Below are 72,089 nucleotides of genomic sequence, written 5' to 3' on the forward strand. Positions count from 1 at the left end.
TTAAAGATTATATGGTAACAGGTGAGGGGCAAAAACTTAGGTATCCCCCCCCACCCACTTCTCTCCTTTATTCCATTGTGTCTTTATTATACTGTTTTGTCATTCCAGAGCCCCCTACCCCCACTATTGGGGCAGAAAAAGGGTTGTAAAAGAAGCATCAGGAAAATCAGTTGTAGGTTTGCTGTCACTATCCATAATAGCTTCAGTTGCAACAAAGAATAACATAGAAAAGACGTCCTAAAAAACAAACAAACAAACAAACAAACAAATTGGTCAAAGAACAGCCCAATCAAACTAAGCATATGAAGAATTATGAAGGCCCTCTCCCCAAATTAAAAAGCTTCATGGAATTTTTTTTTTTTCTTTACTTCCTGGCTAGTGGCAGAGCTGACCTGGGGTTGCCATCCCAGCTGCTGCTGACCCAGAACTGAAAATTTGAAAAAAGGTGGAAAGATGTGTTTCTGATGCCTTATTCAGGTGTTTGCCTTTGGAATGGGTGGGACTGTCTTTAAAAATAAAGCCTCTGCATGGCACTAAGGGAAATGGACTCTGTATCACATTTCTCGATTAAATAGGGAGTGAAAATACCAATGTTTGTCTTCATGCAATGTTAACACTGTACCTCTGTAGATAAAAGTGAGGAAATGAAAGTGTTCTTGTTCTCAGAGCAGTAAGATAGTGACAGATAAATTATATTGTGTTCTTACTCATGTGGAGCGAGGCCCTGGTTTTCATTTTATACATTTCTTTTTAAATATAAAAAATGCTATTAAAACCAGAAAGTCAAAGCTTGGATGTTGTGGATGAGAATAAATGCTTTGGAATAGGAATGAAAATGTCTCAGTGATAGTTGTAATTACCATTTCTGTTTCTGCTACATTAATTTAGGCTCAGATTGCTCTAGGGGAGATGTCACCTATGTTGTTTTAAAGTGATGCTTTAGGTTTCAAAAAATGTCAGGAAAATCATGAAAAATATTTGGGTAGCAAATTTTCATTCCAGCACAATGAACCCTTAAAAGTTATGTGCTCTAAATTTCATATGTCTTGAAAGTATTTCTTTGGTAACTGCCCACTTGGCTAAAAATTCCCAAGCAGCTCAAAAAGAGATCCTCTGATCCAACATTATCGTTATGTTAGGTGAGTTACTCGCATATAGAAATCTTTTATTGATCTAGTCAGCCCTGACATAGTAGGCATGTTTGAGGGGTGCCTTATTTGACTGGGATCCGAGCCACTGTGTTTCATTGCACTCATTCATGTGACATATATATACCGGAACCTGCTCTGTGGAGGCATCGTGCTTGGAGCTGCCATTATCATGGAGGACAAGAACAAATTGGTTCCTGCCTTCATAGAGAACTTAGTCTGGTTCTTAGTCTGAAAGAAAGACCGGGCCTAGCTGAGGGGTTGGGGGAGCGTCTCTAAGGAAGAAACACTTGATCAGAGATCAGAAGGATGTACAGGAGTTACCCACGAAAAGAGGGGAGGAAAACACGTTCCCAAAAGAGAAGTCAGCGTGTATGAAAGATGTGTCAAGGGATGTCACAGGGCTACTAGGAGGAACTGGAAGAATATCATGGTGGCTCAAGTATTGAGAGAACTCAAGGGGAGCTAGTCACGATGAAGCAAAAAGGGTAAGTTGATATGTCTTCCAACAGGGAGATGGCGTTGGCCTGATAGGCTGGTGGTAATAGAGATGAAGAGCAAGGAACAAGCTAGAGGTGAATTTGGATTGACAAGATGAGGTTTGGGAGTGAGAAAGATGAGTCAAGAATAAAACAAAGATTAGGCAGCTGGACAGATGGATGATGGTGTCATTCCCTGAAGTTGAAAACCTTGGGAGTTGGTTGCCCATGGCATGGCCGGTGAACAATTAGACGTATGAGTCAGAAGCTCAGGATATTTGCTGTCAAGCCCAGAGATACAGACTGGACAGTTAGTAGCATTCAGATGATGTGGCAGATACATCCCCTTGCCCCTTCAGATGCACTCCTCTCCTGTTCTCGCTCCAGAAGGCTGACCTCTATGAATCAGATGATAGCTCTGCCCTCTGACTTCAGGTTAGGTTCTGCCCATTGGGATGTCTGTTAAGAACTATGAAGGGCTTCAGGTTTTACCTTACTTAGGAGCAAATGAGTCAGTTCGCCACAGAAGCAAAGAAGACACAGGACTCCTGGTCAGTTGAAAAATAACTATATCACTTATTATAAAAATACTGATTTGAAGGGGCACATGAACCTCAATATTTGTAGCAACATTTTATGGAAACATCCCAAATGTCTATGGATAGAGATAAATGGATAGAGAGGATGTGGTATAGGGGCACCTGGGTGGCTTTGTCAGTTAAGTGTCTGACTCTTGGTTTTGCCTCAGGTCATGATCTCATGATTTGTGAGGTTGATCCCCACATCAGGCTCTGTGCTTACAGTGCAGAGCTTGCTTGGGATTCTCTCCCTCTCTCTGCCCCTCCCCCTTCTCTCTCTCTTTCTCAAAATAAATTAATAAACTTTAAAAAGAAGATATGGTAGTGTGTGTGTGTGTGTGTGTGTGTGTGTGTGTGTGTGTGTGTGTAGTGTAATATTACTCGGTCATCAAAAAAAAAAATGAAAGCTTGCCATTTGCAAGTGATATAAGACAGTCAGAAAAAGACAAATACCATATGATTTCACTCATACGTAGAATTTAAAAACCAAAACCGATGAGCATAGGGAAAGGGAGTAAAAAAGAGACAGAAGTAAACCATATGAGACTCTGAACTATGGAGAAAAAACTGAGGGTTGCTGGATGGGAAGTGGGTGGGGGGATGGGCTAGATGGGTGATGGGCATTAAGGAGGGCACTTGCTGGGATGAGCACTGGGTGTTAGAGGTAAGTGATGAATCACTGAATCCTACTCCTGAAACCAATTTTACTATATATGGGAACTAAGTAGAATTTAAATAAAAACTTGAAATCAAAACAAAGAAAACAAAACACAGTATATCCTTTTATAGCAATAGTGGTAGCTAGTGTTATCAGAATTTTATTGTGTCTGTTCCCCAGCCCCTAATATATTCACAAGAAAATGTGAAGAAGGCCAGCAGCACCTACACAGGAGACCCGTGAACTTGGAGAGTCTGCATCTTTTATAATGGGCAGTGAGCAATGCCTGCCCTTGACTCTGGAGGGAGACACAATGTTTATCTTCAAGATTGTGTGCTATACCAACATCCTTGGAAAGGTAGTCTGTAACAAAGGCAGTCAGTGCCTCTGCTCTCAAGATGTGTAGAAATGTGAATGACCAAAAGGAATTTCTCCCAAAGATCCCCAGAAGGATGGTCAGTGGGAGAATATGGGAGAGTGAGGTCAATTTTATTTATTTGTTTCCCTCCTTCGCAGATTGCTTCAGTCTGTTTGTGTCCCTCATTAGAAGGTCACTTCTTCTCTCAAGGTGACCCTCTACAAAATTGCACCCATCATGCTCTTAGTCCCTTTAGGTTTGCGGTCAGTGGTGTTTCCTCCTTTGGCCTGCCCTAAGTTACTGCACTATCACATTATGGTCCCTCATATCTTCTCTGTTTCTTTGTAAATAGCTTCTTTTTAGATACACCCTACACAATTTGCCCCCCTTGGAGTGTGCCCTCTGTTTCCTATTGGGAACCTGGATGACACCAAGATCATTAGATTATGAGATTGAGTGAGATGTGTGAAGCATCAGAATTAAAAAGAGCAAGAGAAGACCCTGAGAAATACCACTCTTATGGCATGTTTGGGGAAATGGGAGTCCACAGGAGATGTTAGTAACCAAAGGAACCCGGCTTTTGGGTTTTGTAATACAGCCTTCCTCTTGGGAGGTTTGACATGGAAGCTATTTTCGGGCTCTGGCAAGATGGGAAGGTGTGCATGGCATGGGTGGAACCACAGGACAGCAGGATGGAAGACAGACCTCTGGACTGATTTTGTTACCCATGCTGCAGGCTCAGAAATCTGATTCTGCAAGCACACTGCAAGTACCTGTTTCCAGCAATGCTGGAAATGCCAATTTACTTATTTTCAGGGAGAGAGAGCTATTACTGTCATACAGGTGGTATATGTAAATCAGCACCATCTATTTGTAAGCATTTTTCTAGGTCACTAAAAGTTGCTTTTTTGGGCTGCTTGCTACCCGAGATATTTCCTAAACCAGGCTCCTGTGAGTGGATGATCCTCTCTACTTGTTTGGTTCTCATGTAAGCATGATTTCTCTGCACTATGTCTCCTTCTGGATGTCATAGAATTTCTTTGGATACATGATGATGATTGATCAGATTGTAGCTATATTCCTATTTTCCCTATATCTGGAAATAGAATGTTTTGCCTTAGGGCAGGTTTTTGCATGTTGCTGTCATGTCTGTTTTGTGTGGACTTGACTACCTATGGCTTTCATGGTCTTCTCCCCTTCAGCCAGGGCATTGGGGAGTCTGTTTCTTCTTGCCCTCCCTGGTAACATGGGGGAGACAGGCTGTGTGTCCTCTTACACACACTGTTTAGCATGGTTAAAGGATCCCTATGTGAAGGTCATTGGGAAAGAAGCATTTGCAGTGCTTTACAAAATACTTAAGTGGTCAATAAATTCTTGTAATGAAAGAAATTGTTAGAAGACTGGTATGATTTTGCTGCTGGGATAGTAACTAGAAATTAGCAAGTTTTCTGTGCCTCATTTTTAGTATGCTTTACTTCATTCATGGGTAGAGAATGTTGGGAGAAACAGGTGTTCCATTATTCAAGGTTGGGGGAGCGGGGTGGTGTCTGTTGTCTTTTGAAACTCACGGAATGAACACGATTTCTCAGGATAAATGAGTTGCCAATTTCTGGTGAACGGTACTGTATCTTACAGGAAGGATTACAGAAATGTTCAAAAGGATACCTGGACAGGGGCGCCTGGGTGGCTCAGTCGGTTAAGCAACTGATTCTTGGTTTTGGCTTAGGCCATGATCTCATAGTTTGTGGGATCGAGCCTGGAATCAGACTCTGCACTGACAGTGAGGAGCCTTCTTGGGATTCCCTCTCTCTCCCTCTCTCTGCCCCTCCCCTGCTCGTGCTCCCTCTCTCTCAAAATAAATGAATAAACAAACAAAAAGGATACCTGGGCATTACTTTCTTGAGAGATGTAGCATAATAAATCTAACTTAAAAATAGGAAATGTTTAGAACAAATTTGTGGCCCCCAAATGGAATCAGGCAGGAAATCTGTTTTTAACGTGCATCATTTGGACTCATTTGAGCCAAAAATTAGCCTCAGAAGTACTTGTATCATGCAGTATTAAGAACTAATGGAATCTCTAACTGGATTAAGATGATCTGTTACCTTAGTCATCAACCATTTAGATTTATCTTGCCATTTTAACATCAAAATTAAGTGCTAGAGTTATTCACATTAAACAACTGATGTTAAGCTGAACTGACGACATTCTTTCCATCTGGATGCAGATACGGATGGCCAGGACTGTTGGATACTAAACTTACTTTGCACAATCGGGAGGTGACATGTGACTGGAATGGATTTAAGAAGTGGCAGTCTTGGAAATTTACCAAATTCAGGTTATCTGACAGGCATAACACTGCCTGTAAGAAAAATCAAGCACAACAAATCCTAAGAAAGGGCCAGCATGTGTCCATAAAAACTGGAATTCTGCGATTGGAATTGAGTTCCAGAGTTGGTGGTGCACATTTGGGATGTACATATTTAAACTTAGCAGTGCAAGGATCCTATAAATAGTGGAATCATTCAGCCTTCCCTTTTATTAAGCATAAGCTCTAAAGCCAGTTTTAAAAGTGTAATTACAGAAGGCATATGATGAAGCCATTACATACTAAGAATTATGTTGGCACTTTTTAATACTAATAATGTACTTATTTAGTGTTGGTTATATGCTAGGCACTGTTTTAAGTGCTTTGCATATAATAAGAAACTTGATACTCCTAATGATTCCATGAGGAAGGCACAATTATGCCATTTTACAGATGAGACAATTGAGGTAGAGAAAGTTTACCATGCTTAAAGTTACAAAGCAAGTAAGTGGTAAGGGTTGAGTACAGACCCAGGTAGACTGGCTTTCGGCTTTCTGCTTGTCACCCCCAGGGCTATACTTGCTCTTATTCTTGCCATTGCGTCTTTGTTGTTGTTGTTGTTGTTACTAAGTTTGCCAGCTGATAAGAATAAGCAACCAGTGTATTGTCTCATTATCTGTGAATCCTCAATTTTTAAAACAGTTTCTTCTTGCCCATCTTAATTCTATGATTCATCCCCTCTTGCCAGCATTCCTAAATTCTCTTTCCCCTCTTGTGTTTCACATCTGGCAAACCCTTCTTCCTGATGAGCTCTGCTTTTGGCTTTCTTGGTGTTTATTCCATAGCAACTGAGAACTGCCGGAGAAAGTCCCAGAGTAGAGCAGATGGTTCTACTATTTTTAGATATCACTAACCTCAGGTGGGTCTTACACGCTGCCTGGCAGTGTATAACTCACTCCTACTCACTCTCCCACATAGAATGGCTTTTCCAAACTTGCTGTTGCCAAGTGGATTCTTCCAAAGATGGCCGTAACAATATCCTACTGGCTGGTATAATAATGGGACTTTGCTGTTCCTTCCATCAGAGAGGTGGGGTCCATGTGACCTCTTTTCAAATTTAGGCAGGCATGTTATTAAAGGAACAGCTTTAAAGTAGGTCATAAAAGTAGTACAGTTCCCACCTGGTTCTTCTGGGAGAATTTCTTCTCTTCTAGAACCAGACAGTATGTTGTGAGGAAGCCCAAACAGCCTTCTGGAAAGACTTCAGGACACATGAAGATGTTCCAGCCAGTAGCCCCAGCTGAGTTCCTGACCCCATAGCCAGTATCTGTCTTCAGACATGTGAGAGGGTGAAACTTCAGATGATTTCAGGCCCCGGTCATTGAGTTACATCCCCCTCTCAAGAGAACTGCTCAAGTCCTAGACATTTTGGAGTAGAAATAAGCTATTTCTGCTGTGCCCTCTCCCTATGCTCGACACACAGAATTCTCGAGCGTAACAAATGGTTGCTATTTTATGCCACTCAGTTTAGTTTATTCTACAGCAATAGTAACTGAAATGCTTTCCCTATTGTTTTTTAAAGTCCTCTTCTCTGCCCCCCACCCCTCACTCTGAGCAGGTAACCTTGCCAGTTTCAGATCCATTAGTGGTGGAGGTGAGAAAGCTGCCTTACTTCCAGCAAATCTACCTGTATATACACACATTCTCTTCTTCTCTCCTGTTACTGTAGAAGGGTTCCTTTTACTTCAGTCCAATAACTCCTACTTGTTCTTTATGACCCATGCCAGTTTGCCAATGAACCAACTAATAACTATTATATCTTCTATTGTATTTTGAACCTCTTCTCTTTGAACCAAGCCTTTCTCATTTAAAAACAATATTGAGGTATCATTGGAGTACACAATGTGAAAATGTACACATTGACTAGTTTTAAGTTATGTATTCATCTGAGAAACCACCACCACAATGAAGATAATTAACATTTAACCCTAAAAATTTCCTCCTGCTGATAGCAGTCCATCCCACCAAGCAACAGCCAACTTTCTTTCTGTCACTATAGATTAATGTGCATGCGATAGAATTTTATATAAATGGGATCATATAGTTTGTACTCTCTTGCTTGGGTCCTTTCAACTTAGTATAGCAATTTTTAAGATTTTTAAATGTTAATTTATTTTGGGAGAGAGAGAGCATGTGTGAGCAAATGAAGGAAGGGCAGAGAGAGAGGGAGAGAGAGAATATCAAGGAGGCTCCGAGCTGTCAGTGCAGAGCCCAACGTGGGGCTTGAACTCATGAACTTTGAGATCATGACCTGAGCCAAAACCAAGAGTCGGATGCTTAACTGGTGGAGCCACCCAGGTGCCCCAATTTTTTGAGATTGATTCATGCTTTTGCAAGTATTAGTTGTTTGTAATTTTTTTTATTTAAAAAATTTTAATGTTTATTCATTTTTGAGAGACAGAGACAGAATGCAAGTGGGGGTGGGGCAGAGACAGGGAGACACAGAATCAGGGGCAGGCTCCAGGCTCTGAGCTGTCAGCACAGAGCCTGATGCAGGGCTCAAACTCACAAACCGTGAGATCATGACCTGAGCCAAGGTCAGGTGCTTAACCAACTGAGCCACCCAGGCACCCGAGTTGTTTGTAAATTTTATTGCTGAATATTATGACTATATAGCTATTCCTTGATTTATAGTCATTTGTTGAATGACCTTTTGGGTTGTTTCTAGTTTTTAGATATATACATAATTTAGTTAGTGTTACAAATGCTAAATCTGCATGTGTGTGGTATGTGTGCACGTGCACACACACACACCCAGAGTTTCCATATATCCATGAGTCTGATTATAAGTTCTATATTCAGTTTCAATAGCCTATTTTTCTTTCTGTGTGTCAGTGCCGTGTTTTACTTTAATATAGAGTCTTATAATAGGGGAAGTCCCTTGCCCTTAATCATCTACTTCAAAATGGTGTGGGTTATTTTTTGTCTAAAAGATGCTTCTTTAGTCTCTTAAAATGCAAATGGCAAGTTATTTGAGCATTTCTTTTAATTACTAAGGCAGTTCCATCCTTAGTGAAGGCAAATCATAAGCCTCACTTTCTCAGGCTAATACTCTTCATGAGGAAGAGGCATTGGTCATTTCAGCTTGCTACTGTTAGAGTCCCTTTCAGCAAGCTTTGTTGAGAACAACCTAAATAGTTCTAGTTTTTATTTGTAATTTCTTTGTATTCTGTGGGTGGGACCATTTTAGGACTAAGGTGTCTGTCCTCGCTTCAATGGATGGCATAGTGATGTGTTGTGGTCATTCTGGTGTGTGTAATAAAGAGCAGTAGTTGTTCTCACACTTGCTAAAATTATGCCAATTGTTAATAATTAGAATAGACTTTAATAGTATCCATGACGTATGGCCAGTATACCCAAGAATTCTTCTTTATATCACAACCGCCTCTTCTCACTCCAGGTAAGATTCTCTCAAGGGAGAAGTGTGTATGTCTGTGTGTATAGATAGACAGCCCCTCCCCCCTCTGATAACTAACAATTAGTTTCCTGTATCAATAAGTCTATGAGTGTGTTTCTGTTTTGTTTGTTCATTTGTTCTGTTTTATACATTACACATAAAATCATGAAATCATGATATATTTGTCTTTGTCTGTTGGACTGATTTCACTTAGCCTAATACCCTCTTGGTCCTTCTTTGTTGTTATGGATGGCATGATTTCATTATTTTTATGGCTGAGTAATATTCCATTGCATTTATATGCCACATCTTCTTTATTCATTTATCTATTGATGGACACATAGTTTCTTTCACTTGACTATTGTCAGTGATGCTACTATGAACATAGAGGTACATACATCTTTTTGAATTAGTGTTTTCTTTTTCGGATAAGTACCCAGAAGTGGAATTGCTAGATCATGTGGTATTGCTGTTTTTAATTTTTTGAGGAAACTGCATATTATTTTCCAGGGTGGCTGCACCATTTTGCATTCCCACCAAGAATGTACAAAGGCTCCCTTTGCTATAAATCCTTGCCAGTAGTTGTCAGTTTTTGTCTTTTTGATAATAGCCATTGTCACAGGTGTCAGGGGACATCTCCTTGTGGTTTTGATGTGCATTCCCTGATGAGTGATCTTGAATATCTTTTCGTGTATCTATTGGCCATCTGGATGCCTTCTTAATGTCTATTTGTATCCTCTATTCTTTTTAAAATTGGATTTTAAAAAATATTAAGTTGTAGAAATTCTCTCTATATTTTGATTTTTAGTGCTTTACCAGATGTATGATGTGCAAATATCTTCTCCCATTCAGTAGGTTGCCCTTTTGTTTTGTTGATGGTTTCCTTCACTATGCAGAAGCTTCTTAGTTTGATGCAATTTCATTTGTTTATTTTAGCTTTTGTTGCCCTTGTCTGAGGAGATTGGCCCAAAGAAGTACTACTAAGACTGATGTCTAAGAATTTACTGCCTATGTTTTCTTTTATGAGTGTCATGGTTTCAGTCTTCTGTTCAGCTCTTTAATCCATTTTCAATTTATTTTTGTGTTGTGGTGTAAGACAGTGGTCCAGTTTCATTCTTTGCATGTAGCTGTCCAGTTTTCCCAGCAACATATATTAAAGAGACTCTTTTCCTCATTATCTGTTTTTGCCTTCCTTGTCATAGATTAGTTGACCATATAAGAATCGGTCTATTTCTGGGCTCTTTTTTCTGCCCCATCCATCCAAGTGTCTGTTCTTGTGCCAGTACCATACTTTGTAGTCTAGGTTGAAATCACAGAGCATGATACTACCATTTGTGCCCTTCTTCAAGGTTTTCCTTGGCTACTTGGGGCCTTTTGTAGTTCCATACAAGTTTTAGGATTTTTGTTGTGGTTGTGTGAAAAATTCTGTTGGTATTTTGATAGGGTGTGCATTGAGTCTGTAGATTGCTTTGGGTAGTATTCACATTTTAACAGTATTGATTCTTCCCATCCATGAGTGCAGAATATCTTTGCATTCATTTGTGTTCAGTTTGTTTCATCAATGTCTTAGAATTTTCGGAGTGCAGGCCTTTAATGTCTGGTTTAATTTATTTCTAGGTATTTTATTGTTTTTAATGCAATTATAAATGAGATTGTTTCTCTTTTTGTAGTTTATTTATTTATTTATTGTCAGAGTGAGAGAGCACAAGCAGGGGAGGGACAGAGAGAGAGGGAGAGAGAGAATCCCAGGTATGCTCTGTACTACCACTGTAGAGCCTGATGTGGGATTTGAACTCACAAACCGTGAGGTTGTGACCTGAGCTGAAACCACGAGTCGGATGCTTAACCAACTGAGCCACCCAGGCTCCCTGGGATTGTTTCTTAATTTCTCTTTTTGATAGCTTGTTAAGTAGTGTATAGAAATCTGACAGATTCTTGTGTGTTAATTTTATATCCTGCAACTTTACTGAATTCATTTACTAGTTCTAATAGATTTTTGGCCGTGTCTTTAGAGTTTCCTATATATAGTGTTATATCATCTACAAATCATGGCAGTCTTACTTCTTCCTTTCCAATTTGGATCCTTTTAAATTCTTTTTCTTGCCTAATTGCTATGGCTAGGACTTGCAACGTATGTTGAGTAAAAGTGGGCATCCTTTTCTTGTTCCTGATCTTAGAGGAAAAGCTTTTGGCTTTTCACAATTTAGTGTGATATTAGCTGTGGATTTGTCATATATGGACTTTATTATATTGAGGTATGTTGCCTCTATACTCACTTTGTTGAGATTTTTCCTTATAAATGGTTGTAGAATTTTGTGAAATGCTTTCTCTGCTTCTTTTGAGATAATTATATGGCTTTTCTCCTTCATTTTGTTAATGTGGTGTATCACATTGATTTGTGGATTATTGAGCCATTCTTGTATCCCTGGAATAGATCCCAGGGATTGTAGTATATAATCCTTTTAATACATTGTTGAATTTGGTTTGCTGATATTTTATTGGGTATTTTTTAATCTACATTCATCAGGAATATTGGCCTGTAATGTGTGTGTGTGTGTGTGTGTGTGTGTGTGTGTGTGTGGTATCTTTGGTTTTCATAGCAACATAATGCTGGCCTCACAGAATGAATTTGGAAGAATTACTTCCCCTTCAACTTTTTTGGAATAATTGGAGAAAGATAGATACTAATTCTTTAAATGTTTGGTAGAATTCACTTGTAAAGCCATGTGGTCCTGGACTTTTGTTTATTGAGAGTTTTTTAAAATACGGGTTCAATTTGATTTTTTGTGGTCTTATTCAGATTTTATGTTTCTTCGTGATTCAGTTTTGGAAGGTTGTGTGTTTCCCCTTATCAATTTCTTCTAGGTTTTCCAATTTGTTGGTGTATAATTATAGTAGTCTCTTATAATCCTTTGTATGTCTGTAGTGTCATTTCTGATTTTGTTTATTTGGGCTCTTGCTTTTTTTTCTTGATGAGTCTGGTTTTTTGTCTTTTCAGTGAACCCGCTTTTAGTTTTATTGATCTTTTCTACTTTTTCAGTCTCCATTTAATTTATTTCTGTTATGATCTTTATTTCCTTTTTTTTTCTACTAATTTTGGGCTTTGTTCTTTTCTTAGTTCCTTTGTGTGTAAAGTTAGTTTATTTGGAATTTTTCTTGTTTATTGGGATAAGGCTGTATTGCTGTAAACTTCTCTCTTTGAACTGCTTTTGCTGTGTCCCATAGATTTTGGAAAATTGTGTTTCAATTTTCATATGTCTCAAGATATTTTTTAAATCTCTTCTTTGATTTATTGACCTATTGGCTGTTTAGTAGCATGTTGATTTACCTCCACATGTTTGTGTTTATTCCAATTTTCTTCTTGTAATTGATTTCTAGGTTCACGCTATTGTGGTTGGAAAAGGTGCTTGGTATGATTTCATTATTCTAAATTTTTTGAGACTTCTTTTGTGGCCTAACATGTGTTCACTCCTGGAGAATGTTCTGTGTTCACTAGCAAACAATGTGTACTCTGCAGGTTTTGGATAACATGTTCAGTTTATAACTGTTAAGTCCACCTGGTCTAATGTGTCACTTAAGACCAGTGTTTCTTTATTAATTTTCTGTCTGTTTGATCTTCCATTGATGTAAATCAGGTATTTGGGTCCCTTCCTATTATTGTATTCCTGTCAATTTCTGCCTTTATGTTTGTTAGTATTGGCTTTATATATTTAGGTGTTCTTGTGTTGGGTGCATAAATATTTATGAATATCTTGCCTTCTTCTTGGAATGATCCCTTTATCATTATGTAATGCTCTTCTTCGTCTTCTGTTACAGTCTTTGTTTTAAAGTCAGTCTGGTCTGGTAGGAGTATTGCTACTCCAACTTCCCTTTTCTTTCCATTTGCATGAAATATTTTTCTCCATCCTTTCAGTTTCAGTCTGGGCATGTCTTTATGTACCTAATATCTTATCAGAGAATACATTCTCAAAACGATCTCCAATTTTTCCAAACCCACAATTGTGTAAATTTCTTTTGATATCCTTAATCCTATTTTAAGGTCCGTCAGGCCTTTAAAAACCAGGTTTTTTGAACTATAACTGTGTCATTCCTATGAAAATCCACAAAAAAAATGTCTCCACGATCTCAAGATCCTCTTTTCTTGCAAATCATTTTGTATTTATTATATGTATGCTTTTTTGCTTTGGCCTACAAGGAGGCTCAAAGTCATATTTGTTTCCCAGTTTTAACAATTGAGTAAGACCTTGTGGTCTGGCTTTCAAGCACTCATCTTTACTTTTTCATTTTGATATTCCACTGGTCCCTAATTTTTCTTTTCTTTTCTTTTTTTTTGGGGGGGGGGCTAATGTTCTTACATGCACCATGTCTAAAAGTACCAAAGCAAAAGCCATTTTTACAAAGGAGGTAGGCATTCCAGGACTTTTGTCCTCAGCTGGGAAGCCACATCATGCCAGATGGTAGAAAATGACATCAACAACAACAACAAAAACCTTTCACATTTCCCTACTATGACACATGCCCCACAAGGGAAATGCCTTCTGAGTGGGAGCCGGACGTTGACACTTCAGTGTTTCCCATTGCCTTTCAAATGCCATTATTGTTTCTTTGACTAAAACATTTTAGAAGATCACTGGGGGAGTCCAATGAGATTTACAGATTATTCAGTGAATATGTTTTTCAAAAGCATCACACAGTTTCCCCTTTTCCTCTTCTTAGGGGGGCAGAGCACAACCCCTCTGTATATATTTACATCCTTATTACTCACCTTACTGCACACATGGGGATATGTTTCTACCTCCTTACAGACTTCCCCCTCTAGATTTAAAACTTAGCTCAAATTCTGGAATTCCAAAGCTTTGCTCTCTGTAAATGCTTCTTTTGGGAGCCATGCTCCCTTCATCTCCATATTTGTTTCCTGATGCCTAACCCTGATGATAAATACCTTGGGGACTACTGGCTTTGCACGGTAATCATAAGTATACTCTTTCACCTGTGGATGATCATTTTATGGCTGACGTCCTTATGACTTCTTTGAATTCATGTAGCCTGAAACGAAGCTGCATTGTGCATGGGGAAAAAACCTTATTACTACAAATGATTGCCATTTGCAGGGTGTATCGTATTGGGACCTCTAGTTGTGGTAAAGCAGTAAAGATGAAAAATGTGGGACCTGCTCTGGGTCTTAGGGATTAGGAAGTTGTATTGATTTTATGAGGTCATCCCATGCCAAGCCTGAGCAAGGGAAGGGAACTTTTTACAAAGACTTTGTAGACAAGCCCTTGGAGATGACTGTAATGGCTCATTTCTCAATTCTGTACAACCCTCACTTTTATCCCAACCTAACAATGTGCACCTTAAACTGAACTACCAGCACCATTTATTACTTCAACAAATGTTTATTTAGTATCTATTATGGGCAAGGCATCATGCAAAGGCACTTAATAAATATTAACCAAGGGGGTAGAAGAGTGCCTCTGTTCACAGTGTTCTTATCTAATTTTTGAAATTCTACGACTGACAACATTAACTATGAAGCCAAAGTCTTCAACCATTCCAGCCTTCTTAATACCCACTATGTTATTTTAATTTTGAATTCTCACTCGAAGAAATATCCATGCATTGAAAGTTGTAGGTTGCATAGGTTTTGTAGAGCAGGAAGAATAGACTTGTTCTCCCTCACCTTTCTTTTATCTGCCATTGGGGTATTCACAGGTTCTTAACAATTAGAGTGACCCTGACCTTCTGGATGTGAGGAGAAATACAGTGTGTGGGAATGTCATACTCCATAATGGAAACATATAGAACTTATAGAGAAACTTATAGAAAAATGGAAAAATATAGAGGAATGGATCATACATAGCTTCATATACATATTACATATTATATATAGAGTATATCTGCATTTGTGCATAAAAATTTTCCACTTCACTTCAGTATATATTAAGACATTTCCAGGGCGCCTGGTGGCTCATTTGGTTAAGCGCCCAAATCTTGGTTTTGGCTCAGGTCATGATCTCATGGTTTCATGAGTTCTAGCCCCATGTTGGGCTCTGAGCTGATAGTGCAGAGCCTACTTGGCATTCTCTCTTTCTTCCTCTCCCCTGCTCATACTGTCCTCTGTGTCTCTCAAAATAAACAAATAAAGTTAAAAAATAAAAGATGTTTCCATGTTGGTACATTCAATTTGAATTTAGTCTTTAAAAAAATTTTTTTAAAAGTGTTTATTCATTTTTGAGAGAGAGAAACAGAGCATGAGTGGTGGAGGGGCAGAGAGAAAGAGAGAGAGAGAGAGAGAGAGAGAGAGAGAGAGAGAGACAGAGTCTGAAGCAGGCTTCAGGCTCTGAGCTGTCAGCACAGAGCCTGACTCAGGGCTCGAACTCAAAAACTGTGAGATCATGACCTGGCTGAAGTCAGATGCTTAACCAACTGAGCCACCCAGGTGCCCTGTGAATTTAGTCTTTTAGGTGATTGTTTCAATGACTCTCCCAGTTTATAAACATTCTCTTATTAATTGTATTGAAAATACTTCCAATTTTTCCTATTGCAAATAGTGCTACTCCTAATAACTTAGACATTCTTAGTGAACACATTCAAGAGCATCTCAGGGTGCCTGGGTAACTGACGGGGTGGCTCAGTCGGTTAAGCATCTGACTCTTGGTTTTGGCTCAGCTCATGATCTCACGGTTCGTGAGGTCATAAAAGCCCTGCATTGGGTTCTCCACTGATAGCGTAGAGCCTGCTTTGGATTCTCTCTCTGCCTCTCCCCTGATCATGCTCTCTCTCTCTCAAAATAAATAAACTTAAAAAAAAAAAAAAGAGCATCTCTAGGGCCTATAGGTAGAATCAGAAAACTGAGGCCTCTCTTTGGAGACCCTAATTTATGTGATGTTCTTTAGAATTTGCACTGCCTGATCTCTGAAATCACAGAAGTTTTATGAATTTGTACTTAATATGCCAGCAATTCAAAAGAGGAACTTTGAAGAATTCCAATGGAAGCAAAGTCTCTTTCCCAGAAGAGAGACTTTCAATTTATTTTCTTTGTGTGATCTTCAAATATCAATGCTTCACCTTCTGGGGACTGATGGTGTCCAAAATGCTATAGAGTATTTTAATTAAATTATTCTTTGTTTTCCATCAGTGACCTTACCTAAAAGTACCAAATCAAAAAAATGTCTGAGAAAATTGTCAGTGTTCCTGGCAAGGGGATGGTGAATTCAATAAGAATGTGGTTATGAAATAATATCTTTTATTTTAGCTCTTCTCAAATGTCTCTATGACAAAGTACTATAAGGAAAGAGCTTTTCTGAATCTGGTTTTCACAAGCAAGTTCTAAATGGATACATTTCCCCCATATTGCCTTTTTATTAAAAAAAAATTTTTTTAATGTTTATTTTTGAGAGAGAGAGAGGGAAGGACAGAGTATGAGCAGGGCGGGGCAGAGAGAGAGGGAGACACAGAATCTGAAGCAGGCTCCAGGCTCTGAGCTGTCAGCACAGAGCCAGACGCAGGGTGAACTCATGAACCGTGCTGACGTTGGGCACTTAACCGAATGAGCCACCCAGGCTCTCCTCCCAAAATTGCCTTTTTAAAGGCATGTTTTGGGGCGCCTGGGTGGCGCAGTTGGTTAAGCGTCCGACTTCAGCCAGGTCACGATCTCGCGGTCCGTGAGTTCGAGCCCCGCGTCGGGCTCTGGGCTGATGGCTCAGAGCCTGGAGCCTGTTTCCGATTCTGTGTCTCCCTCTCTCTCTGCCCCTCCCCCGTTCATGCTCTGTCTCTCTCTGTCCCAAAAATAAATAAACGTTGAAAAAAAAAAAGGCATGTTTCTTACAACGTAAATATGATTCTTAATCTCGTCCAGTGGCTCAAAATTAAGGATAGTTGAAACCAAAGTGCTAAAGAGAAGATGGGTTTAGAAAACCCAGGGACAGTTGGCAAATTTTATGCCCCACTGTAACCTATGCATGGTTGTCATGGCTTCCAAGATATGTGAGCTCTGTTGGAAACTTGTGTGCTACTTTAGAAAACGATGTGTAAAACATTTCTAGAGAATTGCCTTCTGCAATAAGTGTGCTTTCTAGCCAAGAAGTAACACAAACAGACCCACAACAGATGTATAATGGCTGCCCTACAGAGTTGAGAATATTCTAGACAAGAACACTCAGAGTGGATTATAGGAATTGACCTGTGCAGTGTCTGACTTTTAACTTTGTAATGTTGAAGGTTTCTAGTATTGCATGCTTCTCTTCTGAGCTGACTTCTGCCTGAAATGGTAGACCCCCTATCCCACAACACAGGGATGATTTATTCTGTATTGCATGGGCTTTGATGTATATTTTAAAGAGTTCAGTTACAGTCAGGTGTGTTGCGTTTGGTCAGATGCAAAGGAAAACCTCTCTATCTGGCATGCCCTGACAGTTGAATGTGTCCATTTTCCTTCACAATAAAGTAGCATCTCCTGAAATCTAATTCCTGATTAGATCCAAAGGGCCTGCTTCCTCTGGTCATGGATTAATATGTATTCCATCCCTGGGATGATTTGCATTGCCCTAAAAACTGCCAGACATCAGCTGAATGAATTGAACTGGATTCCCTGTGCAAGGTGGGGCCGGGAATGGGAAGTGATCATTTGGGCTCTCAGGATATGAAATCAAAGCCTTCTCAATGGGCTTTGTGAGTTTTGCTGTATGCTCCATCAGGAAATAATTAAAATCCTTAGTTCCCTCAAATACCACTTCACTTTTAACATCTAATACTATTTATTGGTGAGGAATTTATCTTGTCAGCATGTAATATCATCCTGGGCATATTTGGAGAGAGGTAGTTACAGACTATAGTTTAAGTGTGCTTTTTCTTTAAAAAAATTTTTTTTAACGTTTTATTTATTATTGAGAGACAGAGAAACAGAGCATGAGCATGGGAGGGGCAGAGAAAGGAGGAGACACAGAATCCAAAGCAGGCTCCAGGCTCTGAATTGTCAGCACAGAGCTCAATGCGGGGCTTGAACTCACAAACCCCGAGATCATGACCTGAGCCAAAGTCAGACACTTAACTGAGCCACCCAGGTGCCCCTAGGCATGCTTTTTAAAAAAAAGACTAGAATGATTCTTATTATCATGTTATTCATCATTTTCTCTCTAGGTGAGGATTTTTGGGAATTCTTACTTTAATATTCTTGTAACACATATGGAAAATTATTACATCCTGCCACTTACACATACCACAAGGTTTCTTCTTGAGGGTTGGAGGTTTGTTTCTGCTTATAAATACTTCTGTAGATTTTGGGTCTCTGCAACATTAAGTTGTGCTCTTATGGACATAAAGACTTCTGTTTCCTCTTGAAAATAATGTGCTCATGAAACTTGGAACAGTTTCTTAAAAAAACAAATATATGTACAAAGGTGAGTAAGATTTACAGTTGAATACGGTGGCATGTTCATAGCTTCTGAAAGGTGTGAAATCTGTTGGTTCTCTTTGTGCCCCCAAGAGAAAGGCCTGGTAGGGTTCTTTTTAACATGAAAACCCTGGTAAAAAGTACTTATAGTACCCCGGATGAAATAATATCTCAATTCCAATGTCGAATGATGAAAGGAGATATAATGTATAGGTTTGGTCAAGGACACCTGTTTTCCAAAGGAAAAGTGGATACTTTGCCTCAAAATTCATGTAGGAAATTACCAAAAGTGAAATTAAAATCTATGAAATACTTCACTCCTTTGGAGAGTTAACACAGCCCATAAAACAAGGTGGCAATTGTACTTGAGTTGAACTGCCGTATAATTTGCCATTTTGCCAAAGTTATTGTGAGAAATGAAAATAATTTGCTATTCTTAACGTTCGACATCAATTCTGAAATGAATCACAAGTTATATTACCTGAAAACAGAGAGTGCACTTCAAAGGTAATTGCCATCCTATTTCTTAGGCTAATATAATATTCTTATACAGAGTTTTATTGGAAGGAATTACACTTCATTTGTGATTGTCTTCCCCCTTATTTTTTGCCTGCTAATTTCTCTATTCACTTTACCTTGATACTGTAGACTTATCTTTCTCAACGTTAGCACTACTAAAATTTTTTTAAGTTTTTTTTTTAAGGTTTATTCATTTTTCAGAGACAGAGAGACAGAGTGTGAGCAGGGGAGGGGCAGAGAGAGAGGGAGACACAGAATCTAAAACAGGCTCCAGGCTCTGAGCTGTTAGCATAAGCACTACTAACATTTTAAGCAATGTAGGATCGTTAGCAGCGAACCTCGTCTCTACCCACCATGCAATGCTCCTGGCACCTTCTGCCTGGTTATGGCCGCCAATCATGACCTCAGATGTTGCCAAGTGCCCTCTGGGGGTAAAATCGCCCCAGTTCAGAACCACTGCAGACGGATCATTAACACCATGTCTGATTGTAATGTTTTGTTATCCTGTCTATGAACTCCTTGTTGATTTGGAAATGATTGGCCATTCATTTATGTCAAAGAAAATTATAAAAGAATCATGGAGCCTGCTTTTCCCAGGGCTTAGAAGACTTTGAGCTTTGTATGGTTGAATATTTAAATGTCATTTATCAAACATTTTACTCATGGACCAGAGCTCCTCAATGCTTTACATTCTAAATATCATGAAGAAAACATCACGCAAATGACTGAGAAGGATGGAATTGTTTTTGGTGATGGGTTTATAATAAGGTAGTGCTATCATTATTATTATTACTGCTACACGCTGTTAGTCATGACTCTTGTTTAAATATAAAATCAGCTCATGTCAGACGTTTTTTATTCAGCACATAAATTAATAAGGCAACCAGTACACTGTCAAACTGGTCTGAAGAGCATTTGAGGGGCTACATATTTGTAGGCAATTTAGTAAAGGAATTTTGCAGGCTAGTATTTTCTGAGGGCATTACATAAGAACTTTTGGGGATTTATTTTCTACCACACAGAAATGATTGGCATTTCTATAAAAGTCTACAAGTAGACATGGAACTTCACTAAGTCTCAGACCTTTAATCAATATTCTTAATAGTGTTGAAACTTTTCCTTGTTCATAGGCAGAAATATTTCTCTTTTCTAAGGTAAATGCCTCCACCTCCAGAACATCCCTGTCTCCAAGGAGCAGCCTCTTATCCATTCTTTTTCTCCCTTCAAGGGGAAATGGATTTTTTTCAAATGTATCTCTCTACCCACCTCTGAAATAATCACTGAATAAATGGTCCACCATTACTACATCTGTATTCCACACCCTGAAATCAGGCATCTAGTATCTTGGGATTATTGAATCCTAGATATCAAATGTAGGGTCATAATGTGGCTGACATGCTAACATGTCACATGTCAGACAAGAAAATTAATATGGATTACTAATACATGAAGTCATGGCATACTCTTGTTGGGGACCTAAGGTAAAATTTGGTACATTAACTGCTTTCTATGGAGTATATGTACAAGGTGGGTTTAAAAAAATTTTTTTAAAAATATTTTATTTATTTTTGAGAAAGAGACAGAGTATAAGCAGGGGAGAGGAAGAGAGAGAGGAAGACAGAATCCACAAAGCAGGCTCCAGGCTCTGATCTGTGAGCACAGAGCCTCATGTGGGGCTCGAACCCATGAACTGTGAGATCACAACCTGAGCCAAAGTCAGAGGCTTAACCAACTGAGCCATCCAGGCACCCCATGATATAAACTGTTAAAATAGGTCCTGAAAAATAGACCATTAATAAGTCTAAGCTATTAACAGTCATAATTAGAGCTTTCTCCTGGAGTGCTTTAATTAAAATTGTGCTAACTCAGTGGAAACCTAGAATTACTTCCAAAGTTAAAATGAGGTAATTAATCAAGACTTAACTTATCCTATTATTCTGGTTTTTCTGTTTTATTGAAAATACTCTTTTCTCAAAGAAAGGAAAAGAGGAAAGATGAGAAAGGGAAAGGAATAATTCTGACCAGTTAGACACTGGATTTAAATAAAGGCCTTTAGGGGCGCCTGGGTGGCGCAGTCGGTTAAGCATTCGACTTCAGCCAGGTCATGATCTTGCTGTCCGTGAGTTCAAGCCCCGCGTCGGGCTCTGGGCTGATGGCTCAGAGCCTGGAGCCTGTTTCCGATTCTGTGTCTCCCTCTCTCTCTGCCCCTCCCCTGTTCATGCTCTGTCTCTCTCTGTCCCAAAAATAAACGTTGAAAAAAAAAATAAAGGCCTTTAAAAAAATGCATTTCAGGGGCGCCTGGGTGGGTGGCTCAGTCGGTTAAGCATCCAACTTCAGCTCAGGTCACGATCTCGCTGTTGGTGGGTTTGAGCCCCACATTCGGCTCTGTGCTGACAGCTTGGAGCCTGGAGCCTGCTTCGGATTCTGTGTCTCCCTCTCTCTGCCCCTCCCCTGCTCACGGTTGTCTCTCTCTCTCTCTCTCTCTCTCTCTCTCTCTCTCTTTCTCTCCAAAATAAACATTAAAACAATTTTTTAAATAATAATAAGAATGCATTTGAGGTCTTTGCAAAACAGAATATGTTATGACGCAAGTGCAGAAATCTGTCCATTTTAGAGAAGCCCATCACATGTAGATTGCCTTTGCAGTTGTAATGCATGATAGTGTTTTTCATTCAGTCATGGAAGACAGTAACACTGACCTTAAATGTGACTCCTTTTGTTTTTATTTTTTAAACCATCCAACTTATTTTTTTTTAATCTAGAGTTTTTAAAGTTCTATTTTAAGTAGGCTCCACACCCAACATGGAGCTTGAACTCATGACCCTGAGATCAAGAGTTGCATGCTCTACTGACTGAGCCAGCCGAGCACCCCAGTGTGACTCCTTTTGGGTGCTTTATCATCACTGCTGATTTCCCTTCACTGAGGAAGAAAATGAGGATCAATATCCATGTGAAAATAAACTAGTAAAATGAGTTTTACACTTTTGTCAGCATTTAAGTAGGAAATACAGAGACTTTTTGATGTATGTGTCTTCAGACTTCTACAGAGGCTCAACTTTGCTCATAACTTAACAGGATAAACAGATGGAGGGAAGGCAGACAACAGCTCCCTAAACTATTTGCTGTCTGGCGGTTGCTTTCCACTTTGGTCTGATTTGCTTCATCGGGTGGTTGAATGTGTCCGTCGGAAGATAAGTGAATTCACACACAGCATGGCTTCATAATCATGTTACATTTCAGGAGAAGCTGTATGTGATCAAACTTGTTAATGACAGTTTCTATGGAAGTAAAGCAATTTTCAAAGCTTTTAGAAGATTATCAGAAGCTGGAGATGACAGATTGAAGATACAGTCATCTCTCTTCTTCCTCCAAAGCCTGTTCTGTTTATTTCCCTTGTGATAGGAGCGACTTTAATGCATGACCTTCCCACTTCAATTCATTTAGTCTTTAAGTGGGCTTCTCTTGGTTTTGTGTAACACTATTCTCTTGATATTTTTAAGTGCTTCCTCTTAACGGTTCCAAGAATATAGCGGTTAATTTTCTGCATTGCATTTTCTCTCACTCTGGAATTCAGGTTAGTCATGGAGTTAAAGTTCCATTTGTCGGGGCGCCTGGGTGGCGCAGTCGGTTAAGCGTCCGACTTCAGCCAGGTCACGATCTTGCGGTCCGTGAGTTCGAGCCCTGCATCGGGCTCTGGGCTGATGGCTCAGAGCCTGGAGCCTGTTTCCGATTCTGTGTCTCCCTCTCTCTCTGCCCCTCCCCTGTTCATGCTCTGTCTCTCTGTGTCCCAAAAAATAAATAAACGTTGAAAAAGAAATTAAAAAAAAAAATAAAGTTCCATTTGTCATTTTGCTAAGGTCACATCCTGTGGCTGTATTGAATTTAGGTTGTATTTTGGCGTTCTGGCTTGATGTATCTCCTGAATTATGACCAGAAATACTTGGCAAGTGAATGATCTTTTCTGTTTCTTGCCTGTGACCTCCCATCTTTTCTAATTCTGTCATAGTTTGAGAAAGAGTTTGGTAGTGGCTTAGTCCTTGAAGACTGAATGCAGAGACATTAGGATGTGTAGCCTTGTTGAGATTTTCCCAAGACAGAATTTATCTAATAGAACAGAGGTTTTAAGGAACTGTATTAGCTATCCATTGCTGTGTAACAAATGGCCCCCAAACCTAGCAGTTTAAAACAATAATCATGTATTACCTCTCAGTAATTGAGGATCAGAAATTTGGATGTGGGTTTACTCAGTGGTTCTCACTTGGGTTCTCTCACCTGGTTTCAGTGAAGTGGTTGCTCGGGATACAGTTCTCAAGACTCAGCTGGAAGCATCTGTAAGCTCAGTCCTGTGGAGGTTGGAATGCCTCTGTTCCTTGCTGGCTGTTGGCTGGAGGCTTGGGTTCTTTTCCATGTGCTTTTCTGCACAGGGGTGATCACAGCTTGGGAACTTGCATGTCCTAGAGTGATATAAGAGAGAAGGAGGAGAGAATAAGACAATGCTTAAGACAGAAGCCTCAGTCTTGATAACCTGTAGGAAGTGATGCACCATCATACCTGCCATATGATACTGGTCACATGGACTATTTTTTGTACTGTGCAGGGGTGGGGGGACTACACAAGGACTATTAGACCTGGTACCAAAAATACTCTGGCTTTCACTTATCCAATGCCTACAGAGTGGTTTACTGAATTGACCTCCTCCCTTCTTCCTTGTGACACTTTCAAGCAGAGAATATTATCTCCATTTAGAAAATAGAGGTTCAGGGGCACCTGGGTGGCTCAGACGGTTGAGCGTCCGACTTCAGCTCAGGTCACGATCTCGCGGTCCGTGAGTTCGAGCCCCGCGTGGGGCTCTGGGCTGATGGCTCAGAGCCTGGAGCCTGCTTCCGATTCTGTGTCTCGCTCTCTCTCTGCCCCTCCCCCGTTCATGCTCTGTTTCTCTCTGTCTCAAAAATAAATAAACGTTAAAAAAAATTATAGAAAATAGAGGTTCAGGGGAGGCTGGGTGGCTCAGTCGGTTAAGCGTCTGACTTTGGCTCAGCTCATGATCTCAGGGTTCATGGGTTTGAGCCCTGTGTTGGGCTCTGTGCTGACAGCTCAGAGCTTGGAGCCTGCTTAGGATTCTGTGTCTGCCTCTTTCTCAGGTCCTCCCCAGCCTGTGCTCTGTCTCTCTGTCTCTCAAAAATAAATAAACATTTAAAAAATTAAAAAAAGAAAAAAGAAAACAGAGGCTCAAAGCAAAGAAGATGAACAACTAGCCTGACATCACAGAGCCAGGCAGTAGGTGAAGTGCTCAAACGCTATGCACTATCCTGTGCTTTCCTTACTTGGGAATCTGCCTTGTCTGCTTTGAGACCCTGTTGACACTTCTAAAAGAGAATTCCAAACATCTTCCCCTAAAGCTGTCCTTGGCTCATTTCTACACCCCCTACACACAATCACTACCTCTATAGCAGTTCTGGCCATACATTTCCTCATGTAGAGCATTTACAACATTAAAATGAGGCTCCATCTTAAATGTCTTGAGTGAACTTTTAGAATTCTGCACAACACTTGAAAACAAGTCCAATGCTGCGTTCTCCTGCCATGATAGATACTATGCAAAGATATAGACATAAGGATTTTACCTTCAAGGAACTCAAAATATTTAAATAAAACCACACACAAGAAATTGCTCTGAACATTTGTATTTGTCTATTTTATTAATCCAAGCTTCCCCCATTTTCTTCAGACTTTTAAATATATTTTTAAGAAAGTTGGGGCACCTGGGTGGGTCAGTTGGTTAAGTGTCTGACTCTGGCTTAGATCATGATCTCGCAGTTCATGAGTTCGAGCCCTGCATCGGCCCTGTGCTGACAGCTCAGAGCCTGGAGCCTGCTTCTGATTCTGTGTCTCCCTCTTTCTCTGCCCCCTCCTGCTTGTGTTCCGTCTCTCTCTCTCTCTCTCTCTTTCTATCAAAAATAAATAAAAACGTTAAAAAAAGTTGAAGATGACTTCTGTAGGTCAAAGCACATCACCCATAAGGATTTTGCCTCAAATGCCAGGATGGTTACACTCTGTGGGCAAATATAATAAAACAAAATGGCATGCAAGATAGACATGGATTAAGAAATGGCAAAATGGTTTGAGTTGACCCATTCACCGCAGCTGTACTGTTCTTCCCATCTCCCAAATCCATATGGATATTTTCCCCCCTCTGAGTCTCAACTAGAGCTCACGGTCAACATCCAGAACTTGACTCAGTCACTGCTAACAAGTCTCATTTTGTCCAGAAACTGAAACTTTGCTGTATTTAATATTTAATCGATTCCTTTACTATCACCATTACAGCTGGCAATATATTTCAGACAATATCTGTAATCCTACTAAGTCTGTTTCTCCTTAAATCCCTTGCTTTTATCGTTATGGCTGACCTTATACACAGGGATTTGGGGGGGTTTATAGTTAAACAAGTGCATGTATTATTTTAATAATAATTAAAACGTTTTAACATTTATTTCTGAGAGACAGAGACAGAGCATGAGCAGGGGAGGGGCAGAGAGAGAGGGAGACACAGAATCTGAAGCAGGCTACAGGCTCCCAGCTGTCAGCACAGAGCCCGACGCAGGGCTCAAAACCACAGGCCGCAAGATCATGACCTGAGCCAAAGTTGGCCGCTCAACTGACTGAGCCACCCAGGTGCCCCCATTTTAATAATAATTTTAAAAGAGAAATATCAGCCTTCTTATTCCAGCTTTATTTTTAAATAAAAGCAAAGTACCATGTAAAAATACTGTTTGTAAGCCCCTATTGTGTTAATATCAAAGGATAGTTTGGCACTATTTGTATGCACATCTTAAGGCTCCATCAAAGTTTGAAGGGACAAATCTATGAAGAAAACCAAGTACTTACCTGTGAATCCATTTTTTTAAATGTTAATTTACTTTGGGGGGGCGGTGCAGGCAGGCAAAGAGAGGAAGACCCAGAATCTGAAGCAGTCTCCAGGCTCTGAGCTGTCAGTACCGAGCCTGATGCAGGGCTTAAACTCAGAGACTGTGAGATGATGACCTGAGCCGAAGTCAGATGCCCAACCAACTGAGCCACCCAGGTGCCCCTATCTTTCCTAATAACCATTACTGAGGAATAGCTTATTGGAGTTTTGGACTAGGAGAAAGACCAGTTTGAAGTGATGTTGCTTTGGAGAGTCTTCATAGGAAAGTTGTCTGTCATTTGCACTGGTTCCACACCTCTTAGGTCAGTGCCTCATCGTGGATTTGAAATGGCTCTCTTTTGGTGGTTTTCTGTGCCCGCTGTGCATACACCAAGCATGAATGGTCAGCAAAATGAGTTAACTTGTCACATAGAATACATTTTATTCACTTCTCTTTCACTCATTAAACAGCATGTGATGGTAGGAAATTGACATCAATTATTTATAAACATGAAATTAAATAAACCATTTAAAGCTTTGTACTCTTAAAAGCCTAAGTGGGTGACAGTAGGAATGGTCTGAATGTGGGGAAAGCCAGTGAGATATTTTCTGGGCAACTTTTGCTAAAGCAGAGTTTTTGTCTCTGTCCAAATGGGGGTGTAAGAAAGCAGTAAGAAAAAAAAAATCCCTTGAATTGAGTTGTCTTTGTTCCATTTGGTTAGCATTTTGTATCAAATCAGAAATTGTTAAATTATTGTTCTTACCCCTGCTGTTAATGTCAGAACTTTTAATCTAATTCATACATTTGATAAAAATCCTTGGAAGAGGTTGCCTTCCAATTTAAAACAAAGTTGCTACCAAGAAGGATAATTTCTCAGTTAATGGTAAAGAGGTTTCAAAGATTTGACTTTATGTTCCGAACATTATACTAGCATCTTCATGGGAAAAAAAAGTAATAGTGGGAATGTATTCCCTCATTATGAGGGAAACTTGTGACTCATTAAATAGTAATAAATATGATCATTATAAGACTAAGATTGGTACAAAGAAAATAGAAATGAGAGCTATCATTTTACTCTGGTCAAAAGGTAATTCATAGTATATTCTAATTACCAGTGTTTGTTTTTAACTTAAAATTGAAGTATAGTTGACATACAGTATTATGTTAGTTTCAGGTGTTAGGACACAGTGATTGGGCATTTGTATACATTATAAAACGCTCACTGAGGTAAGTCTAGTTGCTGTCTGTGATCATACAAAGTTGTTACAATATCATTGACTATATACTCTATGCTGTACTTATATCTCGTGGCTTATTTATTTTATAAGCGGAAGTTTTTACCTCTTAATCACTTACCCCCTTCCCCTCACTCCCCTCCCCTCTGGCAACCACCAGTTTGTTCTCTGGTATTTATGAGTCTGTTTCTGTTTTGTTTGTTTGTTTGTTCATTTGTTTTGTTTTAGATTCTACATATAAGTGAAATCTTATCGTATTTATCTTTTTCTGTTTGACTTGATTCATTTAACATAATATCCTCTAGGTCCAACCCCGTTGTCACAAACGGAAGATTCGTTCTTGTTTTTTCTTATGACTGAGTGATATTGCTGTGTGTGTGTGAACAGCACACCTTTATTCATTCATCTTTTGATGGACACTTAGATTGCTTGGCTATAATATTTTGGCTGTTAAAAATAATGCTGACATAAGCATAGGAATGCATATAACCTTTTGAACTAGGTTTTTTTGGTGGATACACACCCAGAAGTGGAACTGCTGGATCACAGGATATTTCTGGTTTTAATTTTTTGGGAACTTCCATACTCTTTTCCATGGTAGCTGCACAAATTTACATTCTCACCAACAACATATGAGGATTCCCTTTTATACACATCCTTGCCAACACTTTCATTTCTTGTGTCTTTGATTTTAGCCATTCTGACAGGTGTGAGGTGCTATCTCATTCGGGTTCTGATTTCTGTTTTCCTGATGATGAGTGATGTTGAGCATCTTTTTATGTGTCTGTTGGCCATCTGACTGTCTTCTTTGGAAAAACGTCTGATTAGGTCCTCTATTTTTTAATCAGATTTCTTTGGTGTTAAGTTGTATAAATTCTTGATATATTTGGGATATTAACCCCTTCTCATATTCATCATTTGCAAGTATCTTCTTCATTTCGGCAGGCTGCCGTTTTGTTTTCATTTGCCTTTTGCTTTTCATCGATGATGAAAACCTTTGCATTAACTATAGTTCCTTTTATTTCTGTAATATTGAGATATTATAGCTGCTACATAATGAGAGAGGAACAAGCAAGTATTCTTTCTAGTTTGAAAATTAGCTTTACATACTTGAATTTTATTAAAGAGGCTAAACATGATATGTAATGTTTTTCCCCTCTTTAGTTAAACTACCTGATGAGCATAGCACTATTTTACCTCAATAACCTGGTTATCCAGACACTGGGTTTTGTTGTTGTTGTTGTTGTTTTGAGAGACAGAGAGAGGAAGAGAAAGAGTGGAGGAGGGCAGAGGCGGGGGGAGGGGGGGGCGCGGAGAGAACACCCCATACAGGCTCTATGCTCAGCAAAGAGCCTGACAAAAGGGCTCGGTCCCATGACGGTGGGATCATAATCTAAGCCAAAATCAAGACTCAGAGGCTCAACCAACTGAGCTATCCAGATACCCCTCCAGATCCTGTTTTTTAATTATGACATGGAATGATTAGAAGATAATAGAAAATATTAGGGTTTTTTTCAGCTTTATTGAGATATAGTTGATATACAACATGGTATGTTTCAGATGTACAGCACCATGTTTGGACTTACATATATTGTGTAATGATGACCACAGTAAGTGTAGTTAACAACCATCATCTCATAGAGATATGAAAAAAAAAAGATAAAAATATTTTCATCCTTTTAATGAGAACTGAAAATAGTTTTTAAAGGATTATTTTTTGTATCACTGAAGGAAAGCATAAATTTTCTTTAAAAGAATTTTAGGGGCACCTGAGTGGTTCAGTCACCACCATTATGTATGAGCTTCTGACTCATATAAATTGAGGTAGAGAAATGAGAAATTTGAAGAATGTTGGATAAGGAAGATTTTATATACACAGACAGACACACACTGAAAATCCTCTTGTTATCTCAATTGAACTTTCAGGTTGAGCTTGAAAACTCCAGCTGAAGATAGGAAAGGCTAGCTAGGAACCTCTCTCTGAGAAGTTCTGCTAGAACGACACCTTTCAATTATTTAAGCTCATATATTTATTTTATTAAATAGTTATTTCTTATGTAGGTAAAATTTACTAGCATTGTAATCCATAAATCATAGCTGCACAGTTGTGATAAATGAAGTCACTGTATTCATTTTCTTAATGGCATCTCTAGATGAGAAGTTTTTAATTTGATGAGATATAATTTATGCTTTTTTTTTTTTCTGTGGTTACTCCTCTGTGTGTCTGAAGGGATATTTGCCTGCCCCTGGTTCAAGATGATACTCTCCTTTAAAAAAAAAAACAAGCAACAAAGGCTTTATAGTTTTTGCTTTCTCATTTGAGTATGTTTTCCACCCCGAGTTCATATTTTTGTATGGTGTGAGGTAGGGATCGGGATTCATCTTCTTTGTTTCTGTATGTATATCCAGTTGTGTTTATGTTGTTGGTGGAAAGGGCTTTGCTTTGGCACTTTTACTGAAAGTCAGTTTAAGTGTAATCTATACCCATCTCTGCATTCTCCTACTTTATTTGTCACTTATTATATGAATACCTGACTTTTTATTACTGATGCTTTTTCAAAACTCTTGAATTCAGGTTGTAAAACTCCTCTGCTGTTTTCTTTACAAGATTCATTTTAATTTTTTATAATCTTTGCATTTCTATATGTATTCCGAGTCAGCATTTTCTATAAAAAACGTCTGCTGGAATATTAATTGGGAAGAGTGACATCTGAATAGCATTGGATCTACTAAGCCATGAATATGATAAATTTATCCATTTATTTGTCTTCTTTAATTTTTCTAGCAATATGAGAGGTATGCATCACTTTATTTCTAAATTTTATAGATTCTTATGGTATTGTAAGTGAAATGGATTTTTAATTTCATTTTCTAATTGTCTCTCACTAGCATGTAAAAAATACTGATTTTTTGTACATTGATCTTATATTCTGTGACATTCCCACATTTCCTCCTTAGTTAAATGTTTTTGTAGATTTCTTAGGATTATGTACATATATGATCATGTTGTACGAAAAGAAAAATGATTTCATTTATACAATTTTTATGTAGATATGATAAAACTGTAATATTATGATGAAACAGAAGAGACTGTATGAAGCATGCTTTTGGAAAGCAGTCACACTATAAGACATTTAAAGAAAGAAATCACAGGTAGTGTTATTGTAAAATGCTAGAGTTGTCATCAACCAATGAGGTTGAAGGTTTCTACCTTCAGGCCTTTATCCAAGCTCAATTCTTGATTTCACAATGTAAGATTTTTAGAGCAGAGGATGGAGAAGTATACTTGGCCTAAAGTGGTTGACAGAGTATATCTTTAATACTGAAAGAAATGGAGATCAGAGGTTTGCTCAGGCTTGACATGAACTATAAAATTTCTCTGCTCCAACCAAGTTGATTATCTGTCCCTAGGATCTTGGAATTCAGGACATCTCACTGTGGTGTGATGTGATGTGGTGTGATGTCCTGAAGCAGTTTTTGCACAGACGTGGGATCAGGGAAACATTCTAGATGCTTGTGCGTGACCTTGAAGAGGTACTGGAATTACTTTTGGCAACTGGGATTGCTTCGTGAAGGCTCTAGTGGCTGATTAGGACTGATGGTTGGCAAGGGAAGAGCCCTCAGAGCCAAGTGGAGAAGAGAGTATTATTTTTGCTCTCTTCCTCTTTTGTAGTGGAAGAATTGTGCGACTTTTTGGTACCCTGTCTCTGGCTACCTTAGAAAGGAACTCTGAAACAGACTCTGAGATGAAGATTTGTATGCATGAGTTGGGGGCTGCTCTTGGGAGCAACACTCTTAATGGAGTGAGTGAAACAGAACTGGGCAAAGGAAGAAGCTGAGCTTAGATGGGGTTGTAACAGAGGCCAAGCCAGTCCTGGAGGGAGCACTAACCTGAGATGGACTTTTGGAATTGTCCCTAATGAAAGCAAGGTGATGGGTTTTGTTTTCAATCAGTCATTGAATGTGAGCTTCCTCAACAGAGGGTGTGTAACCTTAGACTAGGCAGGGCTTTCAGTGGGGGGTCAGTTTCCATGAAGGAACTCAACTGTGGGTTGTCAGCAGGCAGCCTTCCCGCAGCTGGGGAAATGAGAGGCTTAGTCCTAAAGCTAGTGTATCTCAGCATCCTCTACACAAATCAAAACTACCCAGTTGTGCTTGTAGGATCTCCACAAGTAGAGTGGACTAGGGAAATAACTATCAGACACTTTATACTATTTTGACAGTAGAATTTTTTTTAGAGGTTATTTATTTATTTTTAGAGAGACAGAGACATTGAGAGTGGGGGAGGGGCATAGAGAGAGGGAGAGAGAGAATCCTAAGCAGGCTCCTCACTCTCACCACAGAGCCCACTTAGGGCTCAAACTCGTGAAACCATGAGTCATGACTTGAGCTGAAACCAAGAGTTGGATGCTTAACTGACTGAACCACCAGGCACCCCAGAGATTTTTTTTAAGATTACCAGATGCCATTATCACACATAAAAGAATTAGCACTAATTCCTTAATGTCACCTGAGAGTTACGCCATTGAAATTTCCCCAATAATATCAGAAATGTCATTTTAAAATTCATTTGTTAGAATTAGGATCCAAAAAGAGGAGTTATGTGGTGTTAATAAGCTCTTATATTCATTTATTTTATTTTATTGTATTTATTTATTTATTTATTTTAAAATTTTTGTTTTAATTTATTTTTGAGAGAGGGAGAGACAGAGCCTGAGCAGGGGAAGGGCAGAGAGAGAGGAAGATACAGAATCTGAAGCAGGCTCCAAGCTCTGAGCTGTCAGCACAGAGCCTGACGTGGGGCTCGAACTTGTCAACCTGGAGATCATGACCAGAGCCGAAGTCGGCCACTTAAAGGACTGAACCACATAGGCACCCCTCATTGATTTTAAATCAGCTAAAGGTGGCTATAATTCTGGGAAGTTCTATCCACAATTCATATTAAACATTGCATGTCATAATTATTGGGGTGGGATCTCTTCTTTACCATTATTATAATCATTTTTTAATAAGGTACCCAGATTTAATTTAATTTTGATTTTATTTCACTCTAGCTGCTGACTACATTGTCAAGCAGAATGCCATCCAAAATAAATATTTGATCTATAATTTCTAATGTTGCTGCTACCACTTAAATATTTCACCAAAACTAATTAACTTCTTCTCAATAGAATTAGTCCCTCTTTTAATATAGAAATTGTAAGACTTAACTTTGATAGGAAGGATCTCAAGAGATCATGATTTCATTTTGTCTGTTGAAATTGGTTTCTGAACCACTCTCATTTCTTTGACCAAAGTATTCCTTAAATATTAAGATTTTTGTCCTCTGAGAAGGCCATTAGGTTATCATTCTGTGTTTTATACTCTGCAACATTATCGATAGAATTTATAGAAAACAAATGGGTCACAGATTTAAATGGAGAAAATAAAATTATGTGAACAGGAATAAGAAATTGGAGTTAATATTGTGTATTCTGAAAGCTAACAGCTTTTAATGATTAATGTCACTCTAAGTAATTTGAAGAAAAAATACTAGGGGGTGGCAGGGTTCCTGAAAATGTATCAAATTCATGATTATTATACCTTCCAAATAAAGTAGGTCTTAACCATATTTCCAATATTTAAAATTTGTCAAACATATAGAAAGGATGAAAGAGTTTTTCAGTGAGAATTAACCCATTAATTATAAAGTTATCATTATATTAGCCTTATCCCATAAGTACCCACCATGCTTATTTCTTTATATCCATCAATTTACTGTATTTTTTATTTCATTTTAAAGTAAATTGAAGACATCACTATAGCTCCCCACCACCATACTTTAGTATGCCTATTCATATTTTTTATGGTTCTTTTTTTAATTTAACAATATTATAATTTAGTTATTTATTATTTACTTTTATGTTTATTTCTGAGAGAGAGAGCATGCACACCACATGAGTGGGAGAGGGGCAGAGAGAGAGGGAGACAGAGGATCTGAAGCAGGCTCTGTGCAGCCCAGAGCCTGACATGGGGCTCGAACTGACAAACCGTGAGATCATGGCCTGAGTCAAAGTTGGATGCTTAACCTACTGAGCCACCCAAGGGCCATAGTTCTTTTTTTTTTTTTTTTTAAGATTAATCTGGGGCGCCTGGGTGGCGCAGTCGGCTAAGCGTCCGACTTCAGCCAGGTCACGATCTCGCGGTCCGTGAGTTCGAGCCCCGCATCAGGCTCTGGGCTGATGGCTCAGAGCCTGGAGCCTGTTTCCGATTCTGTGTCTCCCTCTCTCTCTGCCCCTCCCCCGTTCATGCTCTGTCTGTCTCTGTCCCAAAAATAAATTAAAAAAAAAAAAGATTAATCTTATATACAGTTAAATGCACAAACCTTAAGGATACCAAATGCACAATATTTGAATGTACCATTAGATAAGTTCCAACAATGCATGTATCTCTTCAACCTAAACCCCTAATAAGATACAGAATATTGCCATCACTGCAAAAAGTTCCCTCAACCCATTACTCAGCCAGTTCTCCCACAAACCCCTCAGAGACAGCCACTGATCTGAGTTTGTCCTGTTCAATTTGCCAATTCTAGAACATCCTATCAATGGAATCGTACAGTACGTACTTTTTTGTTTAACAGTTCTTTCACTCAGTAAAATGTTTTTGAGATCTATAACCATGCAACTCGTATCAATACTTGGTTCCTTTTTATTGGGTAGTATTCCTTTGTGTGAATATATCAATGTATCCATTTTCTTGTTAGTGGACACTGGCCATTTCCAGTTTTTGATCCTGTGAATAAAATTGCTATGCATGCTTTCATGCAAGTCTTTTTGTGGACATATGTTTTTCTTTTCTCTTGGGTAAATACTTAGTACTGAAGTTGCGCTCATCACAGGGGTAGCTGGCATCTGTCACTATACAATGTTATTCCAATACTATCCACTTTCTTATGCTGTACCTTAGATACTGAGTGCTTTTTTTTTTTAATTTATTTTTGAGGGAGAGGATGAGAGTGGAGGAGGGGCAGAGAGAGACAGGGACAGAGGATCCAAAGCAAGCTCTATACTGAAAGTGGTGAACCTGATGCTGGGTTTTGAACTCATGGACCATGAGATCATGACCTGAGCTGAAGTCAGATGCTCAACTGACTGAGCCACCCAGGCGCCCCAGATACTGAGTGGTTTTAAATGTGTTTGTCAGCTACTTGTTTTCTTACTTTGTGAAGTCTTCACAAATAATTTGCCTTTTTTTTTGAGTGCTTATTTTTTTATTATTGAGTTGTAGTTCTTTTATGTTCTGCATAGCTGTCCTTTGTGCATTTATTTACCTTTGTGCAGAGTGTGTATGCATTTTGCTAGTGATATCCTTTGTTGGGCCAAAATTTCTTAATTTTGGTAAAGTCCAATTTATCAATGTTTTCCTTTATAACTATTGCTTTCTGTTTCCTGTTTATGAAATCTTTGCTTACCTTTAAGTTTCAAAGACCTTCTGTGTTTTCTTCCAAAATCTCTATGGCTTTTATGTTCAGATCTATGATCCACCTCAAATTAATTTGTGTGTGTGTGTGTGTGTGTGTGTGTGTGTGTGTGTGTGTGTGTGGTGTGGGGTCAGGGCTTCTGTTCTTTTTTTAAAAGTATGCATATCCATTTATTATAGGACCCTTGATTGAAGATAATCTTTCCCCCCTTTGACGTACTTTGGCATCATTGTTAAAGATCAAATGGCCTTAGAGGTATGGGTCTACCTAGGAGTTCTTTATTTTGTTTCATTGGTCTACTTTCTAAATGTGTCTGTTGATCTGTCTTTGTTTTATAGTAATCAGGTGGTGTAACTTCTTCAACATCACTCTTTTGTAACTATATTACTATGGATTCATGGTTCTTTATATTTCTGTATAAAATCAGAATGATCTCTTTAATTTCACAAAAATCACTGCAAGATTATGATGAAACTCCAGTGATTCTGTAGAGAACGAGTTATGTCTTTACAATATTGAGACTTTAAAAATTACATATTTCTTGGGGTACCTTGGTGGCTCAATTGGCTGCTCTTGATTTCAGCTCAGGTCATGATCTTGTGGTTTGTGAGTTTGAGCCCCGCATTGGGCTCACTGCTGTCAGCACAGAGCCCTCTTTGGATCCTCTGTCCCCCTGCCCCGTCTCTGCCTCTCCCTCGCTTGCATGCACTCTCTCTCTTGCAAATAAAAAATAAACATTAAAAAAATTACATAATTTTTATTTCTTTTGGTTTTCCTTAATTTCTTAGAGGAATATTTTATTGTTTTGAGTGTAGAGGATTTTCATGCTCTTTTTAAAATTTATTCCTAAATATTTTGTTTTTTTGCACAATTGTAAAAAATTATTTTCGAACCTCATTTCTGACTGCTAGCTATTAACATATAAGTGATTTTTTTATATTAGCCTCGTATTTCCCAACCTTGCTAAATTCACTGATTAGTTTCTAGCAGTTTTTTTTCAATTCTGTAGGATTGTCTACATAAACAGTTATGCCATTTGCACGTGGTAACACAAGTGATGGTTATGACTTTTATTCATTTTTCTTAACTTATTCCAATGGTTACAACTTTCAGTGCAATGTCGAATAGAAGTTTTGAGATGGGGTATTATTTTCTTGTTCCATAACTTAGGGGGAAAGCATTAATACTTTGTAACAAAACATAATGTCAGCTGTAGGTTTTTTTGTAGATAATGTGAACCTCTCTTTTTTTTCTTGGTTCGTTGAGACTATTGTATTTTTAACTATGTTGAATTTAGTGAAATGTTTTTTTCTGCATCCGTTGGAATATTCATAACATTTTTCTCATTGATTATATTAATAGAATGAATCACAATGATTTCTTTTCTTTTTTTAAAAATTTTATTTCATGTTTATTTATTTTTGAGAGGGAGAGAGGGAGTAAGAGAGAGAGAGAGAGAGAGAGAGAGAGAGTACAAGCAGGGAAGGGACAAGGAGAGAGGGAGACACAGAATCTGAAGCAGGCTCCAGGCTCTGAGCTGTCAGCACAAAGCATGACATGGGGCTTGAACTCATGGACTGTGAGATCATGACCTGAGCCGAAGTCAGACGCTTAACCGACTGAGCCACCAAGGTGCCCCTAGACTAGCTAGGTGGTTTTATATTTTGTTGATCTTTCAGAAAACTGTTAGGTTTTTAAACTTTTTCTGTTGTTTGCTTATTTTCCATGTCATTGATTTTTTTTTTTTTTGAAAATCTGCTCTGTACTTTCTTCCTTCTATTTTGAGTTTGCTTTGCTCTTCTTAGAGATTTTGAAGGTGAAAAAAATAGGTCATTGATTTTAAACTTTTTTTTCTTTTCTAATGTAAGAATTAAGTACCGTAAAAGTATGATAACATGCCACAGGATATACCCCTTGGTAATGATGGAATTAGGTCTCAGCCATGGTCTAAAAACCTTCAGTCCAGGGGCACCTGGGTGGCTCAGTTAAGCATCTAACTTAGGCTCAGGTCATGATCTCACAGCTCATGAGTTCGAGCCCCACGTCAGGCTCTGTGGTGAAAGTTCAGCCTGGAATCTGCTTTGGATTCTGTGTCTCCCTCTCTCTCTGCCCCTCCCCCTCTCACGCACGCACATGTGTGTTCTCTCTCTCTCTTCTTCAAAAATAAACAAACATTAAATAAATAAGTAAGTAAGTAAATGCCTTCAGTCTAGTGTTCCTTCCACTGGATTTCAGCTCACTTCCCCTTCCCTGTCCTTACAGCTACAGCCTTCTAAGTTACTTAGATGTTTCACTTTGCTCCTAAGGATTGTGAAAGCTGAAGAGCTCATCTTTACTCAAAGGGCTCAGAGTACCATTGTGTTTTCAAGACTTCACTTAGCTGATACATAAATACTATAGACCACTGGGACTGCCCGGAGACTTTGGCAATGCTTTGATTGGTGAGGAATTCAAAAGTGATTTTGTAATTGGTAAAATCCAAAAATGTTATCAGATTGGTAACAGTGTTGATAAATTCTTGGCAATGCCAGGCAAATAAAGCAACTCAGGCAGATCAAAACATTATAAGAAGATAGACAAAAAGAAAAAAAAATGTTTGGAACTGAAAGATTTTTTTTTTTAATTTTTAAATTAAAAAAAGTTAATTTATTTTTGAGAGTGAGCGAGTGCAGGAGGGGGAGGGATAGGGAGCAAGAGGGAAACACAGAATCTGTGTCCAGGCTCTGAGCTGTCAGCACAGGGCTGGGCTTAAACCCACGAACCATGGGTGACCTGAGCCGAAGTCAGATGCTTAACCGACTGAGCTACCCAGGAGTCCCTGAAAGGCGTTTTGATTGCAAATTCTACAATTTAAATAAACTATATTCCATTTTTTTCAGAATTTTTGAGAAAAGTTAGTAATGCCCGATATGAGTTATACTTTAGTATAGTATGGTTCTCTGTGGTGACATTTGTTAAGAATGCTTGCTTATATTTAAGGATATATACTGATATTTTGAAAATTAGGTCATAATAACTTGCTACTGAAGTGCTAATATTCCCTTTTGTCTTAGGATGAACTGAGCTCAATGACCCAAGATGCTCACCACTCTCTTGGCATAAGATAAACATTCAAATAACGTTAGTTACTTACCCCTTTTCTCCTTACCAGATTAACCAAAACTTCTGAGATTTCATATTATCCCTAAAGTGATTCCTTTTGGATTTGATTTGTAACAGGTATAATATTCATTGTGTGTAAGTTTTCTTGGTCACGTGTCTGTGCATTAGTTAGCAATCATTTTTTTTTAATTTTTTTCAATGTTTATTTATTTTTGGGACAGAGAGAGACAGAGCATGAACGGGGGAGGGGCAGAGAGAGAGGGAGACACAGAATCGGAAACAGGCTCCAGGCTCCGAGCCATCAGCCCAGAGCCCGACGCAGGGCTCGAACTCACGGACCGCGAGATCATGACCTGGCTGAAGTCGGACGCTTAACCGGCTGCGCCACCCAGGCGCCCCGGTTAGCAATCATTTTAATGTCTTGTTTATAAAAATTTTTTAATTATAAGGAACCATAAATCTTCTTGCATCTAGTAAAGCCATTTTCAGCTTTTTTTTTTTTTTTCAATGTTTATTTATTTTTGGGACAGAGAGAGACAGAGCATGAACGGGGGAGGGGCAGAGAGAGAGGGAGACACAGAATCGGAAACAGGCTCCAGGCTCTGAGCCATCAGCCCAGAGCCCGACGCGGGGCTCGAACTCCGGAACAGTGAGATCGTGACCTGGCTGAAGTCGGACGCTTAACCGACTGCGCCACCCAGGCGCCCCCATTTTCAGCTTTTAAGTGCTGCAACATAAGCCTTTATTTCAGTTTTTAGAAAGATGATTGATTGTTGGCAAATAAGCATGGCTGTTAATTCTCATGAGCATCTCATACTATTTTCTTTTTTTTTAAATTTTTTTAATGTTTATTTATTTTTGAGACAATGTAAGAGACAGAGTGCAAGCAGTGGAGGGGCAGACAGAGGGAGACACAGAATCTGAAGTGGGCTCCAGGCTCTGAGCTGTCACCCCAGAGCCCGATGTGGCGCTCAAACTAACAAACCATGAGATCAGGACCTGAGCCGAAGTCGGAAGCCTAACCAACTGAGCCACTCAGGTGCCCCAGCGTCTCATACTATTTTCTAGGTGATTCAGATCGCTGAAGTTTAAAAGGGAAAAAGGAGGGCACCTGGGTGGCTCAGTAGGTTAAGTGTCTGACTCTTAATCTTGGCTCAGGTTGTGATCTTATAGTTTGTGGGCTGGAGCCCCACGTCGGGCTTTGTGCTGAGCTTGGAGCCTGGATCCTGCTTGGAATTCTGTGTCTCCCTCTCTCTCTGCCCCTCCCCCCCCCCACATGCTCTTTCTCTCTCTTTCAAAAATAAATAAATATTAAAAAAAAAAGAAAGAAAGAAAGAAAGAAAGAAAGAAAGAAAGAAAGAAAGAAAAAGAAAGAAAGGGAATAAGGAAGGGTGGGTGCCTGGGTGGCTCAGTCAGTGAAGCGTCTGACTCTTGATCTCAGTGCAGAGCTTGCTTGGGATTCTCTCTCTTCCTCTTTCTGTGCCCCTCCCCCACTCAGACTCTCAAAATAGACAACAGAGCTCAGTTTGGTGGGGAACAAAGGCGCTCGCCAGCGCCATCTCCCCCTCCCACCCCCCAGCCGAAATCCCAAAGGGAACCGGTTCCTGCCAGGGAACTTGCTCGCTCCGCACAAACACCCAACTCTGCGCTTCGGCGGAGCCAAACCTCTGGCAGCGGATCTGACTCCCTCCCGCTGCCACAGGGCCCCTCCTGAAGTGGATCACCTAAGGAGAAGCAATCTAAGCCTGCCCCTCCTGCCCGAGCACCTTGCCTACCCACCCCAGCTAATACGCCAGATCCCCAGCATCACAAGCCTGGCAGGGTGCAAGTAGCCCAGACGAGCCACACCACCCCACAGTGAATCCCGCCCCTAGGAGAGGGGAAGAGAAGGCACACACCAGTCTGACTGTGGCCCCAGTGGTGGGCTGGGGGCAGACATCAGGTCTGACTGCGGCCCCGCCCACCAACTCCAGTTATACACCACAGCACAGGGGAAGTGCCCTGCAGGTCCTCACCACACCAGGGACTATCCAAAATGACCAAGCGGAAGAACTCCCCTCAGAAGAATCTCCAGGAAATAACAACAGCTAATGAGCTGATCAAAAAGGATTTAAATAATATAACAGAAAGTGAATTTAGAATAATAGTCATAAAATTAATCGCTGGGCTTGAAAACAGTATACAGGACAGCAGAGAATCTCTTGCTACAGAGATCAAGGGACTAAGGAACAGTCACGAGGAGCTGAAAAACACTTTAAATGAAATGCATAACAAAATGGAAACCACCACAGCTTGGCTTGAAGAGGCAGAGGAGAGAATAGGTGAACTAGAAGATAAAGTTATGGAAAAAGAGGAAGCTGAGAAAAAGAGAGATAAAAAAATCCAGGAGTATGAGGGGAAAATTAGAGAATTAAGTGATACACTAAAAAGAAATAATATACGCATAATTGGTATCCCAGAGGAGGAAGAGAGAGGGAAAGGTGCTGAAGGGGTACTTGAAGAAATAATAGCTGAGAACTTCCCTGAACTGGGGAAGGAAAAAGGCATTGAAATCCAAGAGGCACAGAGAACTCCCTTCAGACGTAACTTGAATCGATCTTCTGCACGACATATCATAGTGAAACTGGCAAAATACAAGGAAAAGAGAAAATTCTGAAAGCAGCAAGGGGTAAACGTGCCCTCACATATAAAGGGAGACCTATAAGACTCGTGACTGATCTCTCTTTTGAAACTTGGCAGGCCAGAAAGAATTGGCACGAGATTTTCAGGGTGCTAGACAGAAAATATGCAGCCAAGAATCCTTTATCCAGCAAGTCTGTCATTTAGAATAGAAGGAGAGATAAAGGTCTTCCCAAACAAACAAAAACTGAAGGAATTTGTCACCACTAAACCAGCCCTACAAGAGATCCTAAGGGGGACCCTGTGAGACAAAGTCCCAGAGACATCACTATAAGCATAAAACATACAGACATCACAATGACTCTAAACCCGTATCTTTCTATAATAACACTGAATGTAAATGGATTAAATGCGCCAACCAAAAGACATAGGGTATCAGAATGGATAAAAAAAACAAGACCCATCTATTTGCTGTCTACAAGAGACTCATTTTAGACCTGAGGACACCTTTAGATTGAGAGTGAGGGGATGGAGAACTATTTATCATGTGACTGGAAGCCAAAAGAAAGCTGGAGTAGCCATACTTATATCAGACAAACTAGACTTTAAATTAAAGGCTGTAACAAGAGATGAAGAAGGACATTATATAATAGTTACAGGGTCTATCCATCAGGAAGAGCTAACAATTATAAATGTCTATGCACCGAATACTGGAGCCCCCAAATATATAAAACAATTACTCATAAACATAAGCAACCTTATTGATAAGAATGTGGTAATTGCAGGGGACTTTAACACCCCACTTACAGAAATGGATAGATCATCTAGACACACGGTCAATAAAGAAACAAGGGCCCTGAATGAGACATTGGATCAGATGGACTTGACAGATATATTTAGAACTCTGCATCCCAAAGCAACAGAATATACTTTCTTCTCGAGTGCACATGGAACATTCTCCAAGATAGATCATATACTGGGTCACAAAACAGCCCTTCATAAGTTTACAAGAATTGAAATTATACCATGCATACTTTCAGACCACAATGCTATGAAGCTTGAAATCAACCACAGGAAAAAGTCTGGAAAACCTCTAAAAGCATGGAGGTTAAAGAACACCCTACTAACGAATGAGTGGGTCAACCAGGCAATTAGAGAAGAAATTAAAAAATATATGGAAACAAACGAAAATGAAAATACAACAATCCAAACGCTTTGGGATGCAGCAAAGGCAGTCCTGAGAGGAAAATACATTGCAATCCAGGCCTATCTCAAGAAACAAGAAAAATCCCAAATACAAAATCTAACAGCACACCTAAAGGAACTAGAAGCAGAACAGCAAAGGCAGCCTAAGCCCAGCAGAAGAAGAGAAATAATAAAGATCAGAGCAGAAATAAACAATATAGAATCTAAAAAAACTGTAGAGCAGATCAACGAAACCAAGAGTTGGTTTTTTGAAAAAATAAACAAAATTGACAAACCTCTAGCCAGGCTTCTCAAAAAGAAAAGGGAGATGACCCAAATAGATAAAATCATGAATGAAAATGGAATGATTACAACCAATCCCTCAGAGATACAAACAATTATCAGGGAATACTATGAAAACTTATATGCCAACAAATTGGACAACCTGGAAGAAATGGACAAATTCCTGAACACCCACACGCTTCCAAAACTCAATCAGGAGGAAATAGAAAGCTTGAACAGACCCATAACAGCGAAGAAATTGAATCGGTTATCAAAAATCTCCCAACAAATAAGAGTCCAGGACCAGATGGCTTCCCAGGGGAGTTCTACCAGACGTTTAAAGCAGAGATAATACCTATCCTTCTCAAGCTATTCCAAGAAATAGAAAGGGAAGGAAAACTTCCAGACTCATTCTATGAAGCCAGTATTACTTTGATTCCTAAACCAGACAGAGACCCAGTAAAAAAAAGAGAACTACAGGCCAATATCCCTGATGAATATGGATGCAAAAATTCTCAATAAGATACTAGCAAATCGAATTCAACAGCATATAAAAAGAATTATTCACCATGATCAAGTGGGATTCATTCCTGGGATGCAGGGCTGGTTCAACATTCGCAAATCAATCAACGTGATACATCACATTAACAAAAAAAGAGAGAAGAACCATATGATCCTGTCAATCGATGCAGAAAAGGCCTTCGACAAAATCCAGCACCCTTTCTTAATAAAAACCCTTGAGAAAGTCGGGATAGAAGGAACATACTTAAAGATCATAAAAGCCATTTATGAAAATCCCACAGCTAACATCATCCTCAATGGGGAAAAACTGAAAGCTTTTTCCCTGAGATTAGGAACACGACAAGGATGCCCACTCTCACCACTGCTGTTTAACATAGTGCTGGAAGTTCTAGCATCAGCAATCAGACAACAAAAGGAAATCAAAGGCATCAAAATTGGCAAAGATGAAGTCAAGCTTTCGCTTTTTGCAGATGACATGATATTATACGTGGAAAATCCGTTAGACTCCACCAAAAGCCTGCTAGAACTGATACAGGAATTCAGCAAAGTTGCAGGATACAAAATCAATGTACAGAAATCAGTTGCATTCTTATACACTAACAATGAAGCAAGAGAAAGACAAATAAAGAAACTGATCCCATTCACAATTGCACCAAGAAGCATAAAATACCTAGGAATAAATCTAACCAAAGATGTAAAGGATCCGTATGCTGAAAACTATAGAAAGCTTATGAAGGAAATTGAAGAAGATTTAAAGAAATGGAAAGACATTCCCTGCTCATGGATTGGAAAAATAAATATTGTCAAAATGTCAATACTACCCAAAGCTATCTACACATTCAATGCAATCCCAATCAAAATTGCACCAGCATTCTTCTCGAAACTAGAACAAGCAATCCTAAAATTCATATGGAAACACAAAAGGCCCCTGAATAGCCGAAGGAACTTTGAAGAAGAAGACCAAAGCAGGAGGCATCACAATCCCAGACTTTAGCCTCTACTACAAAGCTGTCATCAAGACAGCATGGTATTAGCACCAAAACAGACACATAGACCAATGGAATAGAATAGAAACCCCAGAACTAGACCCACAAACGTATGGCCAACTCATCTTTGACAAAGCAGGAAAGAACATCCAATGGAAAAAAGACAGCCTCTTTAACAAATGGTGCTGGAAGACCTGGACAGCAACATGCAGAAGGTTGAAACTAGACCACTTTCTCACACCATTCACAAAAATAAACTCAAAATGGATAAAGGACCTAAATGTGAGACAGGAAACCATCAAAACCTTAGAGGAGAAAGCAGGAAAAGACCTCTCTGACCTCAGCCGTAGCAATCTCTTACTCAACACATCCCCAAAGGCAAGGGAATTAAAAGCAAAAGTGAATTACTGGGACCTTATGAAGATAAAAAGCTTCTGTACAGCAAAGGAAACAACCAACAAAACTAAAAGGCAACCAACGGAATGGGAAAAGATATTCGCAAATGGCATATCGGACAAAGGGCTAGTATCCAAAATCTATGAAGAGCTCACCAAACTCCACACCCGAAAAACAAATAACCCAGTGAAGAAATGGGCAGAAAACATGAATAGACACTTCTCTAAAGAAGACATCCGGATGGCCAACAGGCACATGAAAAGATGTTCAGCGTCGCTCCTTATCAGGGAAATACAAATCAAAACCACACTCAGGTATCACCTCACGCCAGTCAGAGTGGCCAAAATGAACAAATCAGGAGACTATAGATGCTGGAGAGGATGTGGAGAAACGGGAACCCTCTTGCACTGTTGGTGGGAATGCAAATTGGTGCAGCCGCTCTGGAAAGCAGTGTGGAGGTTCCTCAGAAAATTAAAAATAGACCTACCCTATGACCCAGCAATAGCACTGCTAGGAATTTATCCAAGGGATACAGGAGCACTGATGCATAGGGCCACTTGTACCCCAATGTTCATAGCAGCACTCTCAACAATAGCCAAATTATGGAAAGAGCCTAAATGTCCATCAACTGATGAATGGATAAAGAAATTGTGGTTTATATACACAATGGAATATTACGTGGCAATGAGAAAAAATGAAATATGGCCTTTTGTAGCAACGTGGATGGAACTGGAGAGTGTGATGCTAAGTGAAATAAGCCATACAGAGAAAGACAGATACCATATGTGTTCACTCTTATGTGGATCCTGAGAAACTTAACAGGAACCCATGGGGGAGGGGAAGGAAAAAAAAAAAAGAGGTTAGAATGGGAGAGAGCCAAAGCATAAGAGACTGTTAAAAACTGAGAACAACCTGAGGGTTGATGGGGGGTGGGAGGGAGGAGAGGGTGGGTGATGGGTATTGAGGAGGGCACCTTTTGGGATGAGCACTGGGTGTTGTATGGAAACCAATTTGTCAATAAATTTCAGAAAATAAATAAATAAACATTAAAAAAATAAAAAAAAAATAGATAAACATTTTTTTAAAAAGGGAAAAAGGAAAGGGGGTGGGGCGGATTTGAAACAAGGGGACCTGAAACACAGGACCAGGAGTAAGTAGAAATAAGTCCAAGGTGTGCTCTGCCATTACCTACATGGATGTGCCCCCATGCAAGTTATTTAACTCTTTTTGGCCTAAATTGAGTCTTCCAAAACAAATTAAAGCTAACCACAATTCCCAAATCTGAGATTCTATTCATCCTTATATGTGGATATTATTATAGACCAAGATTATGCTCATCTTGAAAAATAAGATCATGATTGATTCAGTGAGGAGATGAGACTTGGGTTTTATCCATCAACAAAACTTAGACGATTGCTCTGCAACAAAACTTAGACGATTGCTCTGAGTTCAAGGAATTTCACCAAGAGCAAGAAGGGGCCAATGTGAACCAGGTGCTTATCAGCTGATTTGGGTAAAACTTTTCGGTTTGACCTGGTAGAAGACCTGAGAACAGGCTCAAACAGAATGATGACTTCATTACAACAACAGTTGAAAATTTTGATTGGCAGGTGATAGTTCAGATGAACTTGGTAGCTGCGGCCTACATTTTTAGGGCAGAATGAGCATAACCGGATTGATACTATTCCCTTCTGTGTACTTTTCATGTTGTTAAGTAATTATTCAGTTTCCTTCCTCTTTCATTTGACTGAAGAATTGTGTGATTTCTGCTTTCTTAAATGTCATCTCTTATTGGAAAATTATGGTTTAGTTTTGTGACCAACTGTACTAAATAAGTACATGTTTATAAATGTGTGTGTGTGTGTGTGTGTGTGTGTGTGTGTGTGTGTGTGTTTCTGTTGCCTAGGAATTTGGTATCATTAGATAATCCTGGTCATTTGGCTATAGTATGGTAATCTGAGAAAATTTGGGTGAAAAACTTCTGGATTGTAGTTGACAGTACTTGATAGTAGAAAATATATTTTGCACATATTAGCTCATTAGAAATTGGAATAAAAAGTTGAGAAAAGGGGCTAAAAACAGTCCCTGAGAGAAAAATAAAGTCAGGTTTTCTGGTCAATATGAAAGAGTGAGCTGAAACCAGAAATGTCACTCCTGTTCCAGACACATCAGAGGCTGGATACAATATAACAGCAAGTCAGTCAGTCAATCAATCAATCAATATGAATTCAAAAGCCAGAAAAAAAAGATCCCAGAAACAAAAGTTGATGCAAAGCCAGGAAGATGCCTGTGTGCACAGGAAGTTCACAAGTATAATTATACTGGTCTTAGAATCTACGGTAAAAGTTTATGACAGTAATTTTGAAAGCACAAATGAAATGGACAATTTATTGGGAAACTACACATGATAAAAATTGACTTAAACTACAAGCACTAAAGATTTGTGAATCCGTTGCCCTCTCCCCCCTCATCAAGACACCTGGTGCAGGTGGTGTTACAGAATATAGTAAAACAGTCCTTCAGTGGACAGGTGGTTTTTATTTTGTGCAAAGTGTCAGAGATAAAGAAGCTGAAACTACCATTTATAACCATTTATAAAGCCAGTACAACCTTAATACCAAACTTGATAAGATAAGGAAATAAAATCACAAGACAGTCTCCATGTTAACGTTGAGGTAGAAGTTCTAAGTAAGGTGTTACTTCAGAGGCACCTGGGCTGCTCAGTCGGTTAAGTGTCTGACTCTTGATTTTGGCTCAGGTCATGATCTCATGATTGTGAGATCAAGCCTGCATGGGGTTCCATGCCAAGTGTGGAACCTGCTTAAGAGTCTCTCTCTCTCTCTCTCTCTCTCTCTCTCTCTCTCTCTCTCTCCCTCTCTCTCTCTCTCTCTCTGCCCTTCTCCCCTGTTGTGTTCTCTCTCAAAAAAAACTTTGCTTCATCCAAACTAAAAATGTTTGTTTGTTTATTTGAGAGAGCATGAGCAGAGGACAGGGGCAGAGGGAGAGAGAGAGAATTTTCAGTAGATTCCATGCCCAGTGCAGAGCCCAGGGCTGGGCTTGAGCCCCTTGACCCCTGAGATCATGACCTGAGTCAAACTAAAAATGTTTAAAATTGGGGTCCCTGGCTGGCTCAGTCAGAAGAGCATGGGATTCTTGATCTCAAGGTCATGAGTTTGAGCCCCATATTGGGTGTAGAGATTACTTAAATTTAAAACATGTTTAAAATTGAACATATATCATCATCATTTAGGGTTCGGGTCAGGAAGGCAGAAGTGATTTAACATTAGAAAAATCTATTAATGTTATAAATTAAAAAAAATTAGCATTTATTTTTGAGAGAGCAAGACAGAGCAGCAGGGGAGGAGCAGAGAGAAAAAGGGGAGAGACACAGACTCCGAACCAAGCTCCAGGCTCCGAGCTGTCAGCACAGAGCCTGACACAGGGCCCGAATTCACGGACCATGAAATCATGACCTGAGCCAAAGTCGGATGCTTAACTGACTAAGCCACCCAGGCACCCCTAATGTTATAAATTTTTAACATTTATGTTTATTAATTGTATCTTGAATGACCTATGAGATATTCTAGATGAGAGACAGATTTATTTTTTATCACCTTGTAGTAAATGATAAGGGCACACTTCTCCTTTCCTTTTCACCCCTTGGGTAACACAGTAAAAACCAGGTGGAGGAACCTTTTCCACAAATAGCCTGGATACTTGATAAGTGAGGGATGGAGAACAATGGGTTTATTTTATTTATATATAGGAGAGAGGTGGCCACTCTCCTCCCCTCAAGCGAGAAAAGAAATACATTTTTTTACTCATTTGAAGGGGATAGAAAGGATCCTGGATTCTCAGTCTTACCTTTGAAATGCAAATATGTCTTTCCAGGGGTAGTAGAAATGGCTGGTGTTTCTTGCTTTTAAGACCTAGAAATATGTGTGCTCAAGGTCTGGCATTCATACCATTTGAAATGTAAATAGTTAGGGTGATAGAGGCCCCGTCTTCCTGGTATAATGGGGCTTAACTTAGGGACTCAGTCCAGGCTATAATCACTTGGCCCTCTTAATTCTTTCAGATCACAGCAATGAACTAGACAAATGGCTGCAGACCTATTTCTTAGAGCATGTTTCTAGGGGCACTGCAGGCAAACATTATCTTTACATCATATACATTCTTCATGTGTCTCAGAAGGATAGGACATTGATAATAGGCCAGTATTAAAGTCTTATTAGAAGTCTTTTTATTGATTTATTTTTTAAAAATTTATATTCAAGTTAGCATATAGTGCAATAATGATTTCAGGAGTAGAATCCAGTGATTCATCCCCTACATATAACACCCAGGGCTACATATAACATCCCAACAAGTGTCCTCCTTAATGCCCCTTACCCATTTAGCCCACCCCCCACCCACAACTCTCCAGCAACCTGTAGTTCATTCTCTGTATTTAAGAGTCTCTTCTGTTTTGCCCCCTCCCTGTTTTTATATTATTTTTGCTTCCCTTCCCCTATGTTCATCTGTTTTGTGTCTTAAATTCCACATATGAGTGAAATCATATGATAGTTGTCTTTCTCTGCCTAATTTCACTTAGCATAATACCCTCTGGTTTTATCCACGTTGTTGTAAATGGCAAGATTTCATTCTTTTTGATTGCTGAGTTATACTCTATTGTATATATATACCACAACTTCTTTACCCATTCATCCATCAATGGACATTTGGGCTCTTTCTGTACTTTGGCTATTGTGGATAGTGCTGCTATAAACATGGGGGTGCATGTGCCCCTTCGAAACAGCATCCCTGTATCCCTTGGATAAATACATAGTAGTGCAACTGCTGGGTTGTAGGGTAGTTCTATTTTCAGTTTTATGAGGAACCTCCATACTGGTTTCCAGAGTGGCTGCAACAGTTTGCATTCCCACCAGCAGTGCAAAAGAGTTCCCCTTCCCTGCATGTGTTGTTACAAGTCTTAATGCAAAAAGATAAGAATAGTAAAAATGTATAAGGGTAGGAAAACAGAGCAACAGTCCTGGTATATACTGCAGTCTAAACAGCTGGTACACAGAACATTCAGGGTACCACTCAAATAAGTTATTAACAATAATAAAAAATTCAAGCAAGCATGTTGAATGCAAGATCCATATACAAGGCCTGACAGGATCCTGTGCAGTAACAAATTAAAAATGAATTTGTAAAATACAATTTCATCCGTAATAGTGAAAAAAACTGGTAACTAGGAATAGATCTAATAGAAACCTGTATTAAGTTCCTCATGTGGAAAATTAGAATATTTAATTGGAAAAATAAACGAAGACTCAAAGAGGGTGGATAGAAGCTAATCATGGAAGTCAGATCCAGTATTGTTAAAATTTCTATTCTCCTAAATCTGTGATCTGAGTGCATTTCTGATTGAAATCCCCCAGGGTATCTTTGAGGAATTTGTAAAGCTGATTCCAAAAGTCACATGAAAGAGGGAAGGTCTGAGGAAGTGAAGAAAAACTTTGAAAAGATGAAGAAAACTTGCAGTATCAAAAATTAGAAAGTAATATATACGTAAGGTTCTCCAGGGAAATGGAACTGGTAGGGGAAGGAGGAGAGGGAGGATGGGAGAGATTTTGATTGATTGAGATTGAACATAATGAATTCGCTCCCATGATAATGGAGGCTGAGATGTGCCACAGTCTGCAGTCAGCAAGCTGAAGACCCAGGAAAATCAGTGGGATGGCTCCATTTTGCTTCCAAAGGCCTAAGAACTAAGAGAGCAGATGATATGAATTCCAGCCTGAGTGCAGAAAACCAATGTCCCAGCTCAACAGCCCTTCTTATAAGAAGTTCTTTCTTATTCAGCCTTTTTGTTCTATTCAAGTCTTCACCTGATTAGGTCAGAACCATGCATGTTAGAAAGGGCTTCTGCTTCACGCAGTGTCCAGATTCACGTGTTCATCTTGGCCAGTAACGCTATCACAGACTCATCTGGAATAATGTTTGACCAGTTATCTGAGTACCCCATGGTCCAGTGAAACTGACACATAAAGTTAACCATTACAGTAGCTAACTCATGTATTTTACTCATTCCATTCCAGACACTATTCTAAACACTCTGCATATGTTAATTTACTTAATTTTCACAGTAACTGATGAAATAGGTATGATTTTATCTCCTCTTTATCAATGAAACTAGGGCTCCCTGAGGTTAGGAACTTGAATGTTTATCCCAGTGGTGTGAATTGGAGAGCCAGGAAACAGCCACACATACACGGAACCTTGGAATATGGTAAAGACAAGCACTGCGAATCCACTGAGATAAGGTGTTATTGTGATGATTGTTTATCTTTAATAAAAAGCTAGTATTTTAGCTCAGAGCACACACCAAAATAAGTTTCAGATGAACTAGAGATCTCAAAGTGAAAAACAAGAGTTCAGAAACTTAACCAAAATGCGTAGAAGAATATCTAACATCACAGTAGGGAGGGAATTCTTTAAGACAAGATACCAAAAAAAAAAAAAAAAAAAAAAAAAAAGACCAAGATCGATAGCCTACATCAAAATGTAAGATGTCTGTAGCCACTGCGCCTCAACCAGTAGCTTGTTCCCTGCCATGCACTGCTAATCACTTTAATATATTAACTAAATAAATCCTCACAAAACAGACTGAAGAATTACATTCCTTATGATGTAGCAATCCTGCTTCTGTGAAGATACAAGAGAATTTTGTATCTCTCCATGGCCGCTCTGTTGCAATCACCAAGATTGAAAGCACCCTCACCATACCCTCAGGAATCAAATTGATGAATAGATAAATAAGTGGTGGCATGTTCATATAATTGAAGTTTTTAAGAGTAATAAGCTATATGACTCAGTGTTGGTACAGTTCAAAAAATGTTGAGTGATAAAGAGCAAGTTGTGAAGCATATGGATGGTATTAGATTTGTCTACTTTTACAAACACAAACAATATTTTGTATGTTGTTTATTAATATGGAAATTTTAAAATGTGGAAATATAAGAGGCGCCTGGGTGGTTCAGTGCGTTACATGTCTGACTTCGGCTCAGGTCATGCTCTCGTGGTCCATGCGTTCAAGCCCTGTGTCTGGCTCTGTGCTGACAGCTCAGAGCCTGGAGCCTGCTTTGGGTTCTGTGTCTCCCCCCACCCCCCCCCGCCCCTCCCCTGCTCGTGCTCTGTCTCTCTCAAAAATAAACATTAAAAAAATAATAATAAAAATAAAATGTAGAAATATAAGAAAACTTGAAATAATATATAGTGAGCTTCCACTGTATCTTTAGTATATTTTTGTAAACTAAGAGTAAATATCCAGTGTTAACTTTCGTTGATTCTGAGTGATGAGTATATAAATCTTTAAAAATATCACCGTCTTGGGGTGCCTGGGTGGCTTAGTCAGTTAAGTGTCCGACTTCAGCTCAGGTCATGATCTCGGGGTCTGTGAGTTTGAGCCCCACTTTGGGCTCTGTGCTGTCAGCTCAAAGCCTGGAGCCTGCTTTGGATTCTGTGTCTCCCTCTCTCTCTCTGCCCCTCTCCCACTTGCTCTCTCTCTCTCTCTCTCTCTCTCTCAAAAAAAAAACATTAAAAAATCACCATCTTTACTCGTGTAGTTATGAAATATTCAATAATAATTGAAATAAATTAAGAGAGGAAAACTGTAAGGGGGTAGTCATGGTCTTTTCATATGTGTGTAGCGATTTTGTTTAAATATTGATGAGAGCAGGAAGAGAGTCAGAGAGGGTGTGAGCTATTAATGTCCACAGCCTCCTTCTATACTCATGGAACCCAAGGTTGCTGACTCTCAAGTAGACAATTGGAACACTGTAGGATGAAATCATGAAGCTAGCAACACAGTCTTTTTGGATATCGCAGACTGGAGCTGAAGCGCTCCAAACACACCCATGGGACAGTCTTTGATTCTTTCAGTAAGAACAGGTCAAGACCTAGATGTAAAGGACAGAGCAGAGTATCTGCCACTCTACAAATGCTCAGTGCTGCTTGTTCTTGTACGAACTGAGTTATTCATAAATTTAAACTTTATCTTTCAGAGTGTATACATGGTGTTCAGCTTCTGAGAGTCTTTGGAGGTTGGGTGAAGGCTGAAAATCAAGACTGGGAAGAGCTTAGAAACTATTGTTTGAGATCTGTTACCGCCTTGCCAGTGGTGATCTGGTATCTGAGGCATTTGCTTTTCCATCCAAAGCATCCCCAAACCTTGGGGTGTTGGCTTGCAATAAGTAGGAAACTGTAGCCTCTAAAATCATTTAGGGAATGCCCTTTGTCCTAGGAACTCTGAATTTTTGTTTGAAGGAGGTGGGCATCAAGGCATTGCCCTAGGAAGGTTGGCTGGCTAACTGGATGGGACACCGAAGGCTTTCCTTGGGCCATTCATCACAGCCTGGAAGATGGCCTTAAGTGTTGCAGACTGTGAAACCCTGCTTATGAATCACTAGCCAGATTGGTTTAGTAAAGTGGTAACCGTGGATCTGCCTTTCAGGGATGGAGTCACATTGAACCAAGCTCACAGAGGTTGATGTACACAAGCCAGAAGGTAGGCTATTAATTTACAGTGATCTGAGTACTTAGGTGAGCCTGACCAGTACATTTTCGTCTCTTTAGCAAAGCTCCTGGAGAGCTGACCCACCAAATCAATCATAATACTTCTGTATGCTTAACCAAGATGTGTACCTTTTAGGACATTGCTTAAACAGACACTGCCAGCTTTTCTTTCTGTATTTATTTAGGCTTCTGTGTTTGACAAATTCCATTATACTTGCATTCTTCTTAAAAAATTTTTTTAAGTTTATTTATTTATTTTGAGAAAGAAAGAGAGCCTGAGCAGGGAAGGAGCAGAGAAGGAGGGAGAGAGAGAACCATAGCAGGCTCCATGCTGTCAGTGCAGAGCCCGACACAGGGCTCAAACCCATGAACCTGAGATCATGACCTGAGCCAAAACCAAGAGTTGGCCACTTAACAGACTGAGCCACCCAGGCGCCCCTATACTTCATTCTAAATGACTCTCCCATGTCTACCTCCTGGAGGTCACCCTGATATCCTTTTGATTGAACTTTTTGATTGTTCTCTAATGTTTCAGTGACCCATTCCAAGCCATCTCTTGGTTCACTCCCCCAAGTGGTAAATCACAGTGACTCAGGGTAGATTTTGCTAGTTTAATTCTGAGGGCATCCACCCTTATGTCCAAGTTCTTGGGGACTACTCACTTGTGGACTTCAGCAGCTTTTCCTTTTTCATTCTGTTGTTTCTGAGGATTTCAGCTAGCAGTGAGAGTGCCATTTCTCTTCTCTTTCTTTGAAGAAGATTTCTCATGGTAGCTGCCTTAGCAATGTCTCAGGGTCATCAGGGATAAGAATATAGGACCTTATGCTTTGTAGAGGTTCCATAGAAAAGCATCAGGCAGGTTCTTGTAACTATTACCCATGGTCATATGTTAGGAAATCATCTTCATATTGTTTAGGGAGGTTCTTGACTGTTTGTATCATGAAACGTGCAGCCAAGAACTCAAACCATCCTATGTTCTGCCCATAGTGGATGTGTATCTTTAGGAATTTCTTTACGTGACGCTTTAAAATGGAGCTATGGCATACTCTAAACAACTGTTGCTGTAGGCTTGTCCAGCCTTTGCCCCCAGTCCTCTCCTTCTGTCCTGGTCTCCATCTCTTAGAGCTTTTCCCAACTTCCTAGCCTTTACAAACCACCAGCTGATTGACTAGATATTTCATTAGCTACCTTTGTCCACTGGATTGGTGTTGCCATAGTTAGCAAACATAAATGCAAAGAAAGGCACAAATTTAGCATAAAAATATGCCCCATGTTCTCTATATTTATAGGTTTGATTCTGCTTTTTGTTTATATATTTGTTTTGTTTTTTAGATTCCACATATAAGTGAAATTTTATGGTATTGTTTCTTTGTCTGACTTACTCCACTTAGCAGATTATCGTCTAGGTCCATCTGTATTGTTGCAAGTCCAAGATCTTCTTTTTTTCCTAATGTTTATTTTATTTTTGAGAGAGAGAGGAGGACAGAGGATCTGAAGTGGCTTCCATGCTGACAGCAGAGAGCCTGATGTGGGACTCAAACTCACAAACTGTGAGATCATGACCTGAGCTGAAGTCGGATGCTCAACCAACTGAGCCACCCAGGTGCCCCAAGAGCTTATCCTTTTTTATGCTTGAGTAATATTCCACAGTATATATTTACCACATCTTTGTTCAGACAAAATGGGTGAGGGACAGTGGGAGATACAGGCTTACAGTTATAGGATGAATGAGTCACGGGAATACAAGGTACAACATAGGGAGTATAGTCAATGGTGTTGTGATAGCACCGTGTGGTGGCAGATGGTAGTTGCACTTGTGGTGAGCATAGTATAACATATAGACCTGTTGAGTCACTATGTTGTACACCTTAAAATAATGTGACATTATGTGTTGACTATCCAAAAAAAAAGTTCTTTAAAAAGTACCTGTAAACCTGTATAGATAAAACATAATTGCTGTTAAAAAGTGTCCCACACAGCATCTGAGGTATACATATACTAAAAAAGAAGTTTGTTATTTATCTAAAATGTACATTTAACCAGGTGTCCTGTATTTTTTAATGGTTGTTTATTTATTTTGAGACAGAGAGAAAGAGAGAGAGAGGGGGGTGCGGAGAGAATAGGGGACAGAGGATCTGCAGCAGGTTCTGTGCTGCCACCTCCAAAGAGCCTGATGCAGGGCTCGAACTCAAAATCCATGAGATCATGACCTGAGCCAAAGTCGGATGCTTAACTGACTGAGCCACCCAGACGTCCTGACTCTTTTTGGCAACCCTACTGTGGCTTCTTCCCCCGCATCCAGCTTTTCAGATGCTTCCCCTCCATGACTAATCGCATTTTCTGAGATTCTACACTTTTCTTTCTTTTCAGAATGTAAACAATTGTACTGAGATGTAATTCACATCTCAGTTCACCCTTTAAGTGTAAAATTTACTGTTTTTTTAGAATGTTCCCATGCTTGTGCCTCCGTCACTACAATATAATTTTGGAACATTTTCATCCCCCCTAAAAGAAGCCCATATCTCTCAATAGTCACTTCCCATACCTCCCCTTCTCCAACTTCCTCTGCTCTAAACAACCACTAATTCATTCTTAGTCTCTTTAGATTTGTCTGTTCTGGAAATTTCATATAAATGAAATCACATAATATGTGGTCCTTTGTAACTGGCTTCTTTCTTTAGCATGTTTTCAGGCTTTATCCATTCACAGCATATCCATGCTATGAATATTCATGTACAAGTTTTTGTGTGAACACACCTTTTCATTTCTCTCGGGTTGATACTTAGGCGTGGAACAGCTGGGCCTTAGGGTAATGCTATGTTTAACCATTTGAGGAACTGCTGAACTATTTACCAAAATGCCTACATCATTTTTACGTTCCTACTGGCATATGAGGATTTCAGTTTCTCCACATTTTTCCCAACCCTTAATGTGGTCTCTCTCTCTCTCTCTTTTTATTATAGTCATCCTCATGTAGTGAATTAATATCTCATTGTAGTTTTTATTTACATTTCCCTGATGGAAATGTAAAACGACAACAACATTTCATGTATATATTGGTTATTTGTGTATCTTTTTTGGAGAAATGTCTGTTCAGATCCTTTGCCCATTTTTAAATTGGGTTGTCTTTTTATTAGCGAGCTATAAGGTTTCTTTATATATTCTGTATACAAATTCTTCATGAGAGAGATTCTTTTTCCTAATATATCAGGAATATGTTTTCTCTTATCTGATGGGTTGTAATTTTACTTTATGTTGTTATTTGCAGCATGAAATTTTAAATTTTAACACAATCTGATTTACCCATTTTTTTTTCCTTTTGCCCCTTGAGTATTTGGTGGCATTTCTAAGAAACCATTACCTAGCCCAACATAACTTCTTGTTTTCTTCTAAGAGTTTTATAATTTTAGTTCTCTGATCTTTAAATTTTGTGTATGGTGTGTGGAACAAGCCCAATTTCATTATTTTGCACAACTGCCAAGTTCACACAACACCATTTGTTGAGAAGACTACTCTTTCCCCATCCAGTTACCTTGACACCCTGTGCAAAATGAGTTGACCATATTGGAAGGGTTTATTTTTGGAGTCTCAGTTCTCCTTCATTGATCTATATGTCTGTCTTTATGGCAGTGACCCATTGTATGAAGTACTGCAGCTTTGTAGTTAAGTTTTAAATTAAAGAAGTGTGAGTCTGGGGCGCCGGAGTGGCTCCGTTGGTTGAGCGTCTGACTTTGGCTCAGGTCATGATCTTATGATCTGTGAGTTCAAGCCCCTCATTGGGCTCTGTGCTGACAGCTCGGAGCCTGGAGCCTGCTTCAGATTCTGTGTCTTCCTCTCTCTCTGTGCCTCCCCACTCAGTCTCTGTCTCTCTCTCTCTGTCAAAAATAAACATTAAAAAAATTTTTTTTAAAAATAAAGAAAGAAATGTGAGTCTTCTAAGTTTGTTCTTAAGATTGTTTTAGTTCTTCTATGTTTCTTGCCTTTACGTATGAATTTTAAGCTCAGTTTGTGCATTACTGTTTTTAAAAAGCCAGCTAGAATTTTAATATGGCTTTCACTGAAACTATAAATCGATTCGAGACATATAGGCAATGTAACAGTGACTTATTTTCTGATCTATGAATATGAGATGTCTTTCCATTTATTTAGATCTTTAATTTCTTTTAACCATTTTCATAGTTTTAAGGGTGCGCTTTATATTTCTTTTGCAGACTGTATATTTAAGTATTTTATTCTTTTTGGTGCTATTGTAAAAGGAATTGTATTCTCCATTTCTGGATTTTTTTTATTGCTGGTGGATAGAAATTTAATAGGTTTTTGTAATTTATCATTTACCCTGGAATTTAGCCGAACTTACTTGTTCTAATAATGTTTAGTGGAATTCTTAGGACTTTCTATATCCAGGATCATATTATCTGTGAATAAAGATAGTCTCACTTCCTCCTTTCCAATCTAGATGCCCCTTCTTTCTTTTTGATTTCTAATTACTATGACTAGAACCTCCAGTACAATGTTGAATAGAAATGGTGAAAACAGACTTTCTTACTTTGTTCCTGAACTTGAGTGGAGCAAAAGCTTTTTTTTTTTAAACCATTAAATATGATGTAAGCTGAAGATTTTTAAAATATCAGGCTGAGTTTCTTTCTACTCCTAGTTAGCTGAATGCTTTTATCATGAGTGAGTATTGGATTTTGTCAAATACTTTTTTTTGGCCTCCATTGTGATGATTGTGTGATTTTTGTTCTTGATGCTATTAATATAGTGATTATAATTGATTTTCAGATGTTAAGCCAATCTCGTGTTCCTGATCTACTTCCCACTTGGCCTTGGTATGTACTACTTTGAGCATGTTGTGGGATTCACTCCGTTGGTATTTTGTTTAGAAATTTTTGCTTCTGTATTCATAAGGGATATTAATCTGTAGTTTTCATTTCCTGTGATGTCTTTGTATCAGGGTAATACTAGTATTACAGGATAAGTTGAAAAGTGTTTCTCCCTCTTCTTTTTTGGGGAAAGAGTTTGTAAAGGATTGGTATTCATTCTTTTTTGAATACTTGATAGAATTAATTCATCAGTGGGGCCAGCTGGGCCTGGGCTTTTCTTTGTGGGAAGTTTTAAAATAATTAATTCTATCTTTTTGTTGATGATTGGCCTACAAAGATTTTTCCATTTATTCTTGAGTCCGTTTTGATAATTGGCCATCATAGGAATTTGTCCATTTCATCGAAGTTACGTCATTTGTTGGCATACAGTTATTCATAGTATTCTCTTTCTGTTTCTCTAAGGTCTGATTTTGTTCCTGACTTTGGTATTTTGTATTTACCTTCTTTTTGGTTTATAATCTAGTAAAAGACTTCTGTTGATCTTTTCAAAGAACCAATTTCTGTTTTTATCGATGTTCTCTCTTATATTTTTATTCTTTTTTTTAAACTTTTTTTTTCAACGTTTATTTATTTTTTTGGGACAGAGAGAGAGCATGAACGGGGGAGGGGCATAGAGAGAGGGAGACACAGAATCGGAAACAGGCTCCAGGCTCTGAGCCATCAGCCCAGAGCCTGACGTGGGGCTCGAACTCACGGACCGCGAGATCGTGACCTGGCTGAAATCGGACGCTTAACTGACTGCGCCACCCAGGCGCCCCTCTTATATTTTTATTCTTAATGTCATTTATTTCTGCTATAATCTTTATTAGCTCCCTTCTGCTTGCTTTGTATTTGATTTGTTCTTATTTTTGTAGTTCCTTAAGATGGAACATGATGTTATTCATTGAGATCCTTCTTCTTTGTTAACATAGATATTCACTGCTCTAAGTTTTACTCTGAATGCTGATTCAGTTGCAGCTCACAAGTTGTGTTATGTTGTGTTTTCATTTTCATTCATCTCAAAATATTTTCTAATATCCCTTGTGATTTCTTCTTTGGCCACTTGGCTATTAGTGCATTTTGTTTCCACATATTTGTCAGTTTCCCAAATTTCCTTCAGTTATTGATTTCTGATTTAATTCCTATGTGATCAGGAAACATATTTTCTATTATTTCACCTATTTTCAATATATCGAGATTTGTTTTATAGTTCAGCATATTGTCTGCTCTGGAGGATGTGCTACTTGTGTCTGAGAAGAATGTGTATTCTATAGCACGGTCGGACTGTTCTAGAGAGAGCTGTTAGTTCTAGTTTGTGTATAGAATTCATCAAGTCTTATCTTTCCTTGTTGATTTTATGCCAAGTTGTTCTACCCATTATTGGAAGTGAGGTAATAAAGTTTCCAACCATCATCACTCAGTTGCCTACTTTTCCTTTCAATTATGTCAGATTTGCTTCCTCTTGCCTTGCCTTGCTCACTGTGGAACTTCCAGCCTATGACGAGTTGGGGAGGGGGGTCAGGGCCCCATTATTCTCTGCCTACAATGCCTGGGGTAGAACGTCTACCCTCCAGGTGACATCTGGGTGGAGGAATACAGACTCAGTCCTGTTGACCTCATCTGCCTGGAACATAGCTTCTGGAACATGCAGCTTGTGGGAGTGGGGAGACAAGGAGTGCCAAAAGCTGACTTCATCTCTGGTTGAATCCATAGCTTCAAACTGGGAGCCATTGAGGAGAGGGGAGCACCTGTCTTCTCGGCCACAAATGCCTGTGGTCAAGCTTCCCACGAGCTGGGGGATGGGTTTCATAGACTGAGCCATGGCTCAAATGCCACAGATTCTCTTTTTACTGACAGGTAGTGGATTTTGTTGAGTGAATGACTCTCCATTGGCTGTTTGCATTTAGGGCAGTTTCCAGAGAATATGAATGATTAATGATTGTTTTTTAATAATATGCACCCATTAAGTTGTTCTTTTTCTCAGGAGAAAGTCTTCCCAGCTCCCTCCTCCTTCCTTTGTTTTCGAAGATTCTGAAATACCACGATTTTTTGCTTCTTCCTATTTCCTCTCTTGCTTTTGGTTTGATGATTTATTTTTATAAGGAGATTGTTTCAGTGTTAATAACATGAAATATAATTATAGAAGTATATTCTAGAAATAGTTTCTTCTCTGTCAGATCGCTGTCTGTCATTTCTTAGCTATTTCATGAACACAGATGGCTTCATTGAGATTTATGTGGCGGTTGAGTCTGATAAAAGTTGTAGGTAACATTACACTGAATCTGCTCTTGTTTCTCTATAACATTGATGTACTACTGTCTGTGAGCTTCTTCAGACAGCACTTTGGGGACAGTATCTTGGAACCTTATTCAGGCAAACCATCATACCTTCTGTTTGTTTGAACAGTGTCTTGTTACATGGCATTAAATTTCAGGCCAAACCTGATAATGGCCTCTGATTTTTACCTGGATTTAATACTGGAGCTAAGGTGTAATCCCCAATCCAGACACAGTATACAGTTTTATAGTTGTAATAACATACTAATTATATTTCCCTCTATTAGCCATGGTGTCTGTGATCAAAATGAAGGCAGAAATCATTTACATGACAGAATTAATTTCAATGGACACAGGGCTTTCCCAATATTATGAGAGTCAAGTAAAGACGAGGCTATTTATGCCATAGAGAAGGAAGTATGCTCAAACATTGTATAAACCCCCAAATTAGAGCAATTTTCTAGGTCTTTCCTGTCAGTTCTGGTCATTTTCTAATACAGCACTTTTTACCCAAATCCACATAATGGCAACAAGCATGGTGGTGGGAAGTGGAGAACTTACCAAGAGAAGTAACATCATGAAGCCCCCTTTCTTTATTATTCTGAGAGTTCTAAAGAATCATCTTGTTGTTGTGAGTTCCTGGTTATGTTATGGTTCCCTGTTATGATACACCATTTCCACCTAAAACATTGAAGAATCCTGGTTTTATTAGATATTGTAGATCTTCTTGTTTGGTATTAAAAAAAAATTCTTAGGTGCCAGATATTGTACATCACACAAGGAGGAGACATTCATCAGTTCTATTTTATTTTCTGAGGACCCTAATTGGATCCAAACTCTGGAAGCATCCTTGTTTAACAATGGTTTAACAAAGCAGTTCCAACTTAACAGGAAAGGAAACCATTATAGTGTTTGCCCTGCTATTCAAGGCTTTTTTGCTGGGTGGAAGATATTTGTGAGCAGTAAATGAAGGAGGGACGAGGAAAGCTTTAAGTTTCTTGGCTCCTTTGGATTTAACATCTAATTCTGTTTTAGCATCACACCATTTTGGGTTATTAGTTAATTCTTACAATGTATTAAAACCCAGCATCTAAACTCCTGAGCCTTGTGTGAAAGGACAAGATTCTAACATTTTTAAAAAAAAAATTATAACGTTTTATTTTTGAGAGAGACAGAGAGAGACAAAGAGAGGGGAAGACACAGAATCCAAAGCAGGCTCCAGGCTCTGAGCTGCCAACACAGAGCCCGATGCAGGTCTCGAACTCAAGAACCATGACCTGAGCCGAAGTCAGGCACCCAACTGACTGAGCCACCCAGGCATCCCCCTAAGCCTTTACTTAAGTGAAAACAAATGTTCACAAAAGACTGCCACACAAGTGTTTAGATCAGCCCTATTTGTGAAACTGACTGAGCCACCCAGGCACCCCAAGATTCTAACATCTTAATGGTTCCTCTTCCCATGTTCTTGGTTTGCAAGTTAAGACCTGGAAAAGCCAAGTGGCTTGTTGAAAATCATGTCTTTTGCTTTCAAGTCTAGTGATCATTTGAGCTCATGGAGCTACCTTACAGGAGCAGTAACTTCCTGGGATGTAAAGACAGTTCTTATGGCTCAACACTTCCTTTCCTATTCCTGGGTTTCCTAGACTCACCTGCCCAGAAAGTAGAAGTAGAATCTGGGGGGGTGGGGTAAGAGTTCTTCATGGCCCACCTTCCTGGCCCCAGCAAACCATGCAGCCACTTGATTTATTTTTCTGAAATGGCAGGGACACATTACAGTGGAGCCCCCAAAGCCTAGGTGAGTTTGCAGAGCACAGCTCTGGGCTTGCTGGTTTTGGACATGCAGAGTGAGAAAGTCACAAAGTCTGTTGTGTTAATCCACTGAGATTGCAGTGTCAGTATGGTACCTTGGCATCACCTTCTTCATATAATTTCCAAAGCACTGTAGGAGAAGAGATCACTTCATGCCATTGTTGCATTAAAGATTCACATTGAAAATCGTATGTGGAATTCTTTGGTAATGAGCACTAAGAAAGACGCCACATTATTCATCTGGCTGAGGAACAGCAGGAAAGAGCCAGCTCGCATGGAGCCAAAAGCCTGACAGGATCCTTCAAGTTTTTTCTTCTAATTCAGCAGACCATTTCTATGTTCTGGTAAAACACTGTCCATCCTTGCATAGAGGTGACACGGACTAAATTTTGGTTGTTGTGCAACACAGAAAACTAGTAGGAAGTGCACTTACACTTGAGGTTCTGTCTTTGTAAAAAAGTAAATAAATAAAATAATATTTTAAAACATATTTGAGAATAGCCTGGCTAAAATCACCCCGTATGGAAGACACTAAAGATATTAAGTTTGCTTAGCTGCTTTACAGTGGATTCTAATGACACCAAAGTGTTTACCAGTAATATGATTTCTTTATATGCTGCACAGTCATTTTTATGTTACATTAACTTCATTTTGTGTTTTTTGGATCATTCCCACAATGCTTAGTGTGCAGTGGGTTGTGACTTAATTGCCCTATTATGTGGTATTAATAACCTATAGAAAAAAAAAAAAAGGAACCAAAGCGTGAATTAAAAGGAGTGAGTCTTGGTTACTGGAGGTGGTATAGGAGACCAAACAATAGAATTATCACAAATGTAAATGGAATCCCCAGCAGAACATACCACCAGAATAAAGACCATTGAGAAGATTCCTTTTTTGGAAAGAAACTCCCCAAAATGCACCAATGGGGATTTATTTAAATCTGAATGAAGAGTTAAATACAACTCACTTAAGGATGCCTTCTATTTTACAAATAATACTTTTTAAAAAATGTTTGTTTATTTTTAGAGAAAGAGAGCGTGAGCATGAGCAGAGAGAGACACAGAGAGAGAATCCCACACAGGCTCCATGGTGCCAGTGTAGAGCCTGAGGTAGGGCTTGAACTCATGAACTGTGACATTAGGACCTGAGCTGAAATCAAGAGTTAGACACTCAACCGACTGAGCCACCCAGGCACCGCAAAACAATACTTCTTTCTCAGTATTTTACATATAACTTAAAATATCTAGATTCTCACTGCTCTGAACAGTATATTAAAAAACTGTAAGTGATAATACTTACAGGTTTAAAAAAAATTATGTAAGTCATTCCTTTTTAAAGGTGTCTGCCTCTTAGAGATGATCACATGGGGGACAGTGTGAAAAGGACAGATACATCCCGTTATTTTTCAAAAGTAAGGTTGTTAATGTACTAAATAGTACTGACTAGTAATTTCCCACTGTAGCTGTTCTTTACAGTTCAATTAAAGGAAATACTTGAAGATCAACGTTTAGAAAATTGGTGTAGTTCTCATAAGTGCTAGTTAGTTGGGTTTTTCTCTGTTGCCTTTGATTGTGTTTTTTGTTTGTTTTGTTTTTATTTGTACAAAGTAGACAAGTCTGGAATAGTAGTTAAATTCGATCTGAAACAAGAATATTTTTTTAAGTTTATTTTGAGAGAGAGAGAGAGAGAGAATGAGCTGGGGGAGGGGGAGGGGGCACCGAGAGGGGGAGACAGCACAAGAAGGAGAGGAGCAGGGAGAGAGAGGGAGAGAGAATCCCAAGCAGGCTTCATGCTGTTAGCACAGAGCCTGATGTGGGGCTGGTCCTCACAAACCATGAGATCATGACCTGAGCCGAAGTCAGGAATTGGACGCTCATCCAAATGAGCCACCCAAGAGCCCCTGAAACAAGAATATTTTTTCTTTCTTTCTTTTTTTAATGTTTATTTATCTTTGGGAGACAGAGACAGAGCATGAGCAGGGGAGGGGCAGAGCGAGAGGGAGACACAGAATCTGAAGCAGGCTCCAGGCTCTGAGCTGTCAGTACAAAGACCGACATGGGGCTCAAACCCACGAACCGTGAGATTGTGACCTGAGCCAAAGCTGGACGCTCAACCGACTGAGCCACCCTGGCACCCCGAAACAAGAATAGTTTTAATTTGTTTGCTAACTTACCTAACTGAGACACCTGTTTCTGTAACTTTGGCTCTTAGCCCCAACTACATGAACTGCCACATCTGGAGCTCTCAAGACTTCCCCCAACTTCTTCCAAGATTTGTTCTAATATTCAACCCCTCTGTGCTTATTTCCATTTGGATGTTAAGATACACCTAAATTCAGTGTGTCTAAAACCAGATTTGCCTCCTTCCTCCAGTCACAGCTCCCAAACCCATTATGTCTCTCACTGGCTGCATCTTCCTCCCTGCCCCAAGCTTGGATTCTCCCACTCACCTTGCCTCCTCCCTTCCTCCATTTACCTTCCGCCCAGATCTCTTCAGCACCAGATCCAGGTAATTCTTCTTCCCTTTGAGTTTCTCTCAAATAGCTCGTGCTTTCTGTTCCCAGCACCACCCACCTGTCCCATCCCTCACCATAGCTCACCAGCACTGGGGTAGGGGCTCCTTGACTGGTCCCCTTGCCTCCCTCTCCTGACTGCAGTCCATCCTCCAAAGACCCCAGCAGCCCTCCTTAAGTACCTCTTCATCAAGATTTTCAGCTGTTGATAACACCCTATGGCTTCTCTTGGACCCATGGACTAGAGTATAAAGGTCCCAGCCTCAGACTCAAGGGTTCACACAGGTCTATTCCCAGTCCTTGTTTTTTTCTGTCACGTTCTGTTCCTTCTTGATCAAATCTCTCCATTCTAGCCAAGCCCATCTTTTGACCAGTCAGCAAGGTCATAGTTGCTCTTTCAGATTTTAAGCCATTTTTGCCATATTTCTCACTACGAATTTCCTTTGCCGTGTCCACCCAGATCCATCTTCATGCCTATTTACCACACCCCTCTTTATTTTTGTAGACTTTCCTGTACTCAGTACGTATTTAGTGGGCATATACAGTGGGTTCTGTCTCTGAAACTGGTCTTGGTGGGAGCTGAGGGAAGTCTTTGTGCCTGGCTCCATTGTCTGAGAAGCTCCTGCTTTGTATGTAGCACAACAACCCGGAGTTTTCTAGGAGACTTCCCGTAGTAACTGCTCTCTGAACATATGGAGAGCCTCATGATGTTCACGTTCTCACTACGTCACAACATGCATAGATGACATGGCTACCTGATGCCTCTTTTTGTCGATGAGTGAACTAACTGTGCCTTGAACAAGGTCTTAGCTTTCTTATGAGTCAGTCTCCTCATATGTGAAAGGAAGAACTGAAAAACATTCATCGCTGAGACAATCCCATGATTCTGGTCATTGCACGAGTGTTTTCAGTGGCCATGCGGTGTTGGCCAATTTTCCATATCCTTACCTATTAGATTGCATGATCTTGGAAGAAAGACTAGTAAATTCTCAGCAAATGCGTGTTGCTTGATTTTTAGCATCTTACGTACCTTTCTTATAGATCGTGTCTGGGAACATTATTGTCCGCTCCCTTCCCCTAATTCCTTATAGGAGTTTTTTTCTTGTTCTTGAAAGAAAGGCAAACAGGAACATTCCCAATACACTGTCTCAGAATGTCTTTCAGGAACATTAAGTCTGTTTGTGTTTACCTCTTGAGGGCAGTTTTAGGAAAGAAAACATGAGACTGTTTGCTTAAATGGTATTCATGTCTCCAGTGTTACTCAGTACTCTAAAGTTACCCAGCCTCACCATTTATTTGCTAGAAAGGAATGGCGATGTCTCATCACAAAGAATCAAAGTGATAGCAGATTCAGTCATTAAGCGAGAAGCCCCATCTGAGTCGCAAGTGATTTTTATATATGTAAAGCCCAGAAGAGGCTGGTGTATAGGCAGTGTGTATCAGAACAAGGATCTGCAGTGGGAATTCATTAGGTCTGGAAGTAGCCCTGGATTCTGGGCCTTTAAATGCTACTTTTTGAGTCTATGCTCATAATATTGCCAACATCCCACCATGGGCTCAGTGATTGAAAGAACAATGAGAATGACTCACATTTTGTTGGTGAGGTAAGACATACATTTTTCTGTCCATCCAGGACAGAAAATCCAGCCTAGGTACAAATCAGGCTACTACAAATTCAAGGTTTCTTTCTTTGTCTGGGTCCTCAGATCTTCCTGTGTATCTGTGTCATCTTTCCCTCCCAAGCTTTGGGGTAAACCAGTCTAGACCCTTGCCCTTTCCTTCTGTTTCCTTCTGTTCCTCACTCTCAGTGGAAGATTTTATCTTTAACTTCCTGGAGAGAATAAAGGGCCTTAACTCCCACATTCTCATCCATCCCATTCTGGCTTCTTTTGCTGCTGTTGAAATGCATGAAGATGGTGTCCAAGGGTCAGATCTACTCCATGGCTTCAAAGTGTGTTGATCAGCCTGTCCCTCTAGAACAGTTCTAGATCCCTCTAGTGCTAGATCCCTCTGGAACAATGGATCTCAACCCTAGCTGCACATTGGAACGAGCTGGCCTGTTTTTGTAAAACTACTTCTCAGACTCCACCTCTGGCCAATGAAGTTGGAGTCTTTCAGGGTGAAAGTCAATGTATCAAGATGTAATGAAAACATTTTTTTTTATTTTTTTAAGAAAAAAAATTTTTTTTCAACATTTTTTATTTATTTTTGGGACAGAGAGAGACAGAGCATGAACGGGGGAGGGGCAGAGAGAGAGGGAGACACAGAATTGGAAACAGGCTCCAGGCTCTGAGCCATCAGCCCAGAGCCCGACACGGGGCTCAAACCCACGGACCGCGAGATCGTGACCTGGCTGAAGTCAGACGCTTAACCGACTGCGCCACCCAGGCGCCCCGAAAACATTTTTTTTAATGCTTATTTATTTTTGAGAGAGAGACAGAGCATGAGAAGGGGAGGGGCACTTAACCAACTGAGTTGGTTTCATAAACTACCCAACATTTGAATTCAATTAAGTGTTGAATTTTGATTAAAATAAGTATTAAAGTATTTTATATTAAGTAAAGTGTAAGATACTTATTAAAATATTAAATGTATTTTATTGCATTAAATATGTTATATATTTGTTAAATACACATTAAACGTTAAATATATGGCGTTTCTATTCTTAATATGATAACCATACCAAGGCGAAAGCTTCTAGAGAAAAAATTCATTCAAACCATTTCTTAAAAATTTTGGCCAGCTCTTATTTCCATTCGAATATAAATTTGCTTATTTTATTCTACATAGACAATAGAATAGTATTCAGCCTTAAAAAGGAATGAAGTGCTGATAACACGCTGTAACATTGCTGAAGCTTGAAAACAAAGTGGTAAGTAAAAGAAACCAGCCATTAACAGAATTACTGCATGATTCCATTTATATGAAATGCCCATCACAGATAAATCTATAGAGACAGAAAAGAGCGGTTGCCTAAAATGAGGGTGGAAAAAATGAGGGTAATGGGCAGTGATGGATGATGGGGACAGGGTTTCTGGGGGACGAAATGTTCTAAAATTGGAGTGATGGGTGAACCGTCTTGTGAATGTACTAAAAAGCACTGAACTATAAACTTTTAATAGATGAATTGTACTGTATGTGAATTATCTCAATAAAGCCACTATAAAATTATATTAATGAAAGGAAATATGAATCACATTTTATCTTCATTCTACCTAAACTTCAAGTATAAAGGTTTGATAGAACCTCCGTGAGTGTGCAGAGACTCAAGGTATATTGCCATTATGAGCTCTTCCCGCAGTACTTACTAGACAATGGGTTTTAGAAGATGAGAGTGGAGAGATACCAATGTAAGGTTGGGTGATACACATGAAATAGACATTACCTTGTAGTAGTAAAACTAAATGGTTGTCATAAATGGGATGATCATATAGGTACTTTGCCAGTATAGTCCAGTTTATATTTCTTTCCCTGACCTGGTGAAATGGTCCCTTAACTCTCAAAACCTTTCTGACTTAGTAAATTATATGAATTTACTCAAATTATGGGAGGTATTAGCATGTATAAAGGCAACATGTTGTAACAGTCCTGATATAATATAACGTTAGTGGTGGGGGGAAACTTCCGCTGAGTGAGTTCACAAAAAGTAAGATGAACCAGGGCGCCTGGGTGGCGCAGTCGGTTAAGCGTCGGACTTCAGCCAGGTCACGATCTCGCGGTCCGTGAGTTCGAGCCCCACGTCAGGCTCTGGCCTGATGGCTCGGAGCCTGGAGCCTGTTTCCGATTCTGTGTCTCCCTCTCTCTTTGCCCCTCCCCTGTTCATGCTCTGTCTCTCTCTGTCCCCCCAAAAATAAATAAACGTTGAAAAAAAATAATTTGCTAAAAAAAAAAAAAGTAAGATGAACCTAATAATTACCTTTGATGTGTTCCTGGAAGTAAAAGGATATTCCTTTAAATCAGATGCTGTGGTAGAGGAAGTTGTTAACTAATTTTAGACCAGGAATCTAATATAAAATTTATAAATGTTTAGGTCTTCTACCTCTCAAGGCCATCAGAAGTCCTTTGTCTTCCCTGCCCTGTGCCATACATTTCATCCCACATCGTTGTTGATCAAATTCAGATCTTGCTGTTTCAGTAGTTCTTTCCCACCCACTTATTAAAAAAAGTTTATTTATTTTGAGAGAGAGACACACAGAGCACGAGCAGGGGAGGTACAGAGAAAGAGAATGAGAAAGAGAATCCCAAGTAGGCTCCACGCTATCAGTGCAGAGCCCAACATGGGGCTAGAACTCATGAACCATGAAATTGTGATCTGAGCTGAAATTAAGAATCACATGCCCAACTGACTGAGCCACCAGGCATCCCTCCCACTCACTCTTACTTCATGATGTAGGGGATACATTGTCACCACGTTTTGTTGTAGGGGATTTCTGTTAGTTTTTGCTTAATTTATCCTATTTACTCTTTCTTTAGGGGTAATTCAGGGAGATTTAAAATCTGCACTGCAACCCCGTACCTGCTTCCAGATTGCCTCTAGAAACCACATCTCTCTCTTTCTTGGTTATTATTTTTTTTTCTTATTCAGCACACTTTACAGCAAATAACCAAGAAAGAGTTTGTGGGTGGTTTTGTTTTGTTTTATAATTTGAATTCCTGATATATCTTTATTTTACAAAGACCTTTAGCTAGTTTGGCTAAGGAGGGCATTCTGGTTAAAAATTCATTTCCTTCATTTGTTTTATTTTTTAAATTCCAAGTATGACTGAAATCATAGGTATTTGTCTTTCTCTGACTTATTTATTTTACTTAGCATTATACTCTCAAGCTCTATCCATGTCCTTGCAAATGGCAAGATTTCATTCTTTTTTATGGCTGAGTAATATTCCATTACACACACACACACACACACACACACACACACACACACACACCTTCTTTATCCATTCATCTATTGATGGACCCTTGGGCTGCTCCCAAAATTTGGCTATTGTAAGTAATGCTGAAATAAACATAGGGATGCATATGTCTTTTCAAATTAGTGTTCTCATATTTCTTGAGTAAATACCCAGTAGTAGAATTACTGGATTATATTTTGTTTCTATTTTTGATTTTTTGAGAAACTTCCATGCTGTTTTCCACAGTGCCTACGGCACCAGTTTGCATTCCCACCATTAGTGTGGAGGGTTCCATTTTCTCTACATCCTTGCCAACACTTGTTGATTTTTGTGTTTTTGATTTTAGTTATTCTGACAGGTGTGAGGTGACACCTCAGTGTAGTTTTGAATTGCATTTCCCTGATGATGAGTGATGTTGAGCATCTTGTCATGTCTGTTGCATATCTGGATGTCTTCTTTGAAAAAATGTATATCCATGTCTTCTCCCCATTTTTTAATTGGATTGATTGATTTTTGGTGTTCAGTTGTAGGAGTTCTTTATATATTTGGACATTAACCCCTTATTAGATAATCGTTTGCAAATATCTTTTCCCATTCAGTAGGTTTCCTTTTCATTTTGTTGATGGTTGTCTTCACTGTCCAAAAGTTTTTTTTAGTTTCTTGTATTCCCAAGTGTTTATTTTAGCTTTTGTTGCCTTTGTCTAAGGAGGTGGATCCAAGAAAATATTACAAAGACTGATGTCCAAGAGTTAACTATCTATGTTTCCTCCTAGGAAGTTTATGGCCTCAATTCTTAAATTTTGGTCTTTGTTCCATTTCGAATTTATTTTTGTGCATGCTGCAAGAAGGTGGTCTGTTTTGTTCTTTTCCATGTAGCTGTCCAGTTTTCCCAACACCATGTGTTGAAGAGACTGTCCTTCACCCGTGGTATATTCTTACCTCCTTTGCTGTGGATTAATTGACCATATAAGCATGGATTTATTTCTGGGATCTCTGTTCTGTCCTATTGATCTATGTATCTATTTTCATGTCAGTACTATAGTGTTTTGGTTACTGTAGCTTGGTGGAATAGTTTGAAATCTGGGAGCGTTTCTTGTTGTTCCATATAAATTTGAGGATTATTTGTTCTAGTTCTGTGAAAATTCTATTGGTATTTTTGATAGGTATTGCATTGAATCTTTAGATTGTTTTGAGTAGCATGGATATTTGAACAATATTAATTATTTTAATTCATGAGCATGGTGTATATTTTCATTTATTTTGTCATCTTTAATTTCTTTCATCAGTGTGTTACAGTTTTCAGAGCTCAGGTCTTTTACTCCCTTGGTTAAATTTGTTCCTAGGTATTATATTGTTTTTGATGTTGTTATAAATGGGATTATTTTCTTAATTTCTCTTTCTGAAGGTTGGTTATTAGTATACAGAAACAACAGATTTCCGTATGTTACTTTTGTATCCTCAACTTTAATGAATTTATTTATTAGCTCTAATAGATTTGTAATTAAATCTTTAGGCTTTTCTATGTATAGTATCATATTGTCTACAAATATGGAAGTTTTATTTCTTCCTTACCAGTTTGGTTTCTTTTTATTTCTTTTTCTTGTCTGATTACTGTGGTTAGGACTTCTAGTACTGTGTTGTATAAAATTGGCAAGAGTGGGCATCCTTGTCCTCCTGATCTTAGAGGGAAAGTTTTCAGTTTAGCACATTGCATATAATGTTAGCTGTGGGTTTGTCATACATGGACTTTGTTATGTTGAGATATATTGCCTCTATACCAACTTTATTGAGAGTTTTTATCATAAATGGATGTTGAACTTTGTAATATGTTTTTCTGCATTTTGTTAATGTGATACATATCATGTTAATTGATTTGTGGATGTTGAACCATCCTTGCATCCCCTCAAATAAATCCTGCTTAATCATGGTATATGATTCTTTAAATGTATTGTTGAATTCAGTTTGCTAATATTCTGTTGGTGAGTTTTGCATCTGTGTTTATCAGGGAGATTGGCCTGTAAATTTTTTTTTTTTTTTTTTTTGGAGTGGCTGTTTTTGGTATCAGGGTAATTCTTTTCTCTGAAAATAACTTTGGAGGCATTTTTTCCTCTCAGTTTTTTGGAATAGTTTAAGTATAGGTTTTAACTCTTCTTTAAATGTTTGGTAGAATCCACTTGTGAGGCCATTTGGGCCTGGACCTATGTTTGTTGGGAGATTTTTGATAATCAGTTTAATTGCTATTGATTATTTATTTATTTTTCTAAATTTTTTTAATCTTTATTTTTGAGAGAGAGAGAGAGAGAGAGACAGTGTATGAGCAGGGGAGGAGTAGAGACAGAGGGAGACACAGAATCTGAAGCAGGCTCCAGACTCTGAGCTGTCAGCACAGAGCCTGACACGGGGCTCAAACTCACAAACTGTGAGATCATGACCTGAGCCGAAGTGAGACACTCAACCGACTGAGCCACGCAGGCACCCCTGATTATTTATTTAGATTCTCTGTTTCTTTCTGATTCAGTTTTGGGAGACTGTGTGTTTCCAGGAATTTATCCATTACTTCTAGTTTGTCCAGTGTGTTGGTATATAACAGCTCATGTTAATCTCTTATAATTCTTTGTTTTTGTGTGGTGTCAGGGATTTCTATTTCATTTCTGATCTGATTTATATGAGTCTTCTTTGTTTTTCTTGATAACTATGGCTAAATGATATCAATTTTGTTTCTTTTCAAAGAACTGGCTCTTGGTTCCATTGATCTTTTCTATTTATTTGAGTCCCTATTTTATTTATTTCCATTATGATCTTTATTATTATTTCCCTTCCACTAACTTTGGGTTCTGTTTGTTATTCTTTTTCTTATTCCTTTAGGTATAAAGTGAAAATGTTTATTTGATATTTTTCTTATTTCTTGAGGTAGGCCTGCATCATTATATAATTCCCTCTTAATAGTGCTTTTGCTATATCCCAAAGATTTTGAACTGTTGTGTTTCCATTTTCATTTTTCTCCATCTTTTAAAAAAAAACTTCCTCCTTGATTTCTTTGTTGACTTATTGATTATTCATAGTGTTTTGTTTAGCATCCAGATGTTGGCATTTTTCTAGGGTTTTTTTCCTTGTAATTAGTTTCTAGTTTCATACTGTTGTGGTTGGAAAAAATTGCTTGACATGATTTCAGTGTTGTTTAATTTATTGAGACTTGTTTTGTGGCCTAATATGTGATGTATACTATAAGTGGTCCATTTGTCTTTGAAAATAATTTGTATTCTGCTGGATGGAATGTTCTGTATATACCTGATCTAATATGCCATTCAAAGTCACTGTTTCCTTAAGGATTTTCTATGTGGATGATCTCTCCGTTGATGTAAATGTGATTTTTAAGCATCCCTGTATCATGATATTACTGTCAATATCTTCCTTTGTGTCTGTTAATATTTGCTTTATTTATTTAGATGCACCAAAGTTGGGTGCATAGGTATTCATAATTGTTAAATCTTCTTGGACTAATCTCTTTATCATGATGAAATGCCCTTCTCTGTCTTTTATTATGGTCTTCTTCTAAAGTCCACTTTTTCTGATATAGGTA

The sequence above is a fragment of the Prionailurus bengalensis genome, chromosome A1 (assembly GCF_016509475.1).
Source record: "Prionailurus bengalensis isolate Pbe53 chromosome A1, Fcat_Pben_1.1_paternal_pri, whole genome shotgun sequence".
Lineage (NCBI taxonomy): Eukaryota > Metazoa > Chordata > Mammalia > Carnivora > Felidae > Prionailurus > Prionailurus bengalensis.